Below are 72089 nucleotides of genomic sequence, written 5' to 3' on the forward strand. Positions count from 1 at the left end.
TATCTCCATAATGGCTTGGCAAAACCGTACCTTTTTTTAGATTTAGATACTTGAAGATATGCCCTTTCCAGCCATATACAAAATTATATACCCTAACACTGACCAAATTTGAGAAAAATGCCCTCCAAATTCGCCACTTTCGAGAAAATTCAAAAATAACTTCAACTTGCTCTAAAATGGCGATCTTTATACCTATTTCAATGAAACTTGGCAGATATATGTATCCATATACGTGACAACTGTCTGCCAAGTTTAGTAAATTGTAATGCCCTCTTCGCCAAATTATCGCCCAAAATGATGAATTTACTATGCTTTACGTAATAGCGCGTTTGATGCGTGCATTACGTTTTGCGCAGATAACAATGGTTTCAAACTGACCGCACTGAAGTGCCCTTTCAAATGATACCAAGTATGGTATACGTTCACGCAGAAAATTGTGAGTAAATCGCATTTGAACAAGGGTCACTATACGAATTCCGCCGAGTTTCCACCCTATTATAACACGTTTCGGCCATGACGTCATTTTTTAAGACTGTTATTCGGTTGTGTTAGTATGGGCGGCCGTTCGTGCCAAAGCACGCGTCGCAACATGTTCATCATGCACCAAGTCCTATTGGTTTTGCACGGAGTGCTTGCGAGCTCTTTCTAGATCCCTTCCTCTACTCCAATTCTCTTCAAAATTCGTAGGCGTAGTCTCTAGCATTCTTTCAAGGTCACTAAATTCTTCGTTCTCCGGAAACCCTCATGCGTGACCGTCCAGGCACCATTTTTTCCGTTTCGGGCCGTTTTGGTGACCTTTCTTTCGCCCTATCTCCACTATCACAGAAGCTACAGACTTCTTACATATTGCTCTGGATATTCCGAGAGTAGCTCCTTTGTTTGACACGTAGAAACATGGCGTCATTGCACGCACATCGTTGTGACACGATTGCATTTCTAGTACTTCTTTGCAATGACGAACCTTCGTCATTGCCTTGTTTTCGTTCACATTCTTCTTATTAATATTCTTACTTCTTCTTCCTCTTCCTCTTCTTCTTCTTGTCGTCCGGAATCCCATTCGTTTTGCACGTAGTGCTTGTTATTCCTAGTTAGGTGCTTTTCTCATGTCCTTTTCCTTTCAAATTTCATAGGCATAGTCTCTAACATCTCATCAAGGTCACTACCGTCTTTGATTTTCGAAATCACTCATGCATGACCGTCCACGCGCCATTTTGTCCGTTTCTGGTCCATTTTAAGGCCTTTATATCTTCCTTCCTATCTCCACTATCCTAGATCCTACAAACTTCTAACAAATTCCTCTAGATAGTCTGAGAGATGTTCTTTCATCTGCGATGCATGACTTGACCTTCAAAATGCCATCTTCATACTCGAAATTCAAATCTAAAACCGACTCCGTCAAAAATCTCTCAAGTTCTTGAAAAATGGACCCCTAAATAATCTAAAACTGCCATAACTTTCTCATATAAATTCCGTTTTGTATTTAAATCTCACAGTATCTTTATCTCATAATTGCACATAGCCATGCCAAATTTCACGCTCCAATGGCTTTGCACAACATAAATAGCGCCCTCTAAAGTTCTGGTAATTGGCTTTCTGTCTGTGGCCGTATCTCCATAATGGCTTGGCAAACCCGTACCCTTTTTTGGATTTAGATACTTGAAGATATGCCCTTTCCAGCCATATACAAAATTATATACCCTATCACTGACCAAATTTGAGAAAATTGCCCTCCAAATAAGCCATTTTCAAGAAAAATGAGAAATAACTTCAACTTGCTCTAAAATGGCGATCGTTATACCTACATCAATGAAACTTTGCAGACATATGTATCCATATACGTGACAACTGTTTACTAAGTTTGGTAAAATTCGAATATGTCAGCGCAAAGTATTCGCCAAAAATGATGAATTTACTATGGATTACGTAATAGCTCGTTCAATGCGCGCAATACATTGCGCGCAGTTAACAATGGTGTCAAACTGACCGCAATGAATTGCCCTTTCGGATGATACCAAGTATTATATATGTTCACACAGAAAATTGTGAGTAAATCGCATTTGAACAAAGATCACTACACGAATTCCGCCGAGTTTCCGCCCGAACCTAACACGTTTCGGCTATGACGTCATTTTTTCAGACTGCTTTTCGCCCCTTAAACGTCCTTTTTTTTCCTTGAAAATTTGCAGTGACATGCCGAGTTCCAATACGCAGGGCACCTCTTGGCCGGATTTTTGAAATTGGTCAAGGGGGCCATTTAAGACGCCATTTTGTCCTATACATCTATTTTACATCACGTGTTTCGATAGGATTATCATAGAAAAAAAAAAGTGGTTTACAATAACAACCATGAAATTCTCTTTCTAATGATACCAAATACGGCCCATAAAGAGACGTAAAGAGAGAGAGAAAAAACAATTTAACTCCGGCCATAATACAGATCCTGCACGTTTTCCGCCCATTCATTACACGCATTGTCTATGGGGGCATATCGGGTTCACGCTTTTGGCCCCCAGAACGAACTTGATTGCAATGTCAAACATGCACCAAATCCCATTGGTTTGTGCACGCAGTGCTTGCGAGCCCTTTCTAGGTTCTTTCCCCTATCCCAATTTCTTTCAAACTTCGTAGGCATACTACCATCCCATCAGGGTCACTGTTGATGCCTTTCTTTCGCCCTACCTATCTCCAATATCACAGAAGCCACAGACTTCGTGCAAATTGCTCTGGATAGTCCGAGAGAAGCTCTTTCGTTTGACACGTAGAAACACGGCGTCATTGCACGCACATCGTTCTGACACGATTGCATTTCTAGTCTTACTTCTTCTTCCTCTTCCTCTTCCTCTTCTTCTTCTTGTCGTCCGGAATCTCATTCGTTTTGCACGTAGTGCTTGTTATTCCTAGTTAGGTGCTTTTCTCATGTCCTTTTACTTTCAAATTTCATAGGCATAGTCTCTAACATGTCATCAAGGTCACTACATTCTTCGATTCTCGAAATCACTCATGCATAACCGTCCAAGCGCCATTTTGTCCGTTTCTGGTCCATTTTAAGGCCTTTCTATCTTCCCTCCTATCTCCACTATCCTAGATCCTACAAACTTCTAAAAAATTCCTCTAGATAGTCTAAGAGGTGTTCTTTCATCTGCGACGGATAACCTGACCTTCAAAATGCCATCTTCGTACTCATAATTCAAATCTGAAACCGACTCCGTCAAAAATCTCTCAAATTCTTGAGAAATTGACCCCTAAATAATCTAAAACTGCCATAACTTTCTCATATAAATTCCGTTTTGCATTTAAATCTTACAGTATCTTAATTTCATAATTGCACATAGCCCTGCCAAATTTCACGCCCCAATGGCTTTGCAAAACATAAATAGCGCCCTCTAAAGTTCTGGGAATTGGCTTTCTCTCTGTGGCCGTATCTCCATTATGGCTTGGCAAATCCGTACCGTTTTTTGGATTTAGATACTTGAAGATATGCCCTTTCCAGCCATATACAAAATTATATACCCTAACACTGACCGACTTTGCGAAAAATGCCCTCCAAATTCGCCATTTTCAAGAAAATTGAGAAATAACTTCAAATTGCTCTAAATTAACGATCTTTATACCTACATCAATGAAACTTGGCAGACATATGTATCCATATACGTGACAACTGTCTGTCAAGTTTGGTAAATTTCGAATATGTCAGCGCAAAGCTATCGCCAAAAATGATGAATTTACTATGCATTACGTAATAGCGCGTTTAATGCGTGCAATACATTGCGCGAAGATAACAATGGTGTCAAACTGACCGCAATGAAATGCCCTTTCGAATGATACCAAGTATAGTATATGTTCACACAGAAAATTGTGAATAAATCGCATTTGAACAAAGGTCACTACACGAATTCCGCCGAGTTTCCGCCCGAATCTAACACGTATCGGCTATGACGTCATTTTTTCAGACTGCTTTTTGCCCCTTAAACGTCCTTTTTTTTCCTTGAAAATTTGCAGTGACATGCCGAGTTGCAATACGCAGGGCACCTCATGGCCGGATTTTTAAAATTGGTCAATGGGGCCATTTAAGACGCCATTTTGTCCTATAAATCTATTTTACATCACGTGTTTCGATAGGATTATCATAGAAAAAAAGAGAGTGGTTTACAATAACAATCATGAAATTCTCTTTCTAATGATACCAAATACGGCCCATAAAATGACATAAAGAGAGAGAGAAAAAACAATTTAACTCCGGTCATAATACAGATCCTGTACGTTTTCCGCTCATGCATTACACGCATTGTCTATGGGGCATATCGGGTTCACGCTTTTGACCCCCAGAACGATCTTGATTGCAATGACGAACGTGCACCAAATCCCCTTGGTTTTTGCACGCAGTGCTTGCGAGCCCTTTCTACGTCCTTTCCCCTATCCCAATTTCTTTCAAACTTCGTAGGCAAAGTCAATACCATCCCATCAAGGTCACTGTTGAGGCCTTTCTTTCGCCCTACCTATCTCCAATATCACAGAACAGACTTCGTACAAATTGCTCTGGATAGGGCTCTTTCGTTTCACACGTAGAAACATGGCGTCATTGCACGCACATCGTTGTGACACGATTGCATTTCTAGTCGTTCACATTCTTCTTATTAATTGCAATGACGAACCTTCGTCATTGCCTTGTTTTCGTTCACATTCTGCCCCATTAATATTCTCCTCCTTAGTAGTGTTTTCCTTATCGTCCAAAAATCCCATTCGTTTTGCACGTAGTGTTTGTTATTCCTAGTTAGGTGCTTTCCTCATGTCCTTTTCATTTCAAATTTCATAGGCATAGTCTCTAGCATCTCATCAAGGTCACCTACTTTTTCGATTTTCGAAATCACCCATGCATAACCGTCCAGGCGCCATTTTGTCCGTTTCTGGTCCATTTTAAGGCCTTTCTATCTTCCTTCCTATCTCCACTATCCTAGATCCTACACATTTCTAACAAATTCCTCTCGATAGTCTAAGAGATGTCCTTTCGTCTGCGACTTATATCTTGCCCTTCAAAATGCCATCTTCATACTCAAAATTCAAATCTGAAACCGTCTCCGTCAACAATCTCTCAAATTCTTGAAAAATTGACCCCTAAATAATCTAAAACTGCCATAACTTTCTCATATAAATTCCTTTTTCGTATTTAAATCACACAGTATCTTTATCTCATAATTGCACATAGCCATGCCAAATTTCACGCTCTAACGGCTTTGCAAAACATAAATAGCGCCCTCTAAAGTTCTGGGAATTGGCTTTCTTTCTATGGCCGTATCTCCATTATGGCTTGGCAAATCCGTACCCTTTTTTGGATTTAGATACTTGAAGATATGCCCTTTCCAGCCATATAGAAAATTATATAACCTTACACTGACTGACTTTGAGAAAAATGTCCTCCAAATTCGCCATTTTCAAGAAAATTCCAAAATAACTTAAACTTGCTCTAAAATGGCGATCTTTATACCTACATCAATGAAACTTTGCACACATATGTATCCATATACGTGACAACTGCCTGCCAAGTTTAGTAAATTGTAATGCCCTCGTTGCAAAGTTATCGTCAAAAAACGATGAATTTACTATGCATTACGTAATAGCGCGTTTAATGCGTGCAATACATTGCGCGGAGATAACAATGGTGTCAAACTGACCGCAATGGAGTGCCCTTTCGCATGATACCAAGTATAGTATATGTTCACACAGAAAATTGTGAGTAAATCGCATTTGAACAAAGGTCACTAAACGAATTCCGCCGAGTTTCCGCCCGAATCTAACACGTATCGACTATGACGTCATTTTTTCAGACTGCTTTTCGCCCCTTAAACGTCCTTTTTTTTCCTTGAAAATTTGCAGTGACATGACGAGTTTCAATACGCAGGGCACCTTTTGGCCGGATTTTTGAAATTGGTCAAGGGTGCCATTTAAGACACCATTTTGTCCTATAAATCTATTTTACATCACGTGTTTCGATAGGATTATCATAAGAAAAAAAAAGAGTGGTTTACAATAACAACCATGAAATTCTCTTTCTAATGATACCAAATACGGCCCATAAAGAGACGTGAAGAGAGAGAGAAAAAACAATTTAACTCCGGTCATAATACAGATCCTGTACGTTTTCCGCCCATGCATTACACGCATTGTCTATGGGGCATATCGGGTTCAGGCTTTTGGCCCCCAGAACGATCTTGATTGCAATGACGAACATGCACCAAATCCCATTGGTTTTTGCACGCAGTGCTTGCGAGCCCTTTCTAGGTTCTTTCCCCTATCCCAATTTCTTTCAAACTCCGTAGGCATAGTCACTACTATCCCATCAAGGTCACTGTTGAGGCCTTTCTTTCGCCCTACCTATCTCCAATATCACAGAAGCTACAGACTTCGTACAAATTGCTCTGGATAGTCCGAGAGTAGCTCTTTCGTTTGACACGTAGAAACATGGCGTCATTGCACGCACATCGTTGTGACACGATTGCATTTCTAGTATTCTCTTGGTTCTTTGCAATGACGAACCTTCGTCATTGCCTTGTTTTCGTTCACATTATTAATATTTGCAATGACGACCTTCGTCATTGCCTTGTTTTCGTTCACATTCTGCCCCATTAATATTTTCCTTTTCCTTGTTTTCCTTATCGTCCAGAAATCCCATTCGTTTTGCACGTAGTGTTTGTTATTCCTAGTTAGGTGCTTTCCTCATGTCCTTTTCCTTTGAAATTTCATAGGCATAGTCTCTAACATCTCATCAAGGTCACTACATTCTTCGATTTTCGAAATTACTCATGCATAACCGTCCAGGCGCCATTTTGTCCGTTTCTGGTCCATTTTAAGACCTTTCTTTCTTCCTTCCTCTCTCCACTGTCCTAGATCCTACAAACTTCTAACAAATTCCTCTAGATAGTCTAAGAGATGTTCTTTCATCTGCGACGTATAATTTGACCTTCAAAATGCCATCTTCGTACTCAAAATTCAAATCTGAAACTGACTCCGTCAAAAATCTCTCAAATTCTTGAAAAATGGACCCCTAAAAATCTAAAACTGCCATAACTTTCTCATATAAATTCCGTTTTATGTTTAAATCTCACATTATCCTTATCTCATAATTGCACATAGCTATGCTAAATTTCATGCTCCAATTACTATGCAAAACATAAATAGCGCCCTCTAAAGTTCTGGGAATTGGCTTTCTTTCTGTGGCCGTATCTCCATAATGGCTTGGCAAAACCGTACCCTTTTTTGGATTTAGATACTTGAAGATATGCCCTTTCCAGCCATATACAAAATTATATACCCTAACACTGACCAAATTTGAGAAAAATGCCCTCCAAGTTCGCTATTTTCGAGAAAATTCCAAAATAACTTCAACTTGCTCTAAAATGGCGATCTTTATACCTATTTCAATGAAACTTGGCAGATATATGTATCCATATACGTGACAACTGTCTGCCAAGTTTAGTAAATTGTAATGCCCTCTTCGCCAAGTTATCGCCCAAAATGATGAATTTACTATGCTTTACGTAATAGCGCGTTTGATGCGTGCATTACGTTTTGCGCAGATAACAATGGTTTCAAACTGACCGCACTGAAGTGCCCTTTCGAATGATACCAAGTATGGTATATGTTCACGCAGAAAATTGTGAGTAAATCACATTTGAACAAGGGTCACTATACGAATTCCGCCGAGTTTCCGCCCTATTATAACACGTTTCGGCCATGACGTCATTTTTTAAGACTGTTATTCGGTTGTGTTAGTATGGGCGGCCGTTCGTGCCAAAGCACGCGTCGCAACATGTTCATCATGCACCAAGTCCTATTGGTTTTGCACGCAGTGCTTGCGAGCTCTTTCTAGATCCCTTTCTCTACTCCAATTCCCTTCAAAATTCGTAGGCGTAGTCTCTAGCATTCTTTCAAGGTCACTAAATTCTTCGTTCTCCGGAAACCCTCATGCGTGACCGTCCAGGCACCATTTTTCCCGTTTCGGGCCGTTTTGGTGACCTTTCTTTCGCCCTAACTATCTCCAATATCACAGAAGCTACAGACTTCTTACATATTGCTCTGGATATTCCGAGAGTAGCTCCTTCGTTTGACACATAGAAACATGGCGTCATTGCACGCACATCGTTGTGACACGATTGCATTTCTAGTCTTACTTCTTCTTCCTCTTCTTGTCGTCCGGAATCCCATTCGCTTTGCACGTAGTGCTTGTTATTCCTATCCAGGTCCTTTCCTCAAGTCCTTTTCCTTTCAAATTTCGTAGGCATCATCTCTAGCATCTCATCAAGGTCACCTACTTTTTCGATTTTCGAAATCACTCATGCCTGACCGTCCACGCGCCATTTTGTCCGTTTCTGGTCCATTTTAAGGCCTTTATATCTTCCTTCCTATCTCCACTATCCTAGATCCTACAAACTTCTAACAAATTCCTCTAGATAGTCTGAGAGATGTTCTTTCATCTGCGACACATGACTTGACCTTCAAAATGCCATCTTCATACTCGAAATTCAAATCTAAAACCGACTCCGTCAAAAATCTCTCAAGTTCTTGAAAAATGGACCCCTAAATAATCTAAAACTGCCATAACTTTCTCATATAAATTCCGTTTTGTATTCAAATCTCACAGTATCTTTATCTCATAATTGCACATAGCCATTCCAAATTTCACGCTCCAATGGCTCTGCACAACATAAATAGCGCCCTCTAAAGTTCTGGGAATTGGCTTTCTGTCTGTGGCCGTATATCCATAATGGCTTGGCAAACCCGTACCCTTTTTTGGATTTAGATACTTGAAGATATGCCCTTTCCAGCCATATACAAAATTATATACCCTATCACTGACCAAATTTGAGAAAATTGCCCTCCAAATTCGCCATTTTCAAGAAAATTGAGAAATAACTTCAACTTGCTCTAAAATGGCGATCGTTATACCTACATCAATGAAACTTTGCAGACATATGTATCCATATACGTGAAAACTGTTTACCAAGGTTGGTAAAATTCGAATATGTCAGCGCAAAGTTATCGCCAAAAATGATGAATTTACTATGGATTACGTAATAGCGCGTTCAATGCGCGCAATACATTGCGCGCAGTTAACAATGGTGTCAAACTGACCGCAATGAAGTGCCCTTTCGGATGATACCAAGTATTATATATGTTCACACAGAAAATTGTGAGTAAATCGCATTTGAACAAAGATCACTACACGAATTCCGCCGAGTTTCCGCCCGAACCTAACACGTTTCGGCTATGACGTCATTTTTTCAGACTGCTTTTCGCCCCTTAAACGTCCTTTTTTTCCTTGAAAATTTGCAGTGACATGCCGAGTTCCAATACGCAGGGCACCTCTTGGCCGGATTTTTGAAATTGGTCAAGGGGGCCATTTAAGACGCCATTTTGTCCTATACATCTATTTTACATCACGTGTTTCGATAGGATTATCATAGAAAAAAAGAGAGTGGTTTACAATAACAACCATGAAATTCTCTTTCTAATGATACCAAATACGGCCCATAAAGAGACGTAAAGAGAGAGAGAAAAAACAATTTAACTCCGGCCATAATACAGATCCTGCACGTTTTCCGCCCATTCATTACACGCATTGTCTATGGGGCATATCGGGTTCACGCTTTTGGCCCCCAGAACGAACTTGATTGCTGTGTCAAACATGCACCAAATCCCATTGGTTTGTGCACGCAGTGCTTGCGAGCCCTTTCTAGGTTCTTTCCCCTATCCCAATTTCTTTCAAACTTCGTAGGCATAGTACCATCCCATCAAGGTCACTGTTGATGCCTTTCTTTCGCCCTACCTATCTCCAATATCACAGAAGCTACAGACTTCGTGCAAATTGCTCTGGATAGTCCGAGAGAAGCTCTTTCGTTTGACACGTAGAAACACGGCGTCATTGCACGCACATCGTTCTGACACGATTGCATTTCTAGTTGCAATGACGAACCTTCGTCATTGCCTTGTTTTCGTTCACATTCTGCCCCATTAATATTTTCCTCCTTATATTCCTCGTCAGAAAATCGCATTCGTTTTGCACATGATGCTTGTTATTCCTAGTTAGGTGCTTTCCTCATGTCCTTTTCCTTTCAAATTTCGTAGGCATCATCTCTAGCATCTCATCAAGGTCACCTTCTTTTTCGATTTTCGAAATCACTCATGCATGACCGTCCAGGCGCCATTTTGTCCGTTTCTGGTCCATTTTAAGGCCTTTCTTTCTTCCTTCCTATCTCCACTATCACAGATCCTACAAACTTCTAACAAATTCCTCTAGATAGTCTGAGAAATGTTCTTTCATCTGCGACGTATGACTTGACCTTCAAAATGCCATCTTCATACTCGAAATTCAAATCTAAAACCGACTCCGTCAAAAATCTCTCAAGTTCTTGAAAAATGGACCCCTAAATAATCTAAAACTGCCATAACTTTCTCATATAAATTCCGTTTTGTATTTAAATCTCACAGTATCTTTATCTCATAATTGCACATAGCCATGCCAAATTTTACGCTCCAATGGCTTTGCACAACATAAATAGCGCCCTCTAAAGTTCTGGGAATTGGCTTTCTGTCTGTGGCCGTATCTCCATAATGGCTTGGCAAACCCGTACCCTTTTTTGGATTTAGATACTTGAAGATATGCCCTTTCCAGCCATATACAAAATTATATACCCTAACACTGACCAAATTTGAGAAAAATGCCCTCCAAATTCGCCATTTTCAAGAAAATTGAGAAATAACTTCAACTTGCTCTAAAATGGCGATCGTTATACCTACATCAATGAAACTTTGCAGACATATGTATCCATATACGTGACAACTGTTTACTAAGTTTGGTAAAATTCGAATATGTCAGCGCAAAGTTATCGCCAAAAATGATAAATTTACTATGGATTACGTAATAGCGCGTTCAATGCGCGCAATACATTGCGCGCAGTTAACAATGGTGTCAAACTGACCGCAATGAAGAGCCCTTTCGGATGATACCAAGTATTATATATGTTCAGACAGAAAATTGTGAGTAAATCGCATTTGAACAAAGATCACTACACGAATTCCGCCGAGTTTCCGCCCGAACCTAACACGTTTCGGCTATGACGTCATTTTTTCAGACTGCTTTTCGCCCCTTAAACGTCCTTTTTTTTCCTTGAAAATTTGCAGTGACATGCCGAGTTCCAATACGCAGGGCACCTCTTGGCCGGATTTTTGAAATTGGTCAAGGGGGCCATTTAAGACGCCATTTTGTCCTATACATCTATTTTACATCACGTGTTTCGATAGGATTATCATAGAAAAAAAGAGAGTGGTTTACAATAACAACCATGAAATTCTCTTTCTAATGATACCAAATACGGCCCATAAACAGACGTAAAGAGAGAGAGAAAAAACAATTTAACTCCGGCCATAATACAGATCCTGCACGTTTTCCGCCCATTCATTACACGCATTGTCTATGGGGCATATCGGGTTCACGCTTTTGGCCCCCACAACGAACTTGATTGCAATGTCAAACATGCACCAAATCCCATTGGTTTGTGCACGCAGTGCTTGCGAGCCCTTTCTAGGTTCTTTCCCCTATCCCAATTTCTTTCAAACTTCGTAGGCATAGTACCATCCCATCAAGGTCACTGTTGATGCCTTTCTTTTGCCCTACCTATCTCCAATATCACAGAAGCTACAGACTTCGTGCAAATTGCTCTGGATAGTCCGAGAGAAGCTCTGTCGTTTGACACGTAGAAACACGGCGTCATTGCACGCACATCGTTCTGACACGATTGCATTTCTAGTTGCAATGACGAACCTTCGTCATTGCCTTGTTTTCGTTCACATTCTTCTTATTAATATTCTTACTTCTTCTTCCTCTTCCTCTTTGCAATGACGAACCTTCGTCATTGCCTTGTTTTCGTTCACATTCTTCTTATTAATATTCTTACTTCTTCTTCCTCTTCCTCTTCTTCTTCTTGTCGTCCGGAATCCCATTCGTTTTGCACGTAGTGCTTGTTATTCCTAGTTAGGTGCTTTTCTCATGTCCTTTTCCTTTCAAATTTCATAGGCATAGTCTCTAACATCTCATCAAGGTCACTACCGTCTTTGATTTTCGAAATCACTCATGCATGACCGTCCACGCGCCATTTTGTCCGTTTCTGGTCCATTTTAAGGCCTTTATATCTTCCTTCCTATCTCCACTATCCTAGATCCTACAAACTTCTAACAAATTCCTCTAGATAGTCTGAGAGATGTTCTTTCATCTGCGATGCATGACTTGACCTTCAAAATGCCATCTTCATACTCGAAATTCAAATCTAAAACCGACTCCGTCAAAAATCTCTCAAGTTCTTGAAAAATGGACCCCTAAATAATCTAAAACTGCCATAACTTTCTCATATAAATTCCGTTTTGTATTTAAATCTCACAGTATCTTTATCTCATAATTGCACATAGCCATGCCAAATTTCACGCTCCAATGGCTTTGCACAACATAAATAGCGCCCTCTAAAGTTCTGGTAATTGGCTTTCTGTCTGTGGCCGTATCTCCATAATGGCTTGGCAAACCCGTACCCTTTTTTGGATTTAGATACTTGAAGATATGCCCTTTCCAGCCATATACAAAATTATATACCCTATCACTGACCAAATTTGAGAAAATTGCCCTCCAAATAAGCCATTTTCAAGAAAAATGAGAAATAACTTCAACTTGCTCTAAAATGGCGATCGTTATACCTACATCAATGAAACTTTGCAGACATATGTATCCATATACGTGACAACTGTTTACTAAGTTTGGTAAAATTCGAATATGTCAGCGCAAAGTATTCGCCAAAAATGATGAATTTACTATGGATTACGTAATAGCTCGTTCAATGCGCGCAATACATTGCGCGCAGTTAACAATGGTGTCAAACTGACCGCAATGAATTGCCCTTTCGGATGATACCAAGTATTATATATGTTCACACAGAAAATTGTGAGTAAATCGCATTTGAACAAAGATCACTACACGAATTCCGCCGAGTTTCCGCCCGAACCTAACACGTTTCGGCTATGACGTCATTTTTTCAGACTGCTTTTCGCCCCTTAAACGTCCTTTTTTTTCCTTGAAAATTTGCAGTGACATGCCGAGTTCCAATACGCAGGGCACCTCTTGGCCGGATTTTTGAAATTGGTCAAGGGGGCCATTTAAGACGCCATTTTGTCCTATACATCTATTTTACATCACGTGTTTCGATAGGATTATCATAGAAAAAAAAAAGTGGTTTACAATAACAACCATGAAATTCTCTTTCTAATGATACCAAATACGGCCCATAAAGAGACGTAAAGAGAGAGAGAAAAAACAATTTAACTCCGGCCATAATACAGATCCTGCACGTTTTCCGCCCATTCATTACACGCATTGTCTATGGGGGCATATCGGGTTCACGCTTTTGGCCCCCAGAACGAACTTGATTGCAATGTCAAACATGCACCAAATCCCATTGGTTTGTGCACGCAGTGCTTGCGAGCCCTTTCTAGGTTCTTTCCCCTATCCCAATTTCTTTCAAACTTCGTAGGCATACTACCATCCCATCAGGGTCACTGTTGATGCCTTTCTTTCGCCCTACCTATCTCCAATATCACAGAAGCCACAGACGTCGTGCAAATTGCTCTGGATAGTCCGAGAGAAGCTCTTTCGTTTGACACGTAGAAACACGGCGTCATTGCACGCACATCGTTCTGACACGATTGCATTTCTAGTCTTACTTCTTCTTCCTCTTCCTCTTCCTCTTCTTCTTCTTGTCGTCCGGAATCTCATTCGTTTTGCACGTAGTGCTTGTTATTCCTAGTTAGGTGCTTTTCTCATGTCCTTTTACTTTCAAATTTCATAGGCATAGTCTCTAACATGTCATCAAGGTCACTACATTCTTCGATTCTCGAAATCACTCATGCATAACCGTCCAAGCGCCATTTTGTCCGTTTCTGGTCCATTTTAAGGCCTTTCTATCTTCCCTCCTATCTCCACTATCCTAGATCCTACAAACTTCTAAAAAATTCCTCTAGATAGTCTAAGAGGTGTTCTTTCATCTGCGACGGATAACCTGACCTTCAAAATGCCATCTTCGTACTCATAATTCAAATCTGAAACCGACTCCGTCAAAAATCTCTCAAATTCTTGAGAAATTGACCCCTAAATAATCTAAAACTGCCATAACTTTCTCATATAAATTCCGTTTTGCATTTAAATCTTACAGTATCTTAATTTCATAATTGCACATAGCCCTGCCAAATTTCACGCCCCAATGGCTTTGCAAAACATAAATAGCGCCCTCTAAAGTTCTGGGAATTGGCTTTCTCTCTGTGGCCGTATCTCCATTATGGCTTGGCAAATCCGTACCGTTTTTTGGATTTAGATACTTGAAGATATGCCCTTTCCAGCCATATACAAAATTATATACCCTAACACTGACCGACTTTGCGAAAAATGCCCTCCAAATTCGCCATTTTCAAGAAAATTGAGAAATAACTTCAAATTGCTCTAAATTAACGATCTTTATACCTACATCAATGAAACTTGGCAGACATATGTATCCATATACGTGACAACTGTCTGTCAAGTTTGGTAAATTTCGAATATGTCAGCGCAAAGCTATCGCCAAAAATGATGAATTTACTATGCATTACGTAATAGCGCGTTTAATGCGTGCAATACATTGCGCGAAGATAACAATGGTGTCAAACTGACCGCAATGAAATGCCCTTTCGAATGATACCAAGTATAGTATATGTTCACACAGAAAATTGTGAATAAATCGCATTTGAACAAAGGTCACTACACGAATTCCGCCGAGTTTCCGCCCGAATCTAACACGTATCGGCTATGACGTCATTTTTTCAGACTGCTTTTTGCCCCTTAAACGTCCTTTTTTTTCCTTGAAAATTTGCAGTGACATGCCGAGTTGCAATACGCAGGGCACCTCATGGCCGGATTTTTAAAATTGGTCAATGGGGCCATTTAAGACGCCATTTTGTCCTATAAATCTATTTTACATCACGTGTTTCGATAGGATTATCATAGAAAAAAAGAGAGTGGTTTACAATAACAATCATGAAATTCTCTTTCTAATGATACCAAATACGGCCCATAAAATGACATAAAGAGAGAGAGAAAAAACAATTTAACTCCGGTCATAATACAGATCCTGTACGTTTTCCGCTCATGCATTACACGCATTGTCTATGGGGCATATCGGGTTCACGCTTTTGACCCCCAGAACGATCTTGATTGCAATGACGAACGTGCACCAAATCCCCTTGGTTTTTGCACGCAGTGCTTGCGAGCCCTTTCTACGTCCTTTCCCCTATCCCAATTTCTTTCAAACTTCGTAGGCAAAGTCAATACCATCCCATCAAGGTCACTGTTGAGGCCTTTCTTTCGCCCTACCTATCTCCAATATCACAGAACAGACTTCGTACAAATTGCTCTGGATAGGGCTCTTTCGTTTCACACGTAGAAACATGGCGTCATTGCACGCACATCGTTGTGACACGATTGCATTTCTAGTCCTCTTCTTCTTCTTGTCGTCCGGAATCCCATTCGTTTTGCACGTAGTGCTTGTTATTCCCAGTTAGGTGCTTTCCTCATGTCTTTTTCCTTTCAAATTTCATAGGCATAGTCTCTAACATCTCATCAAGGTCACTATCGTCTTTGATTTTCGAAATCACTCATGCATGACCGTCCACGCGCCATTTTGTCCGTTTCTGGTCCATTTTAAGGCCTTTATATCTTCCTTCCTATCTCCACTATCCTAGATCCTACAAACTTCTAACAAATTCCTCTAGATAGTCTGAGAGATGTTCTTTCATCTGCGACACATGACTTGACCTTCAAAATGCCATCTTCATACTCGAAATTCAAATCTAAAACCGACTCCGTCAAAAATCTCTCAAGTTCTTGAAAAATGGACCCCTAAATAATCTAAAACTGCCATAACTTTCTCATATAAATTCCGTTTTGTATTTAAATCTCACAGTATCTTTATCTCATAATTGCACATAGCCATGCCAAATTTCACGCTCCAATGGCTTTGCACAAAATAAATAGCGCCCTCTAAAGTTCTGGGAATTGGCTTTCTGTCTGTGGCCGTATCTCCATAATGGCTTGGCAAACCCGTACCCTTTTTTGGATTTAGATACTTGAAGATATGCCCTTTCCAGCCATATACAAAATTATATACCCTATCACTGACCAAATTTGAGAAAATTGCCCTCCAAATTCGCCATTTTCAAGAAAATTGAGAAATAACTTCAATTTGCTCTAAAATGGCGATCGTTATACCTACATCAATGAAACTTTGCAGACATATGTATCCATATACGTGACAACTGTTTACCAAGTTTGGTAAAATTCGAATATGTCAGCGCAAAGTTATCGCCAAAAATGATGAATTTACTATGGATTACGTAATAGCGCGTTCGATGCGCGCAATACATTGCGCGCAGTTAACAATGGTGTCAAACTGACCGCAATGAATTGCCCTTTCGGATGATACCAAGTATTATATATGTTTACACAGAAAATTGTGAGTAAATCGCATTTGAACAAAGATCACTACACGAATTCCGCCGAGTTTCCGCCCGAACCTAACACGTTTCGGCTATGACGTCATTTTTCAGACTGCTTTTCGCCCCTTAAACGTCCTTTTTTTTCCTTGAAAATTTGCAGTGACATGCCGAGTTCCAATACGCAGGGCACCTCTTGGCCGGATTTTTGAAATTGGTCAAGGGGGCCATTTAAGACGCCATTTTGTCCTATACATCTATTTTACATCACGTGTTTCGATAGGATTATCATAGAAAAAAAGAAAGTGGTTTACAATAACAACCATGAAATTCTCTTTCTAATGATACCAAATACGGCCCATAAAGAGACGTAAAGAGAGAGAGAAAAAACAATTTAACTCCGGCCATAATACAGATCCTGCACGTTTTCCGCCCATTCATTACACGCATTGTCTATGGGGGCATATCGGGTTCACGCTTTTGGCCCCCAGAACGAACTTGATTGCAATGTCAAACATGCACCAAATCCCATTGGTTTGTGCACGCAGTGCTTGCGAGCCCTTTCTAGGTTCTTTCCCCTATCCCAATTTCTTTCAAACTTCGTTGGCATAGTACCATCCCATCAGGGTCACTGTTGATGCCTTTCTTTCGCCCTACCTATCTCCAATATCACAGAAGCCACAGACTTCGTGCAAATTGCTCTGGATAGTCCGAGAGAAGCTCTTTCGTTTGACACGTAGACACACGGCGTCATTGCACGCACATCGTTCTGACACGATTGCATTTCTAGTTGCAATGACGAACCTTCGTCATTGCCTTGTTTTCGTTCACATTCTGCCCCATTAATATTTTCCTCCTTATATTCCTCGTCAGAAAATCGCATTCGTTTTGCACATGATGCTTGTTATTCCTAGTTAGGTGCTTTCCTCATGTCCTTTTCCTTTCAAATTTCGTAGGCATCATCTATAGCATCTCATCAAGGTCACCTACTTTTTCGATTTTCGAAATCACTCATGCATGACCGTCCAGGCGCCATTTTGTCCGTTTCTGGTCCATTTTAAGGCCTTTCTTTCTTCCTTCCTATCTCCACTATCACAGATCCTACAAACTTCTAACAAATTCCTCTAGATAGTCTGAGAGATGTTCTTTCATCTGCGACACATGACTTGACCTTCAAAATGCCATCTTCATACTCGAAATTCAAATCTAAAACCGACTCCGTCAAAAATCTCTCAAGTTCTTGAAAAATGGACCCCTAAATAATCTAAAACTGCCATAACTTTCTCATATAAATTCCGTTTTGTATTTAAATCTTACAGTATCTTTATCTCATAATTGCACATAGCCATGCCAAATTTCACGCTCCAATGGCTTTGCATAACATAAATAGCGCCCTCTAAAGTTCTGGGAATTGGCTTTCTCTCTGTGGCCGTATCTCCATAATGGCTTGGCAAACCCGTACCCTTTTTTGGATTTACATACTTGAAGATATGCCCTTTCCAGCCATATACAAAATTATATACCCTATCACTGACCAAATTTGAGAAAATTGCCCTCCAAATTCGCCATTTTCAAGAAAATTGAGAAATAACTTCAACTTGCTCTAAAATGGCGATCGTTATACCTACATCAATGAAACTTTGCAGACATATGTATCCATATACTTGACAACTGTTTACCAAGTTTGGTAAAATTCGAATATGTCAGCGCAAAGTTATCGCCCAAAATGATGAATTTACTATGGATTACGTAATAGCGCGTTCAATGCGCGCAATACATTGCGCGCAGTTAACAATGGTGTCAAACTGACCGCAATGAAGTGCCCTTTCGGATGATACCAAGTATTATATATGTTCACACAGAAAATTGTGAGTAAATCGCATTTGAACAAAGATCACTACACGAATTCCGCCGAGTTTCCGCCCGAACCTAACACGTTTCGGCTATGACGTCATTTTTTCAGACTGCTTTTCGCCCCTTAAACGTCCTTTTTTTCCTTGAAAATTTGCAGTGACATGCCGAGTTCCAACACGCAGGGCACCTCTTGGCCGGATTTTGAAATTGGTCAAGGGGGCCATTTAAGACGCCATTTTGTCCTATACATCTATTTTACATCACGTGTTTCGATAGGATTATCATAGAAAAAAAGAGAGTGGTTTACAATAACAACCATGAAATTCTCTTTCTAATGATACCAAATACGGCCCATAAAGAGACGTAAAGAGAGAGAGAAAAAACAATTTAACTCCGGCCATAATACAGATCCTGCACGTTTTCCGCCCATTCATTACACGCATTGTCTATGGGGCATATCGGGTTCACGCTTTTGGCCCCCAGAACGAACTTGATTGCTGTGTCAAACATGCACCAAATCCCATTGGTTTGTGCACGCAGTGCTTGCGAGCCCTTTCTAGGTTCTTTCCCCTATCCCAATTTCTTTGAAACTTCGTAGGCATAGTACCATCCCATCAAGGTCACTGTTGATGCCTTTCTTTCGCCCTACCTATCTCCAATATCACAGAAGCTACAGACTTCGTGCAAATTGCTCTGGATAGTCCGAGAGAAGCTCTTTCGTTTGACACGTAGAAACACGGCGTCATTGCACGCACATCGTTCCGACACGATTGCATTTCTAGTATTCTTCTTAGTATCGTCAGGAAATCGCATTCGTTTTGCACGTAGTGCTTGTTATTCCTAGTTAGGTGCTTTCCCCATGTCCATTTCCTTTCAAATTTCGTAGGCATCATCTCTAGCATCTCATCCAGGTCACTATTTTCTTCGATTTTCAAAATCACTCATGCATAACCGTCCAGGCGCCATTTTGTCCGTTTCTGGTCCATTTTAAGGCCTTTCTTTCTTCCTTCCCATCTCCACTATCCTAGATCCTACAAACTTTTAACAAATTCCTCTAGATAGTCTAAGAGATGTTCTTTTATCTGCGACGTATAACCTGACCTTCAAAATGCCATCTTCGTACTCAAAATTGAAATCTGAAACCGACTCCGTCAAAAATCTCTCAAGTTCTTGAAAAATTGACCCCTAAATAATCTAAAACTGCCATAACTTTCTCATATGAATTCTGTTTTGTATTTAAATCTCACAGTATCTTTATCTCATAATTGCACATAGCCATGCCAAATTTCACGCTCCAATGGCTATACAAAACATAAATAGCGCCCTCTAAAGTTCTGGTAATTGGCTTTCTTTCTGTGGCCGTATCTCCATTATGGCTTGGCAAATCCGTACCCTTTTGTGGATTTAGATACTTGAAGATATGCCCTTTCCAGCCATATACAAAATTATATACCCTAACACTGACCGACTTTGCGAAAAATGCCCTCCAAATTCGCCATTTTCAAGAAAATTGAGAAATAACTTCAACTTGCTCTAAATTAGCGATCGTTATACCTACATCAATGAAACTTGGCACACATATGTATCCATATACGTGACAACTGTCTGTCAAGTTTAATAAGTTGTAATGCCCTCGTCGCAAAGTTATCGCCAAAAATGATGAATTTACTATGCATTACGTTATAGCGCGTTAAATGCGTGCAATACATTTGGCGGAGATAACAATAGTGTCAAACTGACCGCAATGAAGTGCCCTTTCGCATGATACCAAGTACAGTATATGTTCACACAGAAAATTGTGAGTAAATCGCATTTTAACAAAGGTCACTACACGAATTCCGCCCGAATCTAACACGTATCGGCTATGACGTCATTTTTTCAGACTGCTTTTCGCCCCCTAAATGTCCTTTTTTTTCCTTGAAAATTTGCAGTGGCATGCCGAGTTCCAATACGCAGGGCACCTCTTGGCCGGATTTTCGAAATTGGTCAAGGGGGCCATTCAAGACGCCATTTTGTTCTATAAATCTATTTTACATCACGTGTTTCGATAGGATTATCATAGATAAAAAGAGAGTAGTTTACAATAACAACCATGAAATTCTCTTTCTAATGATACCAAATACGGCCTATAAAGAGACATAAAGAGAGAGAGAAAAAACAATTTAACTCCGGTCATAATACAGATCCTGTACGTTTTCCGCCCATTCATTACACGCATTGTCTATGGGGCATATCGGGTTCACGCTTTTGGCCCCCAGAACGATGTTTATTGCAATGACGAACATGCACCAAATCCCCTTGGTTTTTGCACGCAGTGTTTAGTAACTCTTTCTAGGTTCTTTCCCCTATCCCAATTTCTTACAAACTTCGTAGGCGTAGTCATTACCATGCCATCAAGGTCACTCTTGAGGCCTTTCTTTCGCCCTACCTATCTCCAATATCACAGAAGCTACAGACTTCGAACAAATTGCTCTGGATAGTCCGAGAGAAGCTCTTTCGTTTGACACGTAGAAACATGGCGTCATTGCACGCACATCGTTGTGACACGATTGCATTTCTAGTCTTCTTCTTCTTGTCGTCCGGAATCCCATTCGCTTTGCACGTAGTGCTTGTTATTCCTATCCAGGTCCTTTCCTCAAGTCCTTTTCCTTTCAAATTTCGTAGGCATCATCTCTAGCATCTCATCAAGGTCACCTACTTTTTCGATTTTCGAAATCACTCATGCATGACCGTCCAGGCGCCATTTTGTCCGTTTCTGGTCCATTTTAAGGCTTTTATATCTTCCTTCCTATCTCCACTATCCTAGATCCTACAAACTTCTAACAAATTCCTCTAGATAGTCTGAGAGATGTTCTTTCATCTGCGACGTATGACTTGACCTTCAAAATGCCATCTTCGTACTCAAAATTTAAATCTGAAACTAACTCCGTCAAAAATCTCTCAAAATCTTGAAAAATGAACCCCTAAAAAATCTAAAACTGCCATAACTTTCTCATATAAATTTCGTTTTGTGTTTAAATCTCACATTATCCTTATCTCATAATTGCACATAGCCATGCCAAATTTCATGCTCCAATGGCTATGCAAAACATAAATAGCGCCCTCTAAAGTTCTGGGAATTGGCTTTCTTTCTGTGGCCGTATCTCCATAATGGCTTGGCAAACCCGTACCTTTTTTTGGATTTAGATACTTGAAGATATGCCCTTTCCAGCCATATACAAAATTATATACCCTTACACTGACCGACTTTGAGAAAAATGCCCTCCAAATTCGCCATTTTTGAGAAAATTCCAAAATAACTTCAACTTGCTCTAAAATCGCGATCGTAATACCTACATCAATGAAACTTAGCAGACATATGTATCCATATACGTGACAACTGTTTACCAAGTTTGGTAAAATTCGAATATGTCAGCGCAAAGTTATCGCCAAAAATGATGAATTTACTATGGATTACGTAATAGCGCGTTCAATGCGCGCAATACATTGCGCGCAGTTAACAATGGTGTCAAACTGACCGCAATGAAGTGCCCTTTCGGATGATACCAAGTATTATATATGTTCACACAGAAAATTGTGAGTAAATCGCATTTGAACAAAGATCACTACACGAATTCCGCCGAGTTTCCGCCCGAACCTAACACGTTTCGGCTATGACGTCATTTTTTCAGACTGCTTTTCGCCCCTTAAACGTCCTTTTTTTTCCTTGAAAATTTGCAGTGACATGGCGAGTTCCAATACGCAGGGCACCTCTTGGCCGGATTTTTGAAATTGGTCAAGGGGGCCATTTAAGACGCCATTTTGTCCTATACATCTATTTTACATCACGTGTTTCGATAGGATTATCATAGAAAAAAAGAGAGTGGTTTACAATAACAACCATGAAATTCTCTTTCTAATGATACCAAATACGGCCCATAAAGAGACGTAAAGAGAGAGAGAAAAAACAATTTAACTCCGGCCATAATACAGATCCTGCACGTTTTCCGCCCATTCATTACACGTATTGTCTATGGGGCATATCGGGTTCACGCTTTTGGCCCCCAGAACGAACTTGATTGCAATGTCAAACATGCACCAAATCCCATTGGTTTGTGCACGCAGTGCTTGCGAGCCCTTTCTAGGTTCTTTCCCCTATCCCAATTTCTTTCAAACTTCGTAGGCATAGTACCATCCCATCAAGGTCACTGTTGATGCCTTTCTTTCGCCCTACCTATCTCCAATATCACAGAAGCTACAGACTTCGTACAAATTGCTCTGGATAGGGCGAGAGAAGCTCTTTCGTTTGACACGTAGAAACATGGCGTCATTGCACGCACATCGTTGTGACACGATTGCATTTCTAGTTGCAATGACGACCTTCGTCATTGCCTTGTTTTCGTTCACATTCTGCCCCATTCTGCATTAATATTCTCCTCCTTGTTTTCGTTTTCTTCCTTATCGTCAGGAAATCGCATTCGTTTTGCACGTAGTGCTTGTTATTCCTAGTTAGGTACTTTCCTCATGTCCTTTTCCTTTCAAATTTCATAGGCATAGTCTCTAACATCTCATCTAGGTCACTACATTCTTCGATCCTCAAAATCACTCATGCATAACCGTCCAGGCGCCATTTTGTCCGTTTCTGGTCCATTTTAAGGCCTTTCTTTCTTCCTTCCTACCTCCACTATCCTAGATCCTACAAACTTCTAACAAATTCCTTTAGATAGTCTAAGAGATGTTCTTTCATCTGCGACGTATAACCTGCCCTTTAAAATGCCATCTTCGTACTCAAGATTCAAATCTGAAACCGACTCCGTCAACAATCTCTCAAATTCTTGAAAAATTGACCCCTAAATAATCTAAAACTGCCATAACTTTCTCATATAAATTTCGTTTTGTATTTACGTCTCACAGTATCTTTATCTCATAATTGCGCATAGCCATGCCAAATTTCACGCTCCAATGGCTCTGCAAAACATAAATAGCGCCCTCTAAAGTCCTGGTAATTGGCTTTCTCTCTGTGGCCGTATCTCCATAATGGCTTGGCAAACCCGTACCTTTTTTGGGATTTAGATACTTGAAGATATGCCCTTTCCAGCCATACACAAAATTATATACCCTATCACTGACCAAATTTGAGAAAATTGCCCTCCAAATTCGCCATTTTCAAGAAAATTGAGAAATAACTTCAACTTGCTCTAAACCGGCGATCTTTATACCTACATCAATGAAACTTGGCAGACACATGTATCCATATACTTGACAACTGTCTGCTAAGTTTAGTAAATTGTAACGCCCTCTTCGCCAAGTTATCGCCAAAAATGATGAATTTACTATGCTTTACCTAATAGCGCGTTTGATGCGTGCAGTACGTTTTGCGCAGATGAAAACGGTTTCAAACTGACCGCACTGAAGGGCCCTTTCGAATGATCCCAAGTATGGTATATGTTCACGCAGAAAGTTGTGAGTAAATCGCATTTGAACAAGGGTCACTATACTAATTCCGCCGAGTTTCCGCCCTATTATAACACTTTTCGGCTATGACGTCATTTTTGCAATGACGACCCTTCGTCATTGCCTTGTTTTCGTTCACATTATTTGCAATGACGAACCTTCGTCATTGCCTTGTTTTCGTTCACATTCTGCCCCATTAATATTTGCAATGACGAACCTTCGTCATTGCCTTGTTTTCGTTCACATTCTTCTTATTAATATTCTTGGTTCTTCTTCTTCTTCTTGTCGTCCGGAATCCCATTCGCTTTGCACGTAGTGCTTGTTATTCCTATCCAGGTCCTTTTCTCTTGCTCGATTCCTTTCAAACTTCGTAGGCGTAATCTGTGATATCCAATCTAGGTCACCTACTTTTTCGTTTTCTGAAATCACTCATGCGTAAACGTCCAGGCGCCATTTTGTCCGTTTCTGGTCCATTTTAAGGCCTTTCTATCTTCCTTCCTATCTCCACTATCCTAGATCCTACAAACTTTTAACAAATTCCTCTAGATAGTCTAAGAGATGTTCTTTCATCTGCGACGTATAACCTGCCCTTCAAAATGCCATCTTCATACTCAAAATTCAAATCTGAAACCGACTCCGTCAAAAATCTCTCAAATTCTTGAAAAATGGACCCCTAAATAATCTAAAACTGCCATAACTTTGTCATATAAATTCCGTTTTGTATTTAAATCCCACACTATCCTTATCTCATAATTGCACATAGCCATGCCAAATTTCACGCTCCAATGGCTTTGCACTACATAAATAGCGCCCTCTAAAGTTCTGGGAATTGGCTTTCTTTCTGTGGCCGTATCTCCATTATGGCTTGGCAGATCCGTACCCTTTTTTGGATTTAGATACTTGAGGATATGCCCTTTCCAGCCATATACAAAATTATATACCCTAACACTGACCGACTTTGAGAAAAATGCCCTCCAAATTCGCCATTTTCAAGAAAATTCCAAAATAACTTCAACTTGCTCTAAAATGGCGATCTTTGTACCAACGTCAATGAAATTAGGCAGACATATGTATCCATATACGTGACAACTGTCTGCCAAGTTTGGTAAAATTCGAACGTGTCAGCGCAAAGTTATCGCCCAAAATGATGAATTTACTATGGATTACGTAATAGCGCGTTCAATGCGCGCAATACATTGCGTGAAGATAACAATGGTGTCAAACTGACCGCAACGAAGTGCTCTTTCGGATGATACCAAGTATTATATATGTTCACACAGAAAATTGTGAGTAAATCGCATTTGAACAAAGATCACTACACGAATTCCGCCGAGTTTCCGCCCGAACCTAACACGTTTCAGCTATGACGTCATTTTTTCAGACTGCTTTTCGCCCCTTAAACGTCCTTTTTTTTTCTTGAAAATTTGCAGTGACATGCCGAGTTCCAATACGCAGGGCACCTCTTGGCCGGATTTTTGAAATTGGTCAAGGGGGCCATTTAAGACGCCATTTTGTCCTATACATCTATTTTACATCACGTGTTTCGATAGGATTATCATAGAAAAAAAGAGAGTGGTTTACAATAACAACCATGAAATTCTCTTTCTAATGATACCAAACACGGCCCATAAAGAGACGTAAAGAGAGAGAGAAAAACAATTTAACTCCGGCCATAATACAGATCCTGCACGTTTTCCGCCCATTCATTACACGCATTGTCTATGGGGCATATCGGGTTCACGCTTTTGGCCCCCAGAACGAACTTGATTGCAATGTCAAACATGCACCAAATCCCATTGGTTTGTGCACGCAGTGCTTGCGAGCCCTTTCTAGGTTCTTTCCCCTATCCCAATTTCTTTCAAACTTCGTAGGCATAGTACCATCCCATCAAGGTCACTGTTGATGCCTTTCTTTCGCCCTACCTATCTCCAATATCACAGAAGCTACAGACTTCGTGCAAATTGCTCTGGATAGTCCGAGAGAAGCTCTTTCGTTTGACACGTAGAAACACGGCGTCATTGCACGCACATCGTTCTGACACGATTGCATTTCTAGTTTCCTCCTTATATTCCTCGTCAGAAAATCGCATTCGTTTTGCACATGATGCTTGTTATTCCTAGTTAGGTGCTTTCCTCATGTCCTTTTCCTTTCAAATTTCGTAGGCATCATCTATAGCATCTCATCAAGGTCACCTACTTTTTCGATTTTCGAAATCACTCATGCATGACCGTCCAGGCGCCATTTTGTCCGTTTCTGGTCCATTTTAAGGCCTTTCTTTCTTCCTTCCTATCTCCACTATCACAGATCCTACAAACTTCTAACAAATTCCTCTAGATAGTCTGAGAGATGTTCTTTCATCTGCGACACATGACTTGACCTTCAAAATGCCATCTTCATACTCGAAATTCAAATCTAAAACCGACTCCGTCAAAAATCTCTCAAGTTCTTGAAAAATGGACCCCTAAATAATCTAAAACTGCCATAACTTTCTCATATAAATTCCGTTTTGTATTTAAATCTTACAGTATCTTTATCTCATAATTGCACATAGCCATGCTAAATTTCACGCTCCAATGGCTTTGCATAACATAAATAGCGCCCTCTAAAGTTCTGGGAATTGGCTTTCTCTCTGTGGCCGTATCTCCATAATGGCTTGGCAAACCCGTACCCTTTTTTGGATTTACATACTTGAAGATATGCCCTTTCCAGCCATATACAAAATTATATACCCTATCACTGACCAAATTTGAGAAAATTGCCCTCCAAATTCGCCATTTTCAAGAAAATTGAGAAATAACTTCAACTTGCTCTAAAATGGCGATCGTTATACCTACATCAATGAAACTTTGCAGACATATGTATCCATATACGTGACAACTGTTTACCAAGTTTGGTAAAATTCGAATATGTCAGCGCAAAGTTATCGCCCAAAATGATGAATTTACTATGGATTACGTAATAGCGCGTTCAATGCGCGCAATACATTGAGCGCAGTTAACAATGGTGTCAAACTGACCGCAATGAAGAGCCCTTTCGGATGATACCAAGTATTATATATGTTCACACAGAAAATTGTGAGTAAATCGCATTTGAACAAAGATCACTACACGAATTCCGCCGAGTTTCCGCCCGAACCTAACACGTTTCGGCTATGACGTCATTTTTTCAGACTGCTTTTCGCCCCTTAAACGTCCTTTTTTTTCCTTGAAAATTTGTAGTGACATGGCGAGTTCCAATACGCAGGGCACCTCTTGGCCGGATTTTTGAAATTGGTCAAGGGGGCCATTTAAGACGCCATTTTGTCCTATACATCTATTTTACATCACGTGTTTCGATAGGATTATCATAGAAAAAAAGAGAGTGGTTTACAATAACAACCATGAAATTCTCTTTCTAATGATACCAAATACGGCCAATAAAGAGACGTAAAGAGAGAGAGAAAAAACAATTTAACTCCGGCCATAATACAGATCCTGCACGTTTTCCGCCCATTTATTACACGCATTGTCTATGGGGCATATCGGGTTCACGCTTTTGGCCCCCACAACGAACTTGATTGCAATGTCAAACATGCACCAAATCCCATTGGTTTGTGCACGCAGTGCTTGCGAGCCCTTTCTAGGTTCTTTCCCCTATCCCAATTTCTTTCAAACTTCGTAGGCATAGTACCATCCCATCAAGGTCACTGTTGATGCCTTTCTTTCGCCCTACCTATCTCCAATATCACAGAAGCTACAGACTTCGTGCAAATTGCTCTGGATAGTCCGAGAGAAGCTCTTTCGTTTGACATGTAGAAACACGGCGTCATTGCACGCACATCGTTGTGACACGATTGCATTTCTAGTAATATGCTTACTTCTTCTTGTCGTCCGGAATCACATTCGCTTTGCACGTAGTGCTTGTTATTCCTATCCAGGTCCTTTCCTCTTGCTCGATTCCTTTCAAACTTCGTAGGCGTTATCTCTGATATCCAATCTAGGTCACCTACTTTTTCGTTTTCTAAAATCACTCATGCGTAAACGTCCAGGCGCCATTTTGTCCGTTTCTGGTCCATTTTAAGGCCTTTCTATCTTCCTTCCTATCTCTACTATCCTTGATCCTACAAACTTCTAACAAATTTCTCTAGATAGTCTAAGAGATGTTCTTTAATCTGCGACGTATAACCTGACCTTCAAAATGCCATCTTCATACTCAAAATTCAAATCTGAAACCGACTCCGTCAACAATCTCTCAAATTCTTGAAAAATGGACCCCTACAAATCTAAAAATTGCAATAACTTTCTTTAACCAATTCCGTTCCGTCTCATCTTCTCGCAGTATCTTTATTTCATAATTGCACATAGCCATGCCAAATTTTACGCTCCAATGGCTATGCAAAACATAAATAGCGCCCTCTAAAGTTCTGGGAATTAGCTTTCTTTCTGTGGCCGTATCTCCATTATGGCTTGGCAGACCCGTACCCTTTTTTGGATTTAGATACTTGAACATATGCCCTTTTCAGTCATATACAAAATTATATACCCTAACACTGACCGTCTTTGAGAAAAATGCCCTCCAATTTCGCCATTTTCAAGAAAATTCCAAAATAACTTAAACTTGCTCTAATATAGCGATCTTTATACCTATATCAATGAAACTTGGCAGACACATGTATCCATATACGTGACAACTGTCTGCCAAGTTTGGTAAATTTTAATAACGTCAGCGCAAAGTTATCGCCAAAAATGATGAATTTACTATGCATTACGTAATAGCGCGTTTAATGCGTGCAATACATTGCACGCAGATAACAGTGGTGTCAAACTGACCGCAATGAAGTGCCCTTTCGAATGATACCAAGTATAGTATATGTTCACACAGAAAATTGTGAGTAAATCGCATTTGAACAAAGGTCACTATACGAATTCCGCCGAGTTTCCGCCCGAATCTAACACGTATCGGCTATGACGTCATTTTTCAGACTACTTTTCGCCCCTTAAACGTCCTTTTTTTTCCTTGAAAATTTGCAGTGACATGCCGAGTTCCAATACGCAGGGCACCTCGTGGCCGGATTTTTGAAAATGGTCAAGGGGGCCAATTAAGACGCCATTTTGTCCTATAAATCTATTTTACATCACGTGTTTCGATAGGATTATCATAGAAAAAAAGAGAGTGGTTTTGCACGCAGTGCTTGCGAGCCCTTTCTAGGTGCTTTCCACTATCCCAATTTCTTTCAAACTTCGTTGGCGTAGTCGCTAGCATCCCATCAAGGTCACTGTAATCTTCTTTCTCCGGAATTACTGATGCAACCCGTCCATACAGGCGCTATTTGTCCGTTTCGGGCCGTTGCAGGTAGTTGACCATTGTGTATGGAGATGCGTGTTGTCGCGTATCAATATAATTACATACATGTAACAAATATCACTCACAGCTCCCATTCATTTTCCAATAAGAGTGTTCTCTAGCTATCTTTCTTCATGTCATTCTTCAATCTTTTTAGTGTTTCAAGTTTTGTTTTCTCTTACTACCATTATAATGGTATTGTCTGGTTTAATCGATCAATTTACATTGTTTCTTTTATTATTTCTTTATCAGTATGTTTCCTTATCATATCATTTCCTATTATTATATTTCGTCATATTATTTTTTGCTTAATTTCATCCTTGTGATTTTGGCTTTCTATCTTTTTATGTTCTCTTTCTATATATTTCTCTATGTTTATCTTCAGGATGTTTTTTTGTTGTTGTCATTATATTCTAACACCTAGCTTTCTTCGATCTTTCTTCATTTTCCTGTTTTCATAATTCTATCTTTTTTGTACCTGTCAGCAGCCATAGTTTGTATCCCTCTATCGTCTCCTCTTTGTACATGTCCTTTTGTTAATATATCTTTTTCCTTCTTTTTCACCTTAATTTTTTTGTTTCATCCTTTTCTATTTTTATTTCTGTCTTACTTATTTTGTTAATTCTTTTTTTCATCCTTTTCTTATCTTTATGTTTTATAGTCTACAAAAGAATTACCCCTGGTTGTATAATAAGAATTAAAGATTTAAAGTTCCTATCAACGAGGCTACTCAAATAATCCAAATTTCCCTCAAAAATGAGGGTCCGCTGGCTATTCAGAAGGATCATTACACATAAAGCTCTCTATTCATAAGGTTCACTGTTCCCAACTAAAATATGGGATCACTATTTATAAGGGTCTTTATCACAAATAAATAATTCATATTAGAAATAAGGGGTCACAATTATATGAGAAAAGGGTCGCTATTCACAATACTATTGAGGTTGCTTTCATAATTTAAAAAAGGACTTATTTTTCAATAGGTCGCTATTGCTAAATGAGTAAAGGGGTCGTTATTCATAAAAGAACACAGGTGCGCTTTCATATAAATAAAAAAATGAGGGCGTTAATTGATGCTCATAATTTAGCAAAGGGGTCAGTATATTATGAATACCCCTTAGTCAAATTATGAATAGTGATGAGTGACCCTTATGAAAATTGGTCCTTTATCCAAACTATGAATATTCATTATGTCCCTTTCCCTTATAGTGACCCTTGTGGATAGTGGTATATGTATATTATAAATAGCAACCTGTTTTTGCAATATGAATAGCAGTTTGCTAGTATATGGTAGAAGTGCATTATGAATAAAGACATTTATGAATAATGATCCTTATGGATAGCAAGGTTATCCCGTTTAAATTGCCGTTGTCACCCCTCCCCCCTCCACACACACACTTCTATCTCTCATTTACTCTTGTTATTTTCCCTGTCATTCATCTATCTTCTTTTCAATGTAATTCTATTTATGTATTCTTTCTTTTTCATATTCACATCTTTCTTTCATAGATGTTTCTCTCATTTCCATGCCATTCTACCACTTCTATTCTTTTATAGATGTTTTTCTCATAAATATTGTATACATTTTAGTGGTTTTTAAATCATGCAATTTTAATTTACTCATAACAAGTATTATAGAAAAGAATCCATACAAATAAATTAGTCACAGTGCCATTATCAGTTGTGTGAGGTTGGTTTATTCAATTATTGCATTGCTGGAGATAATATCAAATCATCGGTGCTTGATAGATGAAATGTAGATAAGCTCATTGGTCAAAGTGCAAAGAGCCATCCATCTACCAAAGATGTAAAATGAGGTACCTGCAATAGAAGAAAAGAAAAAAAGGTGTGTGCTATGAATTTCCACTTCATTATTTTTTGCATTTCATTTTTGCTTTCATTTTCTACAACCATGTACGTGTATGATCTAAAAGTAAAATCAATTTGCAATAAAAAGTTGTTTTGAGGAACAGCAAAATAATTGAAATACAATTTATCTCATATTCTTCTTTATTTTCTATTTTCCTTTCACTGCACCATGATAGATAATGGCGCATATTATAAGTGTTGACATTATTATTATATCATAATAATACACTGTGAGATGACAACGAGTTAATTCGTAGGAATGAAATGAGAACCATAAAGTTGTGAATTGCTACTGTTATAGTATATCATAACAATGTTTCTAACTGTTCTTACACCTATAACCTTACTATTAAAAATGAAAACAAAAACAAAACTTTTCATTAAATTTCATCAGTATTACAGTTTTACAACCCCCTCCCCCCTCCTCTCTCTACAACCTTCTTGGTCATTTGTTGACATATAACACCATAACATCACATAGTATAGTTCATCTTGATTACACGTTTTGAGTATTCCTCTTTTTGGAGAGAAGTAATACTGTAAAACTAGCAAATTTTGCATAAACAAAACCTTTACAAATTTCACAAGGAGTCAGTAAAGTCACTTGCTCTCTTGATCTTAAACTTACACAACATCCCCATCAAAGTTAAATTTATTGCATAATATGTACAACATGTGTACTTGTGATTTTATATTGAATTATTTTTTCTAATCAAATAACAGGCAGGTTACCTGTGATACTGCATCCATTGCCAGTTCATAATATAATTAACTCATCAAAAACCGAAAGCAAGAGGCCACACTACCCACAGTACTACTTGTAGCTAGTTGCTCCCTCTATATAGAAAACAATGCCAAAGCGGTGCCCGTTGGTCCCCAATGATCCTCTTTTTCTTATGTTAATTGAGAGCCGAGTTGATGAAATAACCACCCGTCAGCGACCTCACTAATCCCTTTAATACTCACTCTTTAGGGATCATAGAAATAGATGAACCCCCTGGGATGACAGCTAAGAGGTTATCCCAACCCCCCTCTACACCACCAGCATGCTTCTCAATCAAGAACTTGAGGGGGATAGACTTGGACTCCTCCACGGTAAAGGGGGTGTTCACATTGCCTGAGATGTTGAAGAGTTTGATGGCTTGGTTTTGTTCTCGTCAGAAGCCAGCGAACTACAGAGCTCCCCTCCTGCAGATGATCTGAAAGTTAGCATAACAGGCAGGTTACCAGTGATACTGCATCCATTGCCAGTTCATAATATAATTGACTAATCAAAAACTGAAAGCAAAAGGCCACACTACCCACAGTACTACTTGTAGCTACTTGCTCCCTCTATATAGAAAACAATGTCTAAGCGGTGCCCATTGGTCCCCCATGATCCTCTTTTTCTTATGTTAATTGAGAGCAGAGTTGATGAAATAACCACCCGTCAGTGACCACACTAATCTCTCTAATACTCACTCTTTAGGGATCATAGAAGTACATGAACCCCCTGGGATGACAGCTAAGAGGTTATCCCAACCCCCCTCTACACCACCAGCGTGCTTCTCAATCAAGAACTTGAGGGGGATAGACTTGGACTCCTCCACGGTACAGGGGGTGTTCACATTGCCTGAGATGTTGAAGAGTTTGGTAGCTTGGTTTTGTTCACGTCAGAAGCCAGCGAACCACAGAGCTCCCCTCCTGTAGATGATCTGAAAGTTAGCATAACGGGAAGAAATAGAGATTGAAAATTCTCAAAGTTCCTGCAAACATGCCTATTGACAGGATTATGCATATTTACAAATGCAATCATTATCATTAGCATAATTTTGATAATCAATTCTTATGTTGAAAAATAATAATTTTCCTAGGTTTAAAATATAATGTCAACGATAATCTTGATCCTCAATTTAGGAATCGGTGTCCACGACAAATCAAAAACCGAGCAAAAGGCCACACTACCCACAGTACTACTTGTAGCTACTTGCTCCCTCTATATAGAAAACAATGCCTAAGCGGTGCCCGTTGGTCCCCAATGATCCTCTTTTTCTTATGTTAATTGAGAGCCGAGTTGATGAAATAACCACCCGTCAGTGACCACACTAATCTCTCTAATACTCACTCTTTAGGGATCATAGAAGTACATGAACCCCCTGGGTAGACAGCTAAGAGGTTATCCCAACCCCCCTCTACACCACCAGCGTGCTTCTCAATCAAGAACTTGAGGGGGATAGACTTGGACTCCTCCACGGTACAGGGGGTGTTCACATTGCCTGAGATGTTGAAGAGTTTGGTGGCTTGGTTTTGTTCACGTCAGAAGCCAGCGAACCACAGAGCTCCCCTCCTGTAGATGATCTGAAAGTTAGCATAACGGGGAAGAAATAGAGATTGAAAATTCTCAAAGTTCCTGCAAACATGCTTATTGACAGGATTATGCATATTTACAAATGCAACCACATATCATTAGCATAATTTTGATAATCAATTCTTATGTTGAAAAATAATAATTTTCCTAGGTTTAAAATATAATGTCAACGATAATCTTGATCCTCAATTTAGGAATCGGTGTCCACGACAAATCAAAAACCAAAAGCAAAAGGCCACACTACCCACAGTACTACTTGTAGCTACTTGCTCCCACTATATAGAAAACAATGCCTAAGCGGTGCCCGTTGGTCCCCAATGATCCTCTTTTTCTTATGTTAATTGAGAGCCGAGTTGATGAAATAACCACCCGTCAGTGACCACACTAATCTCTCTAATACTCACTCTTTAGGGATCATAGAAGTACATGAACCCCCTGGGATGACAGCTAAGAGGTTATCCCAACCCCCCTCTACACCACCAGCGTGCTTCTCAATCAAGAACTTGAGGGGGGTAGACTTGGACTCCTCCACGGTACAGGGGGTGTTCACATTGCCTGAGATGTTGAAGAGTTTGGTGGCTTGGTTTTGTTCACGTCAAGAAGCCAGCGAACTACAGAGCTCCCCTCCTGCAGAAGATCTGAAAGTTAGCATAAGAGGCAGGTTAACAGTGATACTGCATCCATTGCCAGTTCATAATATAATTGACTCATCAAAAACCGAAAGCAAGAGGCCACACTACCCACAGTACTACTTGTAGCTACTTGCTCCCTCTATATAGAAAACAATGCCTAAGCAGTGCCCATTGGTCCCCCATGATCCTCTTTTTCTTATGTTAATTGAGAGCAGAGTTGATGAAATAACCACCCGTCAGTGACCACACTAATCTCTCTAATACTCACTCTTTAGGGATCATAGAAGTACATGAACCCCCTGGGATGACAGCTAAGAGGTTATCCCAACCCCCCTCTACACCACCAGCGTGCTTCTCAATCAAGAACTTGAGGGGGATAGACTTGGACTCCTCCACGGTACAGGGGGTGTTCACATTGCCTGAGATGTTGAAGAGTTTGGTAGCTTGGTTTTGTTCACGTCAGAAGCCAGCGAACCACAGAGCTCCCCTCCTGTAGATGATCTGAAAGTTAGCATAACGGGGAAGAAATAGAGATTGAAAATTCTCAAAGTTCCTGCAAACATGCTTATTGACAGGATTATGCATATTTACAAATGCAACCACATATCATTAGCATAATTTTGATAATCAATTCTTATGTTGAAAAATAATAATTTTCCTAGGTTTAAAATATAATGTCAACGATAATCTTGATCCTCAATTTAGGAATCGGTGTCCACGACAAATCAAAAACCAAAAGCAAAAGGCCACACTACCCACAGTACTACTTGTAGCTACTTGCTCCCTCTATATAGAAAACAATGCCTAAGCAGTGCCCATTGGTCCCCCATGATCCTCTTTTTCTTATGTTAATTGAGAGCAGAGTTGATGAAATAACCACCCGTCAGTGACCACACTAATCTCTCTAATACTCACTCTTTAGGGATCATAGAAGTACATGAACCCCCTGGGTAGACATCCCAACCCCCCTCTACACCACTAGCGTGCTTCTCAATCAAGAACTTGAGGGGGATAGACTTGGACTCCTCCACGGTACAGGGGGTGTTCACATTGCCTGAGATGTTGAAGAGTTTGGTGGCTTGGTTTTGTTCACGTCAGAAGCCAGCGAACTACAGAGCTCCCCTCCTGCAGATGATCTGAAAGTTAGCATAACAGGCAGGTTACCAGTGATACTGCATCCATTGCCAGTTCATAATATAATTGACTAATCAAAAACTGAAAGCAAAAGGCCACACTACCCACAGTACTACTTGTAGCTACTTGCTCCCTCTATATAGAAAACAATGTCTAAGCGGTGCCCATTGGTCCCCCATGATCCTCTTTTTCTTATGTTAATTGAGAGCAGAGTTGATGAAATAACCACCCGTCAGTGACCACACTAATCTCTCTAATACTCACTCTTTAGGGATCATAGAAGTACATGAACCCCCTGGGATGACAGCTAAGAGGTTATCCCAACCCCCCTCTACACCACCAGCGTGCTTCTCAATCAAGAACTTGAGGGGGATAGACTTGGACTCCTCCACGGTACAGGGGGTGTTCACATTGCCTGAGATGTTGAAGAGTTTGGTAGCTTGGTTTTGTTCACGTCAGAAGCCAGCGAACCACAGAGCTCCCCTCCTGTAGATGATCTGAAAGTTAGCATAACGGGAAGAAATAGAGATTGAAAATTCTCAAAGTTCCTGCAAACATGCCTATTGACAGGATTATGCATATTTACAAATGCAATCATTATCATTAGCATAATTTTGATAATCAATTCTTATGTTGAAAAATAATAATTTTCCTAGGTTTAAAATATAATGTCAACGATAATCTTGATCCTCAATTTAGGAATCGGTGTCCACGACAAATCAAAAACCGAGCAAAAGGCCACACTACCCACAGTACTACTTGTAGCTACTTGCTCCCTCTATATAGAAAACAATGCCTAAGCGGTGCCCGTTGGTCCCCAATGATCCTCTTTTTCTTATGTTAATTGAGAGCCGAGTTGATGAAATAACCACCCGTCAGTGACCACACTAATCTCTCTAATACTCACTCTTTAGGGATCATAGAAGTACATGAACCCCCTGGGTAGACAGCTAAGAGGTTATCCCAACCCCCCTCTACACCACCAGCGTGCTTCTCAATCAAGAACTTGAGGGGGATAGACTTGGACTCCTCCACGGTACAGGGGGTGTTCACATTGCCTGAGATGTTGAAGAGTTTGGTGGCTTGGTTTTGTTCACGTCAGAAGCCAGCGAACCACAGAGCTCCCCTCCTGTAGATGATCTGAAAGTTAGCATAACGGGGAAGAAATAGAGATTGAAAATTCTCAAAGTTCCTGCAAACATGCTTATTGACAGGATTATGCATATTTACAAATGCAACCACATATCATTAGCATAATTTTGATAATCAATTCTTATGTTGAAAAATAATAATTTTCCTAGGTTTAAAATATAATGTCAACGATAATCTTGATCCTCAATTTAGGAATCGGTGTCCACGACAAATCAAAAACCAAAAGCAAAAGGCCACACTACCCACAGTACTACTTGTAGCTACTTGCTCCCACTATATAGAAAACAATGCCTAAGCGGTGCCCGTTGGTCCCCAATGATCCTCTTTTTCTTATGTTAATTGAGAGCCGAGTTGATGAAATAACCACCCGTCAGTGACCACACTAATCTCTCTAATACTCACTCTTTAGGGATCATAGAAGTACATGAACCCCCTGGGATGACAGCTAAGAGGTTATCCCAACCCCCCTCTACACCACCAGCGTGCTTCTCAATCAAGAACTTGAGGGGGGTAGACTTGGACTCCTCCACGGTACAGGGGGTGTTCACATTGCCTGAGATGTTGAAGAGTTTGGTGGCTTGGTTTTGTTCACGTCAAGAAGCCAGCGAACTACAGAGCTCCCCTCCTGCAGAAGATCTGAAAGTTAGCATAAGAGGCAGGTTAACAGTGATACTGCATCCATTGCCAGTTCATAATATAATTCGTCGCTGTTTTCACGAAGTGACGGTAGTGAAAAAAAATTGCATTCACTTTGCGTTACGATTTTCCTCACTACCGTCACTTCGTGAAAACAAGGACGAATTGACTCATCAAAAACCGAAAGCAAGAGGCCACACTACCCACAGTACTACTTGTAGCTACTTGCTCCCTCTATATAGAAAACAATGCCTAAGCAGTGCCCATTGGTCCCCCATGATCCTCTTTTTCTTATGTTAATTGAGAGCAGAGTTGATGAAATAACCACCCGTCAGTGACCACACTAATCTCTCTAATACTCACTCTTTAGGGATCATAGAAGTACATGAACCCCCTGGGATGACAGCTAAGAGGTTATCCCAACCCCCCTCTACACCACCAGCGTGCTTCTCAATCAAGAACTTGAGGGGGATAGACTTGGACTCCTCCACGGTACAGGGGGTGTTCACATTGCCTGAGATGTTGAAGAGTTTGGTAGCTTGGTTTTGTTCACGTCAGAAGCCAGCGAACCACAGAGCTCCCCTCCTGTAGATGATCTGAAAGTTAGCATAACGGGGAAGAAATAGAGATTGAAAATTCTCAAAGTTCCTGCAAACATGCTTATTGACAGGATTATGCATATTTACAAATGCAACCACATATCATTAGCATAATTTTGATAATCAATTCTTATGTTGAAAAATAATAATTTTCCTAGGTTTAAAATATAATGTCAACGATAATCTTGATCCTCAATTTAGGAATCGGTGTCCACGACAAATCAAAAACCAAAAGCAAAAGGCCACACTACCCACAGTACTACTTGTAGCTACTTGCTCCCTCTATATAGAAAACAATGCCTAAGCAGTGCCCATTGGTCCCCCATGATCCTCTTTTTCTTATGTTAATTGAGAGCAGAGTTGATGAAATAACCACCCGTCAGTGACCACACTAATCTCTCTAATACTCACTCTTTAGGGATCATAGAAGTACATGAACCCCCTGGGTAGACATCCCAACCCCCCTCTACACCACTAGCGTGCTTCTCAATCAAGAACTTGAGGGGGATAGACTTGGACTCCTCCACGGTACAGGGGGTGTTCACATTGCCTGAGATGTTGAAGAGTTTGGTGGCTTGGTTTTGTTCACGTCAGAAGCCAGCGAACCACAGAGCTCCCCTCCTGTAGATGATCTGAAAGTTAGCATAACGGGGAAGAAATAGAGATTGAAAATTCTCAAAGTTCCTGCAAACATGCTTATTGACAGGATTATGCATATTTACAAATGCAACCACATATCATTAGCATAATTTTGATAATCAATTCTTATGTTGAAAAATAATAATTTTCCTAGGTTTAAAATATAATGTCAACGATAATCTTGATCCTTAATTTAGGAATCGGTGTCCACGACTTCAGGAGGCTACTCATTGTGCATTGCTATACACACTATCAATAAACGTTTGCCAGAAAGTAAACACCAGAGATACAGGTATAACACCAAACCAAGAAAAAGACAAGTTAGTATACAATTCAATGCACAGACAAGCAGACCAGTTTTCCTATTGAAGAATGCAACCCAAACATGTGATAATTACCTTCCATCCGAGGGCTTGTTCATGAACCCCTACTTCATACCGGAAGGGAAACTGGCACCTCCCCTTCCTCTAAGACCAGAGTCTCTGATCTCCTTTTTTCAATATATATATTTTCTGGCTTATGTTTTGAACACATCATTTTAAAAAAGCAAGTGCGATTCACATTTTCAAAAAGGCTATGAAAAATTTACCAAGTAATGGTAGACCTATTTTTATATATTCATTATCAGCAAGGTGATTTAACATTTAGTAAATTCCCATCTTATGAAATTGCTAGTGAAAAAATAAATTATATACTGTACATGTATGTAATGTTAACATGGGTATCCTCAATTAGCACTTTCACATTTTCTTAGTTCCCTTTACTAAAATATGTATATTACTTGTATATTTGGTGTATTAATATTTTACCTGCATTTTGGTAATTAATTATCAAATCAATCATCAATAGCTATCTCAATATTATCTCATACAATTTAGCACTAAAAATAAAGCTTGTATTACTTTCCTTGTTGACAATTATGCAGTAATGCTAAACTAGGATCTTAATACATTCATGATAACTATAGTAAGTTGGTACAATACAAATATCTTGCAAATCAAACCCTCTTATGTAAACATGGTCTATTATAGTTCCTCTTTCTGTTGTTGAATTGGTTACAAATTGCTTATATCCATAACTAATGAAGAACTTTACTAAACAAGAACTTTGTGTATAATTTTCATTAAAATCTCCCATAATGATAACTTTTTTACTATGATTATGAGCTGTTTCTACCAAATTCTTCAAATGCATAAGAAACACAGACATCTTGTATGAGGCTGGTCTATATATCACAACAAGTAGGACTGAAAACTTTGAAACTATGTGAATAGCAATATTTTCAATGTTATTTGTTAAATGTAATCTAGAGAATGATTTGATAATTTTGCCGTAACATGACACACCACCATGTGATTGTTCCCCAAGTTTGGTAGTTATTTCACTTGAATTATTATAAGCCATATGTCTTGGTTGATGGTAACTTTTGTAATCTGATAACTCTACATCCAAAGGAAAATACTCATCTTTCAGCCAGGTTTCTGTGAGGCAAATAAAGTCTGCATTCATATTTTGAATCTGTTTACAAAGGTCTTCAAAGTGTAATCTTAAACCTTGAACATTATGTAATATTATCATCTGCTCATAAGATAAGATTGGTGTACATTGTGTTTCCAAAAAGTGAGGCATTTCTGCAATGGACTCAGAAATACTCTCATTACAATATATGTATTTAATATCAAACTCTTTCAAAGTCAGTCCTTTTAAAGATGTTAAACGGCTTATTCCCACATAAGCTTGGCCAGCACAAAAGATACCTTTCATATTAAATAAACATTTTTCCAAACTTAAACCTTGAACTTTGTGAATTGTTGAAGCATATGCTAACTTTAATGGAAATTGCAAACGTTTAAAATTATCATGAACCTCCTCTACTTTTGCAATACGGACAGAATTTTCATAATCTTTACATATCTTATTAGTCTTTCTAAATTTTGCACCAACTTTATCATTATCAAACTGCACATATATATACTTTAGTGTAAATGGTTCAGTCCCTTCAATGAATGCCTTTACAGTTCCAATTTGGCCATTACTTAAACCATCTGATGTATCTATGTTTCGTGTAAGGATAACCCTCACTCCAACTGCAATGGATAATTTTTCAGGTAATGTTACTTTTTCTTTTTTGTTTTTCTTTATAGAATTAGATTTAGGGTTAGAATCAACTGCTTTAGTAACTTTGATTTCTTTGAAATTTTTAGACAGCATGTGTATATTGTGTGCATCAACATCTTTATTTTTAGGATAGATATGTAAAACATTATCTGTATATTCATGAGTCTCACAACTTCTTAAAAGTGATAGATCATGTTCATCTACATCCTCATTTCTTTTTCTTATGCGCAATTTGTTCAGTAAATTTGCAAACTCAGCATCATCTTTCTGACGCATTATCTCGTCTAGTTCTATTATCTTGAAATTGTCATGCCATAAACTTGAATTAACAGATTCATTATACAAAGGTATGCCTCCCACTGGAGCCAATTGATAAAAGTCTCCCACAGCAATAACACTTACATGACCAAAATCACTAGATTTTCCTTTTATTTGTTGAAGACGTCCATGAATATAACCAAAAATATTCTGATCAACCATAGAAATTTCATCAATTATAACAATTTGAACTTGAGATAAGGTGTTTCGCAAGGAACTAAGTCTCTCTTCAGTCAGTGGCACATAAGGTAGACGCATTCTAAGGGGGAGTGAGAAAGCACTATGGATTGTTAGACCTTGAATGTTAAAGGCTGCAACTCCAGTTGGTGCAACTTTCAAAACTACAATGGAATCAGGGTTTTCAGAAGTTTTCTGTAATAATCGTGTTGCTTCTGTATATATACATCGTACAAGATGTGATTTTCCAACACCAGCTCCTCCAGTAAGGAACACAAAAAAAGGGTCAATATTAGTGTCTAATGTCTTGTTAATACACCATTCTCTCACTTTGTAAAAGACTTCACATTGTTTAGTGTTCATGGATCTAAATAATGACATTTTATCTTGCTGTGACAATTTAGGTTCACGTAATTCAATCCTATGTTGTGAATCACTACTATCCTTCGTACATAAGTCAGGTACCGCAAACTCGCTATCACTCTCATATGTAACAGATACCCTTTTCTAACTGCACTCTATCGGAGTCACACCGATGAAAATACCGATTGAATATTCCTTATGTAAACAAAGGTGAAACCGCAGTTTTCCCCCTGTCGGTTTCTAACTGCCGGTGAAATTCACTCGCTGTGGCGAGCCCTCGCCGGAAGTGAAGAATTATTACGTAATTATTAAGCCCGCGCTCCATCTAGCTAGCATGCAGCTTGTTTAACCATAAGTCAACAAACACAGCTGGTTACGGTAAAGCGCGCGTATACTGCGACCTTTGACCATTTTAATCGCTTTTTTAATCGCCCTTTTCTCCCGAACGTTTTCTAACTGCACGTTTTATCGGTATCACACCGATAGAATGAGAATTTCTCCCGCTCTAGAGCAGGAGAATTTAATCGCCTATTTCTCTTCTTTTCATCGGCTATTTAATCGCCTTTTTCTCCTCTGTTGCTTTCTAACTGGCACTTTCATCGGATGCGTCCGGATGCATCCGATGAAAATCGGTGCAGTTAGAAAAGGGTAAGAGTCTTTGTCATTCTCTTCCTCAAGCCTACTTTTCTCTGATTCTGGACACAAGGTTGACCAAGCATCAATATCTTCTGGCATATTCTCAAGAAATTCCTTTGCTTTATCAAATGATTCTGCATCTTTTTCATAGAAAGCTTTATTTCTGGCAACTATCGTCCGAACCTTTTTAACACGTGAATTGAGTTGCACACTTCCAAGAAAAAAGAACTGTTGATAACACTTAAACTCTGATGGCTTTAGTTCATCATTTGTTCTATAAGGTAAAAAAAGTTGAAGCATACTTTGATAAAACCTTTCAGTATTTGTCTCAACGTTAAATCTTGGATATCTAATGATAGCATTTTTCTTTGTTCTTTTCTGCACAAAACCATGTCCATTCAACAATTTATGAATATTCTTCTGTTGTTTTCTTTGCTTACCATACAAAACCCTGTATTCAGAACAGAAAGTTGCTAAACACATAAATTCAAACACTTCATTATGAGGACGATTCTTGTACCTGTCTACCTTGTTCTTGGCCCAAATATTATCATCATCATCTGATTTTGACTTAATGACTGACAATGGTAAACTTAATCTTGTTGGAATTTCACCCACCGGTATGAATTCTACTTTTCGTGAAAATTCCTTTAAACTGAGACCACACACTCTATACACAGCTTCTTGAGCGGAAACTTCTCTATTTGTAATAAAAGCATGTCCAAGTTCCTTCATACATTTTTTAGAATCGTTATGACCAGTTGATATTTCATCATGAACAGCTTGCAAAACCTTGCCCAATTCACGTTCTGATTTAGAAATGTAGGCCACTATATACTGAACACAAGCATATACATCACATACAAACTGTATATCACAATTAGCATTCCAAGCACGCAATACATGTTTATTATATTGATTTACCCAAACAGATTTTAAATTTCGACGATGTACAATAGATACCCTTTCTGCAACCATACAATATGCCTTTTCAAATTCCTCCTGTGATGTATTGAGCTCTTCAAACAATTCTTCTATACTATTGTATTCATTTGTAGCATCCCTCAATTTGTCTTTCACTGATGATACTAGATCCCTAGCTTTAGCCATAACAAGTGAGTCTTTATCAGGTTTGGGTCTAACCACAAATGTTCTTTGTGATGGAGGTCTAGGAAAATTAAAGCGACATTCTTTGCGCCCCTTCTTACAAGATTTAGAATGTTTTTTGCTATGCGTTTGCACATGTTCTAGTATATCCTTCAATTCTTCATCCTCTTCTGTTGTTGGCAAATGGCATGTAATGTATTCATCAACAAATTCTTTAACTCTTTCATCACTATCTGTGTCTAGTTGAGGAGCATTTTCAATCCACACAAGCCCATGAATATGAGGACTTCCACGTAATTGAAATTCCACTCTATAAAAAGAGTCTACTACTTTACCTATTGGTTTTGCCTTAGATTTAATAACATTTGTAACAAACAGATGAAATCTTTTGTCAAACATTCGAGCAGCTGTGACAGGATTACTTCTTAATACAGCACATTTCTCATTCCAATCCATCATTTCCGCAGTCCTTGTAGTATCACCTTGTTGTTTTAAAATTGTATTTACTACTTCTGGCCATCTTAAATCAGCGCTTGAAAAGCTAACAAAAAAAGTTGGTATTCCCAGCTGACGAATCATTGCTAATAAGTCTTTTTGAACTCTTTGCCAATATGGAGGTGTTCCTCTTACAGATGATAGGAATCTATAACCTCTGTCAGACTTCAAAATTTTACTCACTTCTTTATCATTTTTGAGCATAGAGGCTGTCACTTCATTATCGTCACTGGTCTTTTGACCACCTGTTCGTAAAGCTATAGATATACTAGACATTACATTTTGAATTTCACTTATGTATTGTGCATAAAATATATAGTCTGTATTTTGTGCAAATCTGTTATCTACATTCATTAATCGATTATGAAAGTACCTTTTTAGTGAAATTTTCTGATCACGTTTTTCATGATATGTATGAAGACCTTGTGGAAAAAGGGTAGGAAATGTTTGTGCTTCAGTCCATAGATTGAATAAAATGCGTAAAGGAGTTGATCCTTCACATGGAGCAATGCATAAAATATCAGCAAATTCTTCATCCAGTAATTGTTGCCCAATATTCACAGGTTGGAAACAAGAGTCAAGTGGTATTCCTCGTAACTTATCATCATCATCATCATCATCATCATCAATGACTTCTTCTTCATTTGATTCAATTTGTGTTTTCATTTCGTCTGTTGCCTTTTTTTCATGTTTTTCATGATCTAATTCAACATTACATTTATCTTTCATTTTATTCTCATGATTATCATCATGTGCAACATGGATAGTTTCTTTGTGGAGACAGGAGTCAAGTTGTAAACCTCTTAGCTTATCATTATCCTCATCAATGGCTTCTTTATTTGTATCAATTTGTGCTGTTTTATTCAGGAAAAGTTTTTCTTCTTTATCAATATCTAATTCTTTACCACATTCATCATTCTTTACAGTTTCAGAATTATCGTCATTTATAACAGTGTCGCTTTCTTCAGTATGTTCAATAGTCCACATAGCATCGATATCTATTGTATGATACCATTTATTATATTTCTTCAAATACTGCAAAGCATCCATGACATTTTTTGTATTGACATTACGATATTCATAATACCCTTTATACGACAGCTTTCTTTTAAGCTTCACACGTACTAATTGATCATCACAAGGTTGCCTAGGAAGTACACTAACTCCTTTTGACATATTCGATGGTACACTGACAACAGGACCTTTTACAGAAAACTGTCCTCCCTTTGGTAAACAAACAATTTTCATGAAAGAAATATTTTGTGAAATCAAATGACATTCAAGGCTATTCAATTTCAGTAAAGTGTCTGGTATGTCATTCAATTGTAGATTATTAGTCCAAGCTTCTGATGACACCTTATTTTGTTTCAATTTTCGATGACATGTGTAACAAATCCATAGTTTGCCTCGGCACAGTTTAATCATACAGTCTTTAGAACAAGAACTTGTACAAATATGAAGGTACTTTTCAGATATGCATTTACTTATTTTATATTTCAATTTATGACATTGCAAAACTTGAGTACGAAACAATAATTTTAAACATACTGAACAAACAAATTCTGGTCCATTACAATGAAACTTATGGAACTTACTTATAACATCACAGATACTTTTCTTCTTATGATAATTAATTTTTTGTTTTTGCCGCAGTGCTGCACAATCAGTTTTATCTAAACCATACTTCAGTCTTAGTGCACACAATTTTTTTGCTCTGAACAAAACATTCCTGTGGTATTTGTCTTTGCAATCTTGGTAAAACCTCAACTTTTTCTTTCTTCCATACTGCAATCGTGATTTTTGTAGCATATAATTTCTATGCAAAGCATTGCTTTTATACTTAATACGATGATACATATTATGACTAAGTCTAAAATTTACATCAGTGTTATACTTCATAAATATTGCTCTTTTCTTCTTTGATTGATATATAACATTAGTTTTGTATTTTCTGCTTTGAGCATTTTTTGTCTGAGATCGATACAGTTCATCTGTCTTGTATTTCATTTTCATTTTTTGGCCAAATATTTTCTGAGATCTATGCATTTCATCTGTGTTGTATCTAATTTTTTGGGCAGATTTCTTTTGAGATTGATACGCTTCATTTGTCTTGTATTTAATTTTTTGGGCAGATTTCTTTTTACATTGATGCGCTTCATTTGTCTTGTATTTTATTTTTTGGGCAGATTTCTTTTGAGATTGATACGCTTCATTTGTCTTGTATTTAATCTTTTCAACAGATAATATTTTAGAACGATACAAGTCATCTGTCTTATATTTGGTCTTTTTGACAGTGTTTTGCTTTGTCCTGTACAATTCACCTGTCTTGTATTTACTTTCTTTAAGGATTGGTTTTACCCTAGATAACCTCATTTTAATTTTCTGTTCTTTAAGTTTTTTTTTGTAACCAGTTTTCCTTGTTTTATTGTTAAATCTTGAGAACACTCTTCTAGATTCAATAGATGCATCCTTATAGGATTTATTACCTTCTTGGTCAAAAATGTATGAAGCACTATTCATTCTTGTTTTTTTGCTGGGAGGCTCTTCAAAATTCTTGTCAATTTCATCCTCATTAATATACTCAAAATCTTCATAACTTTTATGAAAATCTTCAGCATCAGCAACAATCTCAATAACACCATTACTTTGCACAGATAACACAACATCATAATGTATTCCACTTGTATGGTTTAAATATATGCCTCTGTTTGTTGTAGCCTCTCCCATTTTGGCTTTTTTTCCACAAAATATATGCCAACATTTCAATTCTTCATCATAAATGTAAATATCAGTTTCCAGCAAATTTGCAGTTACTAATATCTCGATCTCTGATGCCCATATGCCATATTCCATTATTCTTTGGCTTTTTGCATACTGTAAAACAGAAGAAAAATTTCTTCCCAAATAACCAACAAAAATATCAGAGTTTGTTGTCAGAAAATCTACTACCGCAACTCTTATGTCCATATGATTATCTTCAAATTTACAGATTGCATAGGAAATACTACGATAAAAGCAATTACCATCACCAATGATTGTTTTCAGTTCAAGTGGACACCCTAAACATTGATTTGAAATAACAGCATTGGCAGAACGAAGTAGATGTTGATGTGAAATACTCAATTTTCTACATAGCTTTAACTTATCTTGTTGTACAATGGGTTGAAAAAAAAGATTTTTTCTTGTAACCCCTAATACAACAACATCATCATTTTCATGTTCAAGTGATGAATCTTTGCTAGCAGCTTCACAACCAATTTTTTCATCTTTGGCATTAATCATAATTTGTTTCTGGCAAACATTTGAATTTTTAACTTTACAGGTAGAATGTACTTCATTAGAAAATTGCTGAGATTTACTTTTAGTCATGTTACCAGTGGAAGTAGGTATTTTATGCAGCTCTAGTTTCATTTTTTTAATTTGCACAACCTCTCCTTCATACAACAAGTTGGTATTACATGTACCTTCTATTCCTGCAGAATTTTGCATACCAGTATTACTGTCAACTTTACTACTATTATTTTGTGTACTGTTTTTTCTCTTCTTCTTATGATTTACTATACAACAGGTTTCTTCATTGGTGGATTTGTCAAGCTTCAACACAGTGTTTTTCTGAGAAATTACAGGACATTCAAGGCCTTTCCTTTCAACATGTGACATCAAGTTTTGAGTGAAAAACATATCATTATATTCTTGCTGAGGAGAGTTTTCATAACCAATCTTTAAACTATCTTTGGTTTCACATTTCTGGGTATTAAGTATCCCAGATGTACACTCAGAATTGTTTTCTTGAATCACTTCAAATGCAATATTTCTTTGTTTACATTCATTATCAGGTTCTTTATTACTCTCAACATGTATTGCATTTATAGTGCTTTCAATGCTTGGAATTTGAGTTTCTGTTCCGGGTTCACTTGTTAATAACTTTGGCAATTTTTCATTTAATGTTTGAGAGTCTCCTGCACTTCTATGAAGATCTACACCTGTCAATTCGTAACATGCATTAACAAGACCAACATTCATAGACCCAGCTAACTTTGTAATATGCTTGTAAACACCTTGCCATGATGATGTAAACATAAGAATGCTCTTGCCATCTTGAACTTGGAGGCCAGTCTTGGATCTCGAATGTGAATCAAAAATGCAATAACCAACAAGTGTGGATATGACAATGAGTGTACTTCCATTGAAAGTGAAAAAACAAGCATCATGTTGACAAAGTTCTTGAGCAAGGGCTCGTTTTAAAATAATCCATTTATATTCAGGCATTTCTTTTCCAATAATGTAACCTTTGACTGGTTCTTTGTAATTCATTGTAAATACATCATCAAAACCTTCTAGAACTTCAGGTAGATTTGATATCAACAAAAAGTCCTGACTTTTTTTATTGATCTTTCGAATAAGGCCATACAACTCATTGCCATGTACTAGAATATTATCTAAATCCTTACTACACCAGTATTGTATATTCTTGATTCTGCTAAACATCACAGCTGACAAACAATTGGCTACACATTGCTTTCCACTATTTTCACCAAATCTATAATTTCCTTGATTGAAGTTTCCATGAACTAGTGATGCGGTAGAATTATCAACATTGGTGTTAGATGTGCCACCTTTACATTTGTCTTTCGTTATGCCTAAACCAGTAGATGTAGAAGCCATACAAGTATCATCTTGTTGCAAGCTTAACTTAGAATTTTCATATCCACACTCCTTTGAAAGAGATGCACACATACTGCTAGTACTGTTACAAGCCTGAACAACTTCACTTCCATTTACTTTCTTGGTAGTTTTATCCTGGACAATTACCTTGCCTTTTGTTTGTGGCACAGATTGCATTTGTTTATGTAAGCTTCTTTCATGAATGTTAGTGCACTCTTCCTGTGTGTTTACAGCATTTAAAGATATGGGGAAAGTACATGTATTACGTTGCTGCATATCTGATGTGCAACTTTCAAATGTAAACTCCTTCACGTGGGATAAACAAGTAGGCTGAATACCACCAATATCACTATTACACTCTTTTTGGCAAGATGTTTGCTTCATTCTAGTACTGCTACTCTCCAACATAAGTGCTTGATCTCTGTTTACATTCTCAGTCTTTCCACTATGTAGATCTACATGTACATGTATGTCATCCATGTCTTGTGACACAAACTGCATAGGGTAATCTAAGACCCCTGTTACACATGCGTCGGCTTTTAAAGCGGGCCCCGGAGGCGGCCTCACACCTGCAATTTGAAGCCGCCTCGAGATCATCAAACCCCTGTTACACATGATCTCGGGCCCGCAATTTTGCGTCTACACATAGGCCGGCCTCACGTCGCTTTTCACGAGCTGATGTTGGGGCGGACTCCAGAAAGACAGAAAGAGAGAGTAATAGAATGACAAAAACAAAGAATAACATAAGGAAAGACAGAAAGAGAGAGTGATATAATGATAAAAACAAAGAATAACATAAGAGAAGATGAAAGAAAGAAGAAACAAAGAATAACATAAGGAAAGACAGAAAGAGAAAGTGTGATAAAAACAAAGAATAACATAAGAGAAGATGAAAGAAGGAAGAAACAAAGAATAACATAAGAGAAGATGAAAGAAGGAAGAAACAAAGAATAACAAAAGGAAAGACAGAAAGAGAAAGTGTGATAAAAACAAAGAATAACATAAGGAAAGACAGAAAGAGAAATTGTGATAAAAACAAAGAATAACATAAGAGAAGATGAAAGAAGGAAGAAACAAAGAATAACATAAGAGAAGATGAAAGAAGGAAGAAACAAAGAATAACATAAGAGAAGATGAAAGAAGGAAGAAACAAAGAATAACATAAGGAAAGACAGAAAGAGAGAGTGAGAGAATGATAAAAACAAAGAATAACATAAGGAAAGACAGAAAAAGGGGGTGATAGAATGATAAAAACAAAGAATAACATAAGGAAAGACAGAAAGAGAGAGTGATAGAATGATAAAAACAAAGAATAACATAAGAGAAGGTGGCAAGCGCGCCCGATGTATTATGTTGATAATGATGACAGGTTACGTCACTTCCGCTTATAAGCCGGCCCCGAGTCCACTTTGGTGTTACACATACCGATTGCGGGACTGAGGCCGGCCTCAAACCACATCCAGAGGTGGACTGAGTCCACCTGGCCTCAGTCCGGCTTTTCTAAAAAAAGTTGGTGTTACACATACGTCGAGCCGACTCCGGGGCCGGCCTCAGTCCACTTTTAGACTATGTGTAACAGGGGTCTAAGCATTCATCCTTGTTCTCAACTTTCTCTTCAATTCTTTGATTATCTTTCAAAGATGTAGGAACAGTACTTGTACTATACTGCTGCGTGTCTGGTATGCAGTATTCAAGGTCATACGTCTTTATGCGGGCTGTGTCTGTCAGCTTTATTACATCACTGTCACTTTCCACACAACTTTCCTTATCACAATTGACTACATCTGTATTTACACTATTCTTCTGAACTCTGTCTTCGTTGTGCGAAACACAAAGCATATCTTCAATTGAATACTTTGGATCATGCTGTTCATTTACTGGAGACACACAGTTCTCAGATTTTCCTGTCGCAGTTGCACCCATTACTTCAAAGACGCCATTACACTGATAATTCATCGACAATGCAAGTTGAATGATGTACTTATGAACACCTTGGTATGACTTCGCATGCATCAAAATACTTGTCCCATTTCCTACATCAATTCCTGAATGATTACGAGAATGAGGATCGAAAATGTAGTAACCATCACACGAAGACATGACTGATAATGTTTCGTTTCCAAAATTAACAAAAGTTACATCACTTTTGTCAAGAGTTTCTTCTAAAGCAGCAGTAAGAGGTAAACACTTTGCATCCTTCTGTTGATCTTCATGTTCAGTTACATATGCATTCACAGTTTCAGCATAGTGCACAGTGTACTCGTGCTTACCATCTTCTATATTGCATGGCAAATCTGATGTTTGTAACAAGTCATGGTTGCAAGCAGAAATGTCTATAATAGATTCATAAAGGCGATTTCCTCTCAGAAGTATGCCATCAAGATCATCTCTATTCCATGTACTTGGACTTTTTGTTTTCGAATATATCATTGACATTAAACCATTACATTTACACTGTTTTCCACTACTTGATCCAAATTGTTTGTCACTCTGATGAAAGTGCCCAGAAGCAACAAGACTAGTATCAAACAGGTTGCATCTTGTTTCAATGTCTGAACTTTCACATTTGGTATTAATATCACTTTGACATTTTGTTTCACTAGTTCCAAACAAGCTATTGGTTTGTTTCATTCCTTTATCATTAACTCCTTTTCTAATCTGTCTTTTTCTTACATGGTCTTTCCTCAAAATAACTGTACCATCTTCAGACACTTCAACAGTTCCCATCTTTCTTTTTCGATTGACCTTTGGACGATCCATCAAGGCATCATCAGTGTGAACAAAATTAGCTGACCTTTGACTTTGAATTTGTCTGCCTTTTTGATTACTTCTCCTGTTTTTTACTCTTACCCAATCACATCCTTCAACGTCATTTTCTATGTCACTTTTGTTATTGCCCTCCTGAATTCCAATTTCACTGTCTCTATTTATGCTACTACATTGATCATTCTCTGCATTTTTCTCAACATGTTTCATTCTTTTATCACCAGAAAATGTAGAACCTTTCAACTTTGTCATATATGATTTACCTTTCTTGTGTGATTTCTTTGATTTTCTTGATCCTCCTCCAGACATTTCTTTGAGACATGTTCCAGGTGTTCTTTGCTGTCCACTCTGTACTGTGTACTCATCATGGTCAATAATGCATTCGTCAATCAAGGAATCATAGTATCCATCATCTGAAAAAATACCGAAATTGTCAATGATACTACATGAGTAATTTGAGTACCCACAAATGCATATCCATACCACATTCAAATAATCTGTTTTTCCTTTACATATACCAGAGTTTATGAAGCAATCATGGTACCATCTCTTACACTCTTCACATTGCGTTTGACCAAATGTTTTCCTGTCAAATGTACAACTTTCACATTGGCTTTTACAAATACTGTCTGCTTGTTTTATTCTGCATTCAATTTCTCTAGCTTTTACAATAATACACAATACCTCAATTTCATCTATCAATTCTTTACATTCCAATGTCAAAAAAGCCATGGCTAAAGTTCAGGTCATACAATATAATAACTCGATTTGTTTGATCTGGATTCCAATATGAACAAGATTAAACTATATCAATGAGTGTCTGAGATAATAATATGTGTCTTTTTTCCTGAGCTTCTTGTTAATTCTGAAAATATTCTAAGGCCAACTCAATCATAAACCAAAAACAATTAATAAAACTTCTCAAATTCTCCTACTATAAAAAACAACTTTCACGTATAGAAATAAACTTTCAAGAACTAGATATCAACTTCAGAATTATATATCAACTTTCAGTATTAGATAGCAACTTTGAGGTATTAAATATCAACTTTCAGGTAGTAATTATCAACTTTCAGGAAGTAATTTTCAGGTAGTAGATATCAACTTTCAAGTATTAAATATCAACTTTCAGGTATTAAATAGCAACTTTCAGGTAGTGGATATCAACTTTAAGGGACTAAATATTATCTTTCAGATTAGAGATCAACTTTTAGTTTCAACAACAACTTTCAGGTACTAGATATCAACTTTCAGGTATTAAATATCAACTTTCAGGTAGTAATTATCAACTTTCAGGTAGTAGATATCAACTTTCAAGTATCAAATATGAACTTTCAGGTATTAAATAGCAACTTTCAGGTAGTAAATATCAACTTTTAGGGACTAAATATCATCTTTCAGGTATTAGATATCAACTTTCAGGTATTATATAATTTCAGATATAAAATCTACTTTCAGGTACTACATTGTATATCAACTTTCAGGTAGTAAATATTAACTTTCAGGTATAGAAATCAACTTTCAAGTATTGGATGTCAACTTTAAACTAAAGAAGTTCATTGATGCTTTTCCAAAAATTCTGTATATTAAATTCTAATTATCTGCAAATGCTCTCCTCTTCCTGCTTTCCTTTCTTTTTAATTGGTTTGACTTATTTTTAGATGTTTATTTGTCCTCTCACATACTACAACCTTGATTTTTCTTACTCTCTCCTCAGTTTATTTCTAAAGTTTCTCTTTGCTTCCTTTTCAGTTCTCTTAGTTTCAAAATTGTCTTTGGGTGTTTCTTAGTTTGTTTCACTTTTTTAGACTTGTTTTTGGTTTCTGTTGCTTACTTTTTAGCTCCTTTAAAATCCTCTATACTTTAATTAGCAATTACTCTCAGTCTATCTTTGCTTTAGTTGAATTAACAACCTTTGTCGTAGTTCCTCAACGTTTCTCTTTGGTTTTTCTTGGTCTTTATTTACTTCTTTTAATTTCAATTTTTATTGCTTTCTATTCAATTTCTCTTCATTTCTGGAATACCTCTTTGATTAAAAAATTGATCTCTCTATGATTGCTTTTTCTATAATCTTTTGTTTCAGTGAATGTATGAAAAAAAATTCAGTTTAAGAATACATTCAGCGTAGAGAAATTCAGTCAATGTAAAGAAGAACATTCAGCAAAAAGAAATACCATCAGTGTCAAAAATTCAATCAGTGTAAAGAATTTGTTCAGCGTAAAGAAATTCAGTCATTGCTTCAGGCAAGTACAAGGGTACAGGCCAAGTTACTAAGCTCAAACATGAAATGTCTTAAACATTAAACAATTGCTTTTGTCTATAGCAACCTGTACTTGGCACACCAACTGCGTAGCTCAAATCAGTGGATTACTGCCGATTGCCAGACAAGAAAAAAACAAGGATAGAAAGTTACGAACACATAACAGACACACGACACAAGACAATAAAAAAGACACAAGACAATACAAAGAATAATAGTAAAGCTTCAACACAAAACAATTGCTTTTGTCTATAGCAACTTTCACTTGGCACACCAACTGCGTAGCTCAAATCAGTGGATTACTGCCAGTTGCCAGACAGGAAAACACAAATGACACAAAAAATACAAACAAAACAAAAGACAAAACTCCACGTAGCTATTACACACCTCAGAGAAATGGTCAGATCCAACCTAAAAGGAAAAAAAAGATAAAAACAGATGTAAATGATACACTATTTAGTATTTATAAAAAAAAGGCTATTCATTTAACCAGCATTATGAATAGCAAACTTATAAAAAGTGGTCCTTATGAATAGGGGGGTAATTTGTCAATGGTTTACTCGCTATACTGTCGTTGAAATTTAACCTTTTTATTTTTTATTTTTTGGCCTGCATATAATGGGACATAGACTAGTACCTTTAAAGTCAATACTATAGTCTTTCTACTCCGACCATACTTACAATTACGTATTGATGTTCTACGAAAAGTGTGTAAGCTCAAAATTGAGTGAATATCAGCAACTGAAAGATAAATTCAAAATAACAAACATTGTAATAAACAAAACGATAACATTTACTTTCATCAACATTACTGGCTGTAACTGCCAATAAACAAAACGTGCAACATAGACTCTAGACCTAGACCTATAATAAATGTTTGTCCTTATTACATCAATAGATAGACTAGACCTTCTAGACCTATTCATGCAAAAAAACAAGTCAAAATATTGACAATTTAAAGGAAAAAAAAGTCTTATTTAGTAGATGTTTACGATGTAACCATGGTTTGGACTGAGCTGAGCGCACACCTCCCTTAGCCGATCCAACAAATAGGGGGAAGGGTATTTTTAAATTTTAAACTGTTTGTTGGGGCGAGTGATCGAGTCTTGGGGCTAGCAAAAAAATAAGTGCATAGATATTTTGCTTACGTCTAGCCGGATATAAGCCCGGGGAGGAGCACGGTTCAGGAAAGTGGCAAATTTTGGAGCTAGGACTCAGTAGGCCTAGGACTCAGTAGATCTAGTAGGAATAGATTCTAGATCTAGGAATATAGATCTAGATCTAGACTAGTCTAGTCTAGATTTCTAGGATCATTCTAGGATGCAAACAACATTTCAATCGCTGTTTTGACCAAGAAATTTTTAGAAGTTTGAGGGTAGCCCCCTAATATGGAGAATATGGAGAGTAACCTGCTCTTTCATATGACACCTCATTCATTGAGTTTTACCTTCAAGATCACGAGGAATAAAGCCAGGTTTCAATTTCAATTTATATAAAAACATCGACCAATTTTCATGGTCATGCAAAGCACGTAGACTGCATAGGGATAGGTTACGTGCGATCTCTATGGGACGGATTTTAGACACGGGTACGGGTGCGCGATCAGACACCCTATATTGTACGGTACATAGTTCACACTTCTATGGAATGCTAGGTTTCATCTTCCTCCTTCAATATTCATGACAAAGATAATCTACCAAAGACTTTGTTGAAATTCAGTTCATACTTATATTATCTTTTTCTTCCCATTTCATTGTAAAATTAATTTTTTGGACACTTTTCATTGAAGGATTAAAATAATCTGTACAGGGTAAATTATTTTGCAACAGGCACTCCATAAAAGTGTGAACTAACTAAGTACGCGCTAACTTAGCACGCGCTACCGGAATACCACCCATACAGTCTAAGTATATCTTAAATAAAAACATTAGTTAATCGTGTGTTATTGTAAGTAAAGAGAAAACTTACCGCTGACAAAATGAAGTAAACTAAGTAGAATCTAGGTCTGAAACACGTCCGTACACGTGACGTACGTACGTCTGGGCGCAAGCTGACAAAACCTAATCGTGAAAATGAGCCCCCAAAATAGAATTGATCTTTTGTTCTTCTTCTTCTGTTTTGAATCAATTACAATTACAGTTGTAACTATTGTCGCCAAAATACTTGACATCACGCGATTATATGTCTCATTTTTTTACTTTGTTAAAACATTTAATTCTAGATCTAGATCTGTATTCATCTATCTTTTAGGATATATCGAAAAAAAGGTATCGTACAGTTTTGTGCAACTCACCAAATTGACCATACTCCCCCACTCAAATTTCAAGTAAGAGTTCGTCGGCACTGTCGTCGGCCCTGCAGCGCGCCCTTGTTGTTGTTGTTGTTGTTGTTGTGTTTTGAGTTATTGGCGATTAGTCAGTGATTTGACTATTGTCGCCAAATTACTTTACGGCACGTGTTATATCTCTCAATTTTGGATTTTTTTAAAAATACATTTATTTCGTTTTATATTTATCTATCTTTTAAGATAGTATCGTAAAATAATATCGTAAGCAAAACATTCATGGGCTTTGTTAGTGTTTCTTAACAGTACGTGCAGATTATTTGTTATATCACATACACACCATACATAAATATGTATATAAGATAGCACCTACACAAGCTTCTATATTCAGTAATCTTATCATACCTTTTATCATTGTTGTTACTTTTTCTTATTTTATTTTCTTAATACATTATGTTATTATATTTTTAATGTACTGAGTGTAATTTAACATATTTATAATATCGTATTATGTTTTACTGTTCTTATTTTCTTTTCTTATTACATTATGATTGTTATTATATTTTTAATGTACTGAGTGTAATTTAGCATATTATAATATTGTATAATGTTTTACTATTCTTATTTTATTTTCTTATTACATTATGTTATTATATTTTTAATGTACTGAGTGTAATTTAACATATTTATAATATTGTATTATGCTTTACTGTTCTTATTTTATTTTCTTATTACATTATGTTATTATATTTTTAATGTACTGAGTGTAATTTAGCATATTTATAATATTGTATTATATTTTACTGTTCATCAAGGGAGGTATTACTTCCTGATAGGGAACCGTTTCGTTCTGAGAAAGAACCGTACAATAGCTTTTTGTATACTGGACTCACTCTTTTTTAAGTATTCCATAATTTTTTCAGGTTGGGATTCGTTAATTTCTGTTAGAAACATAGCCCTTTCTATAATATAGTTAGGGCAATGTACTAAAAAATGTTTTACAGTCTCTATTTCACTGGGGCATCTATTACAGAAACCAGTAGCATGAATTCCCAATCTGAGGAGATCCTGGTTAAGTCCAAGGACTCCAAAGCGGAGTCGATGTATTATTGTTGAATGTTGTCTCTCTAATGAGCATATATATGGTTTATTAACATCTTTTTGATATGTTTTCAAATACGAGTTGGTTTTGTTCCACCTTTCTTGCCAAAGGAGTTTGGAACTTGTAGTAATTAAGCTTTTCATTTCTGACATATTTAGGTTATTATTGACTTCTATTTTCTTTACTAATGCGGCCTTTGCGTGGAAATCCGCCATCTCGTTCCCTTTTATTCCACAATGTCCAGGTATCCACTCTACATATATATCAACTCCTTTATTCTTTAAGTGAGTAGTCATGGTGAGAATTTCCAGAATAAAAGATTCGTCCTTCTGTTGTTGTAATGCAATAAGTGCACTCAGTGAATCACTAAAAATAACAACCCCCACATAAATGTCTAATTCATCTACCCATCTGAGAGCAAGAATGATGGCAGCCAATTCAGCCCTGTACGAAGAGGTGAAATTTGCTAACCTTTTGCTCCGATGTACAGAATAGTAAGGGACGTAAAAAGCAGCTGCAGAGGTCCCTCTTTCAGGTACTTTTGATCCATCGGTGTATATATGTAATTGAGTCGCCCATTTAGTATGTATGATTTCCAGGCTGCTTTGTTTTTGTTGTGTAGGATGATCTGTTTTCTTTATTCGAGTACTTAATTCCGTTGACACTGCCGGAGGGTAGAATAACCATGGTGGAAATGGGGAGTAGGTTATCGTTTCTATACGTTTTCCCAGCTTGCTTTGTATTCTATATCCAAAAGGTTTGTTTACGTTTTTTCCCTTCAAGTATTCAAAATGCCAACATGGTTCAATGTTTTTTAACAACGGATGATTCGCCCATCTTTCGATGTTTTGTCTATATTTACTTGAAAGCATTTGTCTTCTTATATCCAAAGGCATTTCCCCCATTTCCACCTGTAGTGATTCTAAGGAGGTTAATGGCAGCCCACCTGCGCATATCCTCAGTGCTTGGTATTGGACAGAGTCAATGGCTTTTTTGGTGGTAGCAGCTGCACTGTCATACGCCTCACATCCGTAATCAAAAAGAGACCTTATAATTGCTCTGTACACCATGATAAGTGATTTCGAGGAACTTCCCCAGTTTGTTCCAGTTAGACATCTTAAGATATTTAATTTTCTTTTACTTCTCGTGATTACATTTTCGATATGTGGTTGCCAAGTTAATCTTTTATCAAATATAACCCCTAAAAAGCGATGAGATTTTTCGTACATTAACACATTTCCATTCAGTTCTATATCAGGCGGTAGAACGGCATTCCAGCTTTTCGTAAAAAGTACGGGCACTGTTTTGACAGGTGAGAGTCGAAACCCCCACTCTTCAAACCAACGATTTAAAAGATTCAAATATTTCTGTATTTTTTCAGTAATATGTACAATGTTCCTGCCTGATATCCATATTGCGCAGTCATCTGCATACATAGATATGCTTACATCTTGGTCTGTAGGTATATCACCCATCATTATATTATATAAAAGAGGACTTAAAACACTCCCTTGTGGTAACCCGTTATGCGTTTTATAAGTTTTAGATTCTGTATTTCCAATTCGTACTTGAAAAGTTCGTGCTGTTAGATAATTTTCTATATATCTCAGCATGTTCCCTTCTATTCCATTTTTTGCTAATTTAAAAACCAGACCCTTTATCCAAACTGTATCGAAAGCCTTTTCGACATCCAAGAAAACCGCTATTACATGTTCATTACAATTTATACTCTTTTGGATGTCATTTTCTAATTGTACAATATTGTCCGTCACACTACGACCTTTCCTAAATCCACTTAAAAAATTGGGTAATAATTCATGCTTTTCAACATACCATTGTAATCTTTCTTTTATCATTCGTTCAATTATTTTGGCAAAACATGATGTTAAAGAGATTGGTCTATATGACGATGTATTTCTGGGATCTTTTCCATGTTTGAGAATAGGGATTATTATAGAATGCTTTAGTTGAATTGGAATTTCCCCGGTTTTCCATATTAAATTAATGATGTTCAGCATGATTTCCTTGTTTGCTTTTGGCAGATTTTCATAAACAACGTAAGGTATATTATCTTTTCCTGGGGCAGTCTTTTTTCGCGATTGCACTGCCTTTTCAAATTCTGTTATAAAAAAGGGTTCATTTATAACATGATCTACATTTAAAATATGAATGTCATTATTTGGTGCCTTCGGTAATTCCTTATTAGTATCCCTGTCTTTTATTCCTATTTTTTGAAAGTAATTTCCAAAGGCATTTGCTTTCTCCTGATCGGAGACAATATCTTTACTATTTACAATCAATGTTGACATATTTTTTGTTTTTTTTATTAGTACACCATTCAGCCGTTTTATACAAGCCCAGATCTTAGATTCTGGCATATACTGATCAAGCTTTGTGCAAAATGCTCGCCAGTAATTTCGTTCTGCTTGGCGGAGCACACGCTGTGCTTCTGCTTTCTTTTTTAAGTACTCATCTACCTTTTCAAAAGTTATTTTCCGTGACATCTTATTACACATTCTATTTCTCTCTTTGATTTTCTCTGTACATTCTTTGGTCCACCAAGGCACCGGATTTTTAGAGACATTTCTCCTTTTCGGTACAGTTTCTTTTATACACAGTTTTAAATATTTCATGAAATTATCATATATTTCCTGTATATCATTATTTATAAGTATGAGATCATTTGTAATCATCTCTTCACATTTCTTAGCAAATTTTTTCAAATTTATATGTTTAAAGGAGATAAAATCATCTGCACTTCTTATTGAAGCATCTTTATATTCAGAGCTTTTCCCGTCTAAAGTTGTTTGGATATTTATTGGGAAGTGATCACTTCCAAAAAGGCTTTCCATGACTCTCCAATTACTTCTACATGCCAGTGAAGGAGTGGTTATACATACATCTAAGCATGACAGTTTTCCTGTTCGTGGATCCAGTCTGGTTCCTTCGCCATCATTCAAAACAGTTAGATTATGATGATTCACGAATTGTTCTATCACTTGTCCATTCTTGTCTGTTTTGTCACTTCCCCACATGGTACCATGAGCGTTAAAATCGCCTACTATAATAACTTTATCATTTTTATTAACGTCTTTTAATAGCACATTCATAATATATTCATTTAATTTCTTACAAGGATTATAAAAGTTCACAATTGATAACTTTTCATTTCCTGCGTGTATGTTTACTTGCTGCATTTCTAAATTTACATCATTCATTGGACCTTCATACTTGATTTTATTATGAACGTATATCGCACATCCTCCCCTCGCCTGATTTTCCCTATTTCTTGGGAGACATGTGTATTCAGGAATTTGAAGAACTCTATTTTCCTGAAACCATGTTTCTTGTATACATATCAAATCATAGCAATGTTTGTGTGTGTTCAAATACTTTATAAGTTCTTTTCCATGCCCTAGTAATCCCTGTGCATTCCATTGTAGTATGGAAAACAGTAACATCAATGTTTTAAGTATCGTTATCAACATTGTTAGCACTACTTATTTGCTGCAGCGATCTTTTCGCTGCGACCAGAACTAAATTATTTATTTCTTTAAGAGTTTTGCCCTCTGTGAGTGAGAGGATCAATTGACATATAAAGTCAATTATCTGATCATCATTTGCTGTAGCTATAAAGTTCGTGGTTACAGAAGGATTTTCTTTCTTTTCATTGTCTTTTTTTGAAGTGATTGTTGTGGAGTTTGTTGATGTTGTTGAAGGATTTTGTGGGATTTTTCGAGGGATTTTCGAAGGATGTTTTGAGGTTGTTCGAGGTGGTAAGACATTTTGAGTTTGTTGGGTGCTGGTGGTTACGGGAGGTACGTTTTGTGTGGTTGCAGCGATGGCATATGAGCCAGGTATCGTATCTCGTGGTTTAATTTGTGTGTTTTCTTGTTCCTCTTTCCTCATTTGGGAGGTTTGTGTGACAATGTTAGTTTGAGAAGTATTTTGTTTATTTGTCCATATTTGTGATGCTTGTGCATATGTGATTTTTTCTGTGATTTTGATGTGTTGTACTTGTTTAGCTTTTTTTGCTTGTGTGCAACCATTATAAGCAGCAGAATGCTCGCCTCCGCAGTTTACACATTTCGGGGTGTCTTTTTTGGCGCACTCCTCAAACTTGTGGCTTTCGCCACATCTAACGCATCTCATGTTAGACCGGCACCCTGCTGCCCCATGCCCAAATCTTTGGCACTTGAAGCACCTGACTACTTTGGGAATGTATAATTTTACCAACTTTATTTGGTAGCACATCCTTATCGATGTTGGTAGAGTGGATGTACTAAAGGTCAGGATGACGCTTGTTAGAGGAATCTGCTTTGATTCGTTTGTTTCCATTTGATCTTTATCTTCTCCATTCTTCACCCTTTTTGTCATTCTTTTAACCGCTGTTACCTGTTGCGTTCTTAATTCAGACAAAATTTCTTCCTCAGTCATTTCTATTGGAATGGCGTAAATTACCCCTTTGGCGCCTCTTGCACCCTCGGTCACTTTGACGGGAATATTCCCTACATTATCCAACTGTAGGATTGCTCGAACTTGTTTTATGTTCTTACACTTAACTAGTAATCCAGAGCTAACAGGTTTTATGAATTCCACGGGACTAACACACACATCTTTAATCGCTCGTGCGATTTTTATGGGACTCATATTTTTTAAAGATTTATGTTTGTCTATTGGGGTAATGAACAGTTTGAAATCTGTTTGCTTTGGATCTTTGCCAGGAGAAGGGGTTTGATAAACCGTGGTGTTTGAGTCTGATTCTGATGTTTTAGTGTTTAAGTTTTCTACCGCTACACTTTCTTCTCGTCTTCTTTTTTGATTAGGTTCTCCTTTCCTAGGTCGATTATGAGTGACAACTCTGAACACGTCATCACTTTCACTTCTCACAGACAGTTCCGGCTCAGAGAGAGCCGAAGCCGTCGCCATGATTGGCCTCCCAGAAAAGGCGGGAAATTTGAATGCCGTCGCACGTGCTATACTGTTAGAAGGTGCAGGAATGTGTTAGAAGCCCACAAAATAATTGCTTACCTACAGAAATAATCCAAATTCATAAATCTTTCCAAATGCTACCATTTGAATTCCAAAGTACGTTTCAAAGATAATTCCAAATATTTCGGTATATTCCGAGAGAGAACCAAAGACACGTCCGTCACACGTGGCAAACGTGGCTGGTTCGTCGCACAAAGGAAATCCCTTGAGGACGGTCTAGACACTATGGTATCGCACAATGAACAAAATACATATAAATCGCCGGTAACCCAACATTTATCTCTTTCTTTAAATAAAATATTCCACTTACTGTCTTTCCATATGTTAATCTTGTTTCTTCCCTCTTTCATTTCCTCTCATGTTAGTCTTTGTTCTTCCTTCGTTCACTTCTGATGTTATTCTTTGTATTATATATGTTTTTCTTTTTTTTCTTTCAATCTTCCGTCATGTTAATTTTAACTTTCCTTCTATCATTTTTCTTTCTGTTTTTGTTTATGTTATTCTTTGTTTTTCTATTTTTCATCTTCTCTTCTATCTGTCCATTATATATTCCTTATCATGTTCTCTTTCATTCTCTGATTATGATGTTCTTTTTTCTCCTTCTATTATCCCTAATAGCGTTGTTATCATTCTATCACTTTTCTTTCTATCTAATTTCCCCATGTCAAATAGGGTATTTGCATATGATATAAATATTCCTTAGTCAAATTAGGTACAATTACCCTTTCAAATAATATTGGTCCTTTATTCAAACTATAAATAGCTAACATAGATGTCAAAAAACAAATAACCACAAGAATATCATCTTGTCAAAAGCAAAAAAAAATGTTCAATGTTCGTGCACAAATGTAAATATCTGCTATAGCTTTAACATTTCTATTCATTTCAAGATGCCAATAGCTTAAATATGCCCACATCTCTGCTAAAACTTTATCCTTAAAAAAACATGAGAGTCATTGCACGCACATCGTTCCGACACGATTGCATTTCTAGTTTTGAGACTGTTATTCGGTTGTGTTAGTATGGGCGGCAGTTCGGGCCAAAGCACGCGTCGCAACATGTTCATCATGCACCAACTCATATTGGTTTTACACGCAGTGCTTGCGAGCCCTTTCTAGATCCCTTCCTCTACTCCAATTACCTTCAAAATTCGTAGGCGTAGTCTCTAGCATTCCTTCAAGGTCACTGAATTCTTCGTTCTCCGGAAACCCTCATGTGTGACCGTCCAGGCACCATTTTTTCCGTTTCGGGCCGTTTTGGTGACCTTTCTTTCGCCCTTACTATCTCCACTATCACAGAAGCTACATACTTCTTACATATTGCTCTGGATAGTCCGAGAGTAGCTCCTTCGTTTGACACGTAGAAACATGGCGTCATTGCACGCACATCGTTGTGACACGATTGCATTTCTAGTCTTACTTCTTCCTCCTCTTCTTGTCGTCCGGAATCACATTCGTTTTGCACGTAGTGTTTGTTATTCCTAGTTAAGTGCTTTCCTCATGTCCTTTTCATTTTAAATTTCATAGGCATAGTCTCTAGCATCTCATCAAGGTCACCTACTTTTTCGATTTTCGAAATCACTCATGCATGACCGTCCAGGCGCCATTTTGTCCGTTTCTGGACCATTTTAAGGCCTTTCTTTCTTCCTTCCTATCTCCACTATCCTAGATCCTACAAACTTCTAACAAATTCCTCTAGAAAATCAAAGAGATGTTCTTTCATCTGCGACGTATGACTTGACCTTCAAAATGCCATCTTCGTACTCAAAATTTAAGTCTGAAACTGACTCCGTCAAAAATCTCTCAAATTCTTGAAAAATGAACCCCTAAAAATCTAAAACTGCCATAACTTTCTCATATAAATTCCGTTTTGTGTTTAAATCTCACATTATCCTTATCTCATAATTGCACATAGCCATGCCAAATTTCACGCTCCAATGGCTATGCAAAACATAAATAGCGCCCTCTAAAGTTCTGGGAATTGGCTTTCTTTCTGTGGCCGTATCTCCATAATGGCTTGGCAAACCCGTACCCTTTTTTGGATTTAGATACTTGAAGATATGCCCTTTCCAGCCATATACAAAATTATATACCCTTACACTGACCGACTTTGAGAAAAATGCCCTCCAAATTCGCCATTTTCGAGAAAATTCCAAAATAACTTCAGCTTGCTCTAAAATCGCGATCTTTATACCTATATCAATGAAACTTGGCAGACATATGTATCAATATACGTGACAACTGTTTGCCAAGTTTGGTAAAATTCGAATATGTCAGCACAAAGTTATCGCCAAAAATGATGAATTTGCTATGCATTACGTAATAGCGCCTATAATGCTTGCAGTACATTGCGCGCAGATGACAATGGTGTTAAACTGACCGCAATGAAGTGCCCTTTCAAATGATACCAAGTATGGTATATGTTCATACAGAAATTTTTGAGTAAATCACATTTGAATAAGGGTCACTTTACGATTTCCGCCGAGTTTCCGCCCAATATTATAACACGTATCGGCTATGACGTCATTTCTCAGACTTTCTTTCGCCCCCTAAACATCCTTTTTTTTCCTTGAAATTTTGCAGTGTCATTTCGAGTTGCAGTACGCAGGGCACCTCGTGGCCGGATTTTTGAAATTGGTCAAGGGGGTCATTAAAAACGCCATTTTGTACTATAAATCTATTTTACATCACGTGTTTCGATAGGATTATCATAGAAAAAAAAGAGAGTGGTTTACAATAACAACCATGTAATTTTCCTTCTAATGATACCAAATACGGCCCATAAAGAGACATCAAGAGAGAGAGAAAAAACAATTTAACCCCGGTCATAGTACAGATCCTGTAGTTTTTCCGCCCATGCATTACACGCATTGTCTATGGGACATATCGGGTTCACGCTTTTGGCTCCCAGAACGATCTTTATTGCAATGACGAACATAATGCACCAAATCCCGCTAGTTTTTGCACGCAGTGCTTGCGAGCCCTTTCTAGGTTCTTTCCCTATCCCAATTTCTTTCAAACTTCGTAGGCATAGTCACTACCATCCAATCAAGGTCACTGTTGAGGCATTTCTTTCGCCCTACCTATCTCCAATATCAAAGAAGCTACAGACTTCGTACGAATTGCTCTGGATAGTCCGAGAGAAGCTCTTTCGTTTGACACGTAGAAACATGGCGTCATTGCACGCACATCGTTGTGACACGATTGCATTTCTAGTTCTTCCTCTGCCTCTTCTTCTTCCACTTCTTTTTCGTCTTCCTCTTCTTCCTCTTTCTTCCCTTCTTCACCTTCTCCTACTTATCACTATTATATTATTCTCTTTACTCTTTATTAGGTGGTCTGTTGTCAACAGACCACCTATTGTTTTCGTCAGAATTTTCTTTCTTTATTTATTTATTTATTTATTTATTATTCTTTATTTTTATTTCTTCCCGTTTTTTGTTTATCGATTAACTCAAGATCGGTCGTGTTAATTTCTTTCAATTTTGACACAGTCATAGGTCATTGTCATGATACGTGACAGGAACATTTTCAAGGTCATCAGGTCATCGTGACGTCATCCAGGCGCCATTTTGTGAAATCACGTTATCCATCATATCTTCGTGATGCATAAGCAAAGGTCATTCATATTCATATCACATATACTTCAGGTCAAGGGTCAACAGGTCATGTCATCAAAGGTCACATAAAGGTCACGACGCGCACGTACGCGTGCGTCAAAATTTACAAATGCTCAAAATCACTTAACTATTAAAGGAGAGTACGAATCAGGTCATTTTAAGCATTTCAAAATTTTCCGTCCGTAAGTGTCCCCGCGCGCGTTGCGCGCGCTCATAGCGCGCGGAAAAGGTCAAATTCAAAATTTTTACATGATTTAGATTCCTCTTACCGTAAATGACAATTTACATTTTTTTTCAGTCACCCTTGACCTTTCATAAGGCTGTGAGCGCGCGTCAAAGTTCAAAATCCGCGCGTGCTGCTATGGGCAATATAATGCAAATTTGATCAAAAACATGCCATTTTAAAAATCATAATAGCTCTTCAGATAGTCCATTGACCCCAACTTTTATATCATGGTTAGAAAAAGCATGAGTTGGAGATATGATTCCATGTCTCATTTGACCCTCAATTGACTCATGACGTCATCATAATGGCCTCCGAACTCAAAATTTCAATTTGCATATTATGACGTCATCATATTTTTGGAAAATTGATTGTATCTTTGTAAATATTGATTAATTTTCTTCCAAATTTTGATATGTTCTACCTGAGAATATTGTCTACAAATGCAGTGACCACGATATTTCATTTTGACAAGGGCATCATGGCGTATTTTCGCGATTAAAGGAGGCATGTCAATTTTTCACATTTTGCGTGTATTCTCTATGGGACATGACTTTTTCTCAAAACTGGATTCTACATTCTCGTCTGTCGCGAGCAATATCTCTGTCGTTTTATCTTTGTTTACGCTGAGCTTTGAGTATGTTGTAGCTGAGACAATAAGCTATCACAAGTGTGCCATTTATTTCTCGATTAGATGACGGGATCATGCTCATATTTCACTTGCAAAGTGGGATTTGAGAATTTCATTTTCCGTTTACGTGTATTCTCTATGGGAAATGTTTTGGTATATCGGTAACGCGCTTGACTTCCGACCTCGAGGTCCCTGGTTCGAGTCCGGGCGTCTCCAACAATTTTTTTTTTTTTTTCTTTTTTGACTTTTCAATGATCATAAAATTGAAAACAGACCACCTAATTCGTCACCATGACGAATTCAATTTCTAGTTTCTATTTCTTGTTTCTTCTCAAATTCACTCTCCATGTACGTCTCTTGAATATCATACTATACTACTCCGTTTTCGCCTCCTATAATATCTTTTAAATCCAAGCCTACTATATTGTGTTACTCAGTACGGGAGCCTATTCACATACAAGCTATGCTTTTTATTTAGGCTCCCCACATTTTACATTGTTCTACCAAGCCTGTTATATATACATATTTCGAAATTTTGTATTTATTTTCTGTACATTATATTTGATCTGAATTCTCTAATTTTGCTTAATAATTTTTTTTTCTTGTGTGAAATCTATTCTTATAATAATATATGCCTGTATAAAAAAGAAAATAGTATAAACTGTTTTTCTATGTAAAATGTGGAATAAATAAAACTTCAAAACTTCAAACTTCAGAGTAGTTTGCTATCAAGCTTGGATTTCCCTTAAAATACTGCTCAATATAATATTGTCTCACTATAATGGTTCAATGAGATTGAAACAAGTTGATGGATCATTTCACATACAGATCAATGAATCGCTTGGGTACAAGGTTCCAGTGAATCAGTTTTACATCCTTCAACCAGGAGATGAAGAAACAAAAAGGAAGATCGAGAATCAGCTTCTTGTGCATCATCAACAGCTTTTGCAACTCCCTCACTTGGTATTTGTTCAGTCTTCTTATGCTTCATATTTTCTCGAAAACATTACACTGCACTACAAAAAACAATCGTGAAATTATACAGTAGGCTTACGGTTGAACCATGTGAGAGGTGGAGGATTAGAAAAGATCTAGTTGAAAATGTAACATTTTTTTCTAGATTCTTATAAAGAAACATATAATGAAAGGTTTTTGATGATTTTAGCCCCATACAGGTAATTCCGAATCCTCTGATCTCATCCGTGGATTTGTGATTATATAGACTCCCGTCATTGAGTTTTTCTCTTCTTGTCCGCTTATGTAATTGTAAATATTGTAAATACTTTTGTTCTACTTTTATTCAGGGTCTCATTCCTTTAGGTAACCTGCTTTTTTTTACTGGATGTACATCTGAAGTGGAAAATGCTGTGTATGGAATTTGACGATGCATGTCAGGTATGTTTAAGGTTATCTTCATTGACATGGTCAGGTCATAACAGCAGTAATTTTTTTCTTGATTTCTCGATAAATATAATAATAATATTTAGCTTTTATATAGCGCTTACTACAAGTGTCTCTAAGCGCTTTACAAATATACTATGAAAACTAGATTTAGTGAACAAATGCTTTGTGGATGAAAAATAAAAAATGAACTTACACCACGTAAAATATCATTTTAATGCATCTCATTTTCAGATAACCAAAATCATATTTGTTTTTTTTATCTCTTTCCTCGATTTCTATTAGTTTATTTTTTCTTCATTTTGTGTGTATTGTTGAGATATCAGGCTTACCAAATCGCTTATCTTTCGAGCTTGAGTTAATGAAATAACTATTGCCAATATTATTTTTTGCATTATAAAAACGTTACAGAATACCTGTTATTTATTATCATTATTATTATCTACGGTTGCACGACTGCACCCAGGTCGAAATTCCTTTAGAAACCAGTAGAAACCAGTAAAGACATTCTAATGGTTTTACTGGTTTTCAAGAAACCATTAGAGTCTAATGGTGATCAGGAGGAACTGTGAAGTAAAACCAGTATAAACCTTTACAAACCAGTAGACTGTCATGGTTTAAAGACCAGTAGAAACCATTAAGATCTAATGGTTTGAACATGGATGCACAAATCTTAAGTCAAACCATTAGACACCTTTACAAACCAGTAGAGCCTAATGGTTTTGAAGACCACTAGAATCCGATAGAAACCAGTAGGATCTAATGGTTTTAACATGGGTGTAAAAATCCTAAGTCAAACCATTAGAAACCTTAACAAACCAGTAGAGCCTAATGGTTTTGAAGACCACTAGAATCCGATAAAAACCAGAAGAATCTAATGGTTTTAACATGGGTGTAAAAATCCTAAGTCAAACCATTAGACACCTTTACAAAACCAGTAGAGCCTAATGGTTTTGAAGACCACTAGAATCCAATAGAAACCAGAAGAATCTAATGGTTTTAACATGGGTGTAAAAATCCTAAGTCAAACCATTAGAAACCTTAACAAACCAGTAGAGCCTAATGGTTTTGAATACCACTAGAATCCGATAGAAACCAGAAGAATCTCATGGTTTTAACATGGGTGTAAAAATCCTAAGTCAAACCATTAGACACCTTTACAAAACCAGTAGAGCCTAATGGTTTTGAAGACCACTAGAATCCGATAGAAACCAGAAGAATCTAATGGTTTTAACATGGGTGTAAAAATCCTAAGTCAAACCATTAGACAGCTTTACAAAACCAGTAGAGCCTACTGGTTTTGCAGACCACTAGAGTCCGATAGAAACCAGAAGAATATAATGGTTTTAACATGGGTCTAAAAACCCTAAGTCAAACCATTAGAAACCTTAACAAACCAATTGGTTTGAAGACCAGTAGAAACCAATAAAAACCAGTAAGATCTAATGGTTTGAATATGGATGCACAAATCTTAAGTCAAACCATTAGACACCTTTACAAAACCAGTAGAGCCTAATGATTTTGAAGACCACTAGAATCCGATAGAAACCAGTAGATTCTAATGGTTTGAACATGGGTGTAAAAATCTTAAGTCAATTACCATTAGAAACCTTTACAAACCAGCAGATCGAGCCCATGTCAATGGATTTGAAAACCAGTTGAAACAAATAGAAATCAGTAAGATCTAGCGCCGCCTCTGAATCAGTCTGACTATATTTATTTAAAAACCCCAAAACAGGGATGAAAAACTCTAAAATGTCATTAGTCATTATATTAATAGTTTTATTTTACAGATTGTGCAACATCTTGACATATGCCCTGTAAGGTCTGCAATATTGATCAAGACTATACAAGCCCCAAAACCCCAAAATGCGACTGCCGCCTTTTTTAAACGGCTACACAGCTGGCACTGTGTGTGTGTGTGTGCACATGTAATCAATGCATGCAGTGTGTGTGCGCGTGTACCCAGCCAGGCCATGCCTTATGATCACACACACACAAGACAGCAAGACAGCCATTCCTATCCTCAACAGCTACAGGAGCCAGAGCAGAGAGACAAAATCTTTTTATTACTTTGTTTTCCCCTGCTATTCTTCAATATGGGTAAGTCTTAGATTTACCTAATTTATTTGCGATATGTGCAGTAACTGTTTTCTGTTTTGAAACGTAGTAATTAATGTATGATCGTGTCTACTAGGAGTGCTTTCAACGCCTGCCGCAAAGATGAGAAATGTATTGTATTGTCCCATCCATGTATTTTTATGTTAGATCTTGATGCAAGTTTGTGCATTCACCTACACATGGCTTTAAAGGCATCGTTTAACAATGTTAAATCTATGATGCATGGCCCTACGTATTATCAGTGTCAGTGATATGGTGTAATATTGAAGCCCTAACAAAATTGCGCTTCAAAATGATCATGAACTTGATGAAGTGCCTCAAAAAGTAAAAATCTTTGACTTTTGAGTGACCGGTTTCACCATACTCATTTTCCCCAATAGACTAGTGTTATAAAACCATTGGGGAAAACGTTTTTTGAAATTTTGAATTCCAATCATAAATATCTTGATAATCAGACAAGCCGCCGTCCCCCCCCCCCCCCCGCGCTTATTCCTCCGAAAGAGTGCGTTAAGGCGGTACTCCGTTTCTGCAACGCACCCTAATTTCAAGACAAGCGGGGAAGGGGGCTTTAATCACTTTATGGTGTGTTCGCAGTTTCGCACAATATAAACAGAAGCCCTCATCTGGAAATAAACAGCTAGACCCGTAAATGGTAAACAAAATTCCTCCCCCGCAGGCCGTACAAAGCAGTTTGTAGTAGATCTAGGCCTACATGTATGTGTGTTGCACATGCATCAACCGTTCAATTTGTTTTAACTTTATTTTTGTTCTTATTAATTGTAGGCATCTTTTGACATCTTTTGCCAAACAGTGGATTCAAAGCATATTGTGGACACAGTAGGCCTATATTGATGTGAGACCATGCAGAAAATGCTACTTTCTCTCAACCTCCTGGATCAGCATTCAGCAGCCTCGTGACACAGTTGAAGCCATTATCGGTAATTGTGTAGATGTACTTGTATTATTTCTGTACATATATTTTTAATTTTTCCCTGATCATGACACTGATTCGAAATGCTTATTTTTCCTAAGTTTCAAATATATAAAATTCAATTAATTTTAGATCACTAAAACCTGCAGGTATATTGCAATAACCGACCATATTTTTTGAGTTTCAAACAGTGTTCTTTTCCCTCCTTAGCAATAGAGCTTTGATTCTACTCTCATCAGCAAACTAGAATTGTATTGATAATTATTTGCAAAAAAATCCTGATTCACGTTTGCATTGACAACAAATGTTTAAAATGCAAAGGTATGTTTTTATATTTTGTTTGTGAGCAATGAGAGATTATTTTATTTCTGATAAATCTTTGAAACTGCACTTTTCTGACAGAATTCATTATTTAATTCATTGTTTACATTCTAGTTTTAAAATGGATAAAAGTTTTTCTTAACTTGTTTTCCTTTCTTTTTGCTCTATATTCATGCATTAGAATTCTTTGCGTGTATGTACCCTGGATCAAGCAGCACTTGCATTATACAGGAGATTCCACCCAAAATCTAAACCATGAGTCCAAGCTGAAGAGGAATATTTCCAAAATGAGGTCTACACACACACAGAGGTTACTTTCCCCTTCATTATAGAGATATCGAGAGAGAGAGATGGGTGGGGGGGGGGGGTGAGTTATAGCCACGAACCTGAATAGCTTAGATGTAGAACTGAGATGCCCATTCATGTCACTTGCCATTTTAATGAATTCCAGGGTTTACAAACATCCATATTAACACTTTGGGTAAAAGATCTCTGTATTTGCATAAATTTGTTATTACTATTTATGAAGTAGACCTGTTTCATAATGCTTATGTAGTAGATCAGTCTCATACTCGACCCCACCCCCTTCATATCACAATGTCAATTCCTAAAACCTGTGGCAAATTATATAAGTTGGTAATAGAGAAAAATTGAATGAGTTAGAGTCAATAAAAATCTATTCCAATCTTAAGCACTTAAGACTTTATTCAGGTATGGCACGTGAACCGCCCAAAAAATTCCAAAAATGCTGCAGTTTTGTTTTATGTTTAAAGTGAACGGTAACAAAGGACCTACATGTTTTTGTATATTTTGGACTGCGCATATTCAGTGATCTCTGTATTATAATATATAGAAATGTAAAGCATATAGAACTTTATGTCAACTCCAGCATCATATCTGAACGAGCCTTAAAAGACAATCCAACCCTTGTAATAAGTTCATTGAAATGGAAGCTGAAAAATAAGAGAAATAGAAAGGCGAAAGTTTGAAATAAATCGGGCCAATATAAAGGGAGTTGTGATAATATATAAATATGAGATCACTAAATCCATGCATATCTCAATGAAATGCTAGAGCGCCGTATGGCAGCCGTGCTAAAGCCAGGGTAATAATCGGGAGCGCCAGGAGGGTCAAATCTGACTGACATGAGCGCTACACAAGAACCCACTATTATTATTATTATTACACCTGTAGTCATGGGACAACTCTCCCATTTGTTAATGAAATATAATAAATTCTCTTTTTATTTTAAGTGCCTTCTCCCTTTGAGAACTACTCAAAATATATTATGAATAGCACATTATTACAGGTCCTCTACATAGAAAAACCACTCGTGAATCATACATTTTGAAGAAAAAAATATTTTAATCATTTTGTGTGTTGAAATAAAT

General features: G+C 37.6%; 1 protein-coding gene and 3 long non-coding RNA genes across 5 annotated transcripts; 1 reads left to right on the plus strand and 3 right to left on the minus strand.

Annotated features, from left to right (window-relative positions):
• Positions 1-30834: 30834 nt before the first annotated feature.
• LOC115926570 lies at positions 30835-32657 on the minus strand. The gene is made up of 3 exons (XR_004065101.1): positions 32491-32657; positions 31996-32228; positions 30835-30981 (listed from the first exon to the last, which is right to left on the minus strand). It is a non-coding gene; the product is annotated as an uncharacterized LOC115926570 (long non-coding RNA).
• A 22-nt stretch (positions 32658-32679) lies between these two features.
• Positions 32680-37460, minus strand: LOC105444487. Of its 2 annotated transcripts, XR_004065099.1 has the most exons (7): positions 37294-37460; positions 36697-36930; positions 36050-36282; positions 34924-35144; positions 33781-34014; positions 33134-33366; positions 32680-32723 (listed from the first exon to the last, which is right to left on the minus strand). It is a non-coding gene; the product is annotated as an uncharacterized LOC105444487 (long non-coding RNA). The 2 variants fall into 2 exon arrangements; XR_004065100.1 differs by lacking the exons at positions 36050-36282; positions 36697-36930; positions 37294-37460 and adding an exon at positions 35407-35573.
• Positions 37461-49613: 12153 nt separating this feature from the next.
• Positions 49614-51891, minus strand: LOC115926896. The gene is made up of 2 exons (XM_030992503.1): positions 51077-51891; positions 49614-50380 (listed from the first exon to the last, which is right to left on the minus strand). Exons 1-2 carry the CDS (start codon positions 51543-51545, stop codon positions 49614-49616), a joined length of 1236 nt encoding a protein of 411 aa, XP_030848363.1. The 5' UTR covers positions 51546-51891.
• A 17415-nt stretch (positions 51892-69306) lies between these two features.
• LOC100892891 lies at positions 69307-71659 on the plus strand. The gene is made up of 3 exons (XR_143638.3): positions 69307-69428; positions 70230-70384; positions 70880-71659. It is a non-coding gene; the product is annotated as an uncharacterized LOC100892891 (long non-coding RNA).
• Positions 71660-72089: the final 430 nt, after the last annotated feature.

The sequence above is a fragment of the Strongylocentrotus purpuratus genome, unplaced genomic scaffold (assembly GCF_000002235.5).
Source record: "Strongylocentrotus purpuratus isolate Spur 01 unplaced genomic scaffold, Spur_5.0 spur5_scaffold_2, whole genome shotgun sequence".
NCBI classification, from domain to species: domain Eukaryota; kingdom Metazoa; phylum Echinodermata; class Echinoidea; order Camarodonta; family Strongylocentrotidae; genus Strongylocentrotus; species Strongylocentrotus purpuratus.

Excerpts from the sequence above, each read along its gene's own strand:
- LOC115926896 (XM_030992503.1), bottom strand. The coding sequence starts at position 51,545 with ATGGCTTTTTTGACATTGGAATGTAAAGAATTGATAGATGAAATTGAG. Across the intron at positions 50,381-51,076 it reads AAAGAAATCACACAAGAAAG|ACATTTCTGCTTGCAACCAT; the intron begins GTAAATCATATA and ends AATCTATTATAG.